We start from the raw sequence: 72,089 nt of genomic DNA, 5'->3' as shown, positions 1-72,089 counted from the left end.
TTTCAGGAACAGACCGCCCCACACCATATCGTAGCGGAACTTCCACATGCTGTCAAGGGTATCTGTGAACAACAGTATCAAGGGTATATGGGAACAACAGTATCAAGGGTATATGTGAACAACAGTATCAAGAGAGAGAGAGGGCCTGGGTAGAGAGAGAAAGAAGGAGGAAGAGAGAGGGGAGAGGAAAGGGAGGGCGAAAGAAAGAGAGAGAGAGGGCCTGGGTAGAGAGAGAAAGAAGGGGGAAGAGAGAGGGGAGAGGAAAGGGAGGGCGAAAGAAAGAGAGAGGAGAGAGAGAGAGGGCCTGGGTAGAGAGAGAAAGAAGGGGGAGAGAGAGGGGAGAGGAAAGGGAGGGCGAAAGAAAGAGAGAGAGAGAGGGCCTGGGTAGAGAGAGAAAGAAGGGGGAAGAGAGAGGGGAGAGGAAAGGGAGGGCGAAAGAAAGAGAGAGAAAGGGCCTGGGTAGAGAGAGAAAGAAGGGGGAAGAGAGAGGGGAGAGGAAAGGGAGGGCGAAAGAAAGAGAGAGGGAGGGCGAAAGAAAGAGAGAGAGAGGGCCTGGGTAGAGAGAGAAAGAAGGGGGAAGAGAGAGGGGAGAGGAAAGGGAGGGCGAAAGAAAGAGAGAGAGAGAGGGCCTGGGTAGAGAGAGAAAGAAGGGGGGAGAGAGAGGGGAGAGGAAAGGGAGGGCGAAAGAAAGAGAGAGAGAGAGAGAGCCTGGGTAGAGAGAGAAAGAAGGGGGAAGAGAGAGGGGAGAGGAAAGGGAGGGCGAAAGAAAGAGAGAGAGGGAGGGCCTGGGTAGAGAGAGAAAGAAGGGGGGAGAGAGAGGGGAGAGGAAAGGGAGGGCGAAAGAAAGAGAGAGAGAGGGCCTGGGTAGAGAGAGAAAGAAGGGGGGAGAGAGAGGGGAGAGGAAAGGGAGGGCGAAAGAAAGAGAGAGAGAGGGCCTGGGTAGAGAGAGAAAGAAGGGGGAAGAGAGAGGGGAGAGGAAAGGGAGGGCGAAAGAAAGAGAGAGAAAGGGCCTGGGTAGAGAGAGAAAGAAGGGGGAAGAGAGAGGGGAGAGGAAAGGGAGGGCGAAAGAAAGAGAGAGAGAGAGGGCCTGGGTAGAGAGAGAGAAAGAAGGGGGAAGAGAGAGGGGAGAGGAAGGGGAGGGCGAAAGAAAGAGAGAGAGAGGGCCTGGGTAGAGAGAGAGAAAGAAGGGGGCAGAGAGAGGGGAGAGGAAAGGGAGGGCGAAAGAAAGAGAGAGAGAGAGAGCCTGGGTAGAGAGAGAAAGAAGGGGGGAGAGAGAGGGGAGAGGAAAGGGAGGGCGAAAGAAAGAGAGAGAGAGAGAGAGAGGGCCTGGGTAGAGAGAGAAAGAAGGGGGGAGAGAGAGGGGAGAGGAAAGGGAGGGCGAAAGAAAGAGAGAGAGAGGGCCGGGAGAATGGGAGAGGAAGGGAGGGAGAAAGAAGCAAGGAGAGAGAGAGAGAGAGAGAGAGAGAGAGAGAGAGAGAGAGAGAGAGAGAGAGAGAGAGAGAGAGAGAGAGAGAGAGAGAGAGAGAGTCTGTCTTTGTCATTGTAAATAACGAAAGAGTACTTTGTGTGCGTTCAGTCTTAAAAATACAAAACTAATACGATCGATACATAATGCCATTTGTATTTTTGACAAAAATCTAACATTTTCCATAGATCTCGAAAGTCATTGTTCACTGACTGTCTCGACCTGTGGAAAATGTAATAGCTTGCATACAAATAGCGTCTAATGACAAAGTACAACTTAAGTGTGAGTGGATGGAGTTGAGAGTAACACCATGGGCAATGAATGGTTTCTTACCATCAATTCTGAGCCACTTGTTGAGACATCCGACAATCTGTGTGTCCAGCTGCTGGTAGTGATTCGTGCCGAACGCCCTGCGGTAAATATAATGAAAGTAAACGAACTAAGGAAAGAAGTTGGCACACACTTTGGTTTTTGAAGAACGACTGGCAAAGGAAAAAACAACAACAAAACCAACCACCACCACCACCAACGACGTTGCTGTGCATGTACTAGTATCGTATATAATTAAACTGACCTTGAAATAGAAGCAAGGCGTGCAGTGAGACCAATGGCTTTGCCCACATTGTAACTGTCCGAGTGCGCGCAGATGGCGGCCAGATTCTGGTTCTTCGCGTCACGATCTATGGCTGCCAGAATGTCCTGACACATACGGAAAGGACGAGATTTTTTAAGTATACACAAACACGCATGCATGCACGCACACACGCACGCACGCACGCACACACACATACACACACACACACACACACACACACACACACTCACTCACGCACGCACGCACTTATGCACGTACCTATGCACATACGCACACTCACACACCAGAAGGACTGTGCCTATTAGTCGAGGAATGTTTTTACCTCGTGTAAAAGCCTAAAAAATGTTAAGATTTAAAACAACTTCCTTAAAGGCTGTCCTTGATAGACGATGTTCGGAATGATAACTCTGTCGGGTTTGCATGGGTTGTGAAAGAGTGAATACCCTTGCTTATCCTCGGACAAATAGGTATACACGTGCTCCTGTCCACGTGTTTCAGACACACCCTTCGCCAGTGATTGGTCCCTCCAATGTTTGTCCAAGTGAAAGCAAGGGTATTCACCCTTTCACAACCAACCCTCACAAACCCGACAGTTATTTTCGGAATTCGTCTATTGAGCCCAAAGTCGACTTAGCGAAGACTTCGTGCAGTCTTGTTTAAGTCTCAACTTAACTGGGCGAAGTCGACTACGCGTAGGATACGTCGCGAAGCTGGCCGTACGGAGTTAAGCACTTAGTTTACTGTGAAAAGACTTCGCAAAGTCGACTACGGGTAGTATACGTCGCGAAGCTGGCCGTACGAAGTTAAGCACTTAGTTTACTGTGAAAAGACTTCACGAAGTCGACTACGGGTAGTATACGTCGCGAAGCTGGCCGTACGAAGTTAAGCACTTAGTTTGCTGTGAAAAGACTTCACGAAGTCGACTACGGGTAGTATACGTCGCGAAGCTGGCCGTACGAAGTTAAGCACTTAGTTTACTGTGAAAAGACTTCACGAAGTCGACTACGCGTAGTATACGTCGCGAAGCTGGCCGTACGAAGTTAAGCACTTAGTTTACTGTGAAAAGACTTCACGAAGTCGACTACGGGTAGTATACGTCGCGAAGCTGGCCGTACGAAGTTAAGCACTTAGTTTGCTGTGAAAAGACTTCGCGAAGTCGACTACGCGTAGGATACGTCGCGAAGCTGGCCGTACGGAGTTAAGCACTTAGTTTACTGTGAAAAGACTTCGCAAAGTCGACTTCCGGCTCAATCAAGGACCGCCTTAACAAAAAAACTCCAGCGAGCTTCGTGAAGTGGACTTCGCGAAGTGGACTTCGCCCAAAGAATATGGTTGCTTTACATTTTTGTGAGCTGCGTTGTGCTTGACTCTGTTGACGGCGGCCGTGTCGGGGTCCACGGGGGTGTGGGGGACGTCGTATTCCAGCAGCCAGCTGTTGCCCTCGTAGGTCTGAAAGCCGTAGAGCGAGTCGGACAGGTGGCTGGCGGCGTGCTTTCTTAGCAGCAATGCCTGTGGAAAGAGAAACAGGGAAAGTGCTTGAAGACAACTGTTGACTGTCGATTTCTTGTGCGGCAGAAGAAAATACTACCTCATAGGCTTACATTGAATCTCTCTCTCTGTGTCTCTGTCTCTCTCTGTCTCTCTCTCTTTTTTTCTGTCTCTCTCTCTGTCTGTCTCTCTCTGTGTCTGCCTGTCTCTGTCTCTCTCTGTGTCTCTCTGTCTGTCTGTCTGTCTGTCTCTCTCTCTCTCTCTCTCTCTCTCTTGCATCAAATGTCTTCGCTCTTCCTCTCACGCCCTTAAGAGACCCACCAGAGGCTAACTCAGGTAAGAAGCGCGCACACACACAGACACACACACAGACACACACACACACACACGCACGCACGCACGCACGCACGCACGCACGCACAATCACACGCGAACACACACACAAACTTCCTCACGCTTTCACCCTGATCCTCTTTTCAGCTCACCTGATGCGGAAGTGTGGTCATAAGCAGATCTCCACCAGTACCATGTCCACTGGAATCCACAGCGTTCCAGTCAAAATTCAGATACGCCGTGTTCCGAGATTCGCTCACACACGAGCTCGCCATGGGTTTGTACGAGTAACGTCCGTGATATTTATCCAGATAATTATTCTTGGACGTGTCACCCCTGTGACCAGCCCCAAGGTACCCGATCTGGACGATTCCATTATAATGACCTCCGCTAACCAGGTGGAAGTGGACCTCACTGGAAGACGCATCCACCCTGGCTTGGACGGGATGAGAGAAGTACAGCACAAACTTTCGGGTCTGGCCGGGTAGACTACCACCCGGTTCGTTCAGTTCCATGAGGAATTTAGTGTTGGCGTTAAGGTTAACGGTCTGATGGGTGTTCGAGGGTGGCTGGGTGGGGGTATTAGGGTGGGAGCCCCCTCCGCCTGTGTGGGAACCCCCGGTACCAATGGTGGAGCCGTCACAAGTACCACGGAAGGGTTGTGACAGCCAGTTCTGGATAGGGAGAGTGGTCACTCCGATGATGTTCACCGCCACTCTGCAAAGCAAGGAGAGGTTGACTTCAAGAAGGGCCCGTCCAGTGACCTGAACCTAGATTATAAAGGCCTTTTCAATGATAGTTTAGGGCTTCTTGATATCACCGCCAGTCTGCAAAGCAAGGAGAGGTTGACTTCAAGAAGGGCCAGTCCAGTGACCTGAACCTAGATTATAAAGGCCTTTTCAATGATAGTTTAGGGCTTCTTGATATCACCGCCAGTCTGCAAAGCAAGGAGAGGTTGACTTCAAGAAGGGCTCTTTTAGTGACCTGAACCTAGATTATTAACAGCTATTGTGTTTTCAGCGTAGCAATAGGGTCCGATATTTAGACGAGACAAGTATAATGCCGACGAGTCGAAGACGAGTCGCATTATACTTGTTCGAGTCTAAATATCGGACCCTATTGGTACGCTGAAAATACAATAGCGATTATATAGCTGTTCTGACCTTTATTTGTTGTTCCAAACTTACAAAATGACAGTTTTTGCGTCGATGCGTTGATCTCAGGTTTTGATAGCAGACGCCGTTTCTTATGCGCATTAGTTTTGCGCAGGCGCCACACTGACTTTGGAAAAAAACCTCGATTTGACAACACAGCTGTTAAACAGTTTTGTATTAGTTCATTCGTATACAACAAAAAGAAGTTTGAGTTTTTTTAATTTTAAACAAGACTACTTATGAAGAAGACCAAAACACAACATCAACGGAAAACTAGAAACAACTGAAGAACTAGGATGCAACAAGGGGAGGAAAAGAGAACAGCTAATCCGTACAAAGCGAGCAGACGGCAGCGACGTTTTCAGTTTGGGTGAATGGCATTTATATTTGTGTCGTCATGAAGCGAATTTTTCAACCTCAGTTATAAACGACTACATGAATGTTAGTGCCATGGGTTGTACATCAATACTTCAGAGGGGAAGTGGGGAATTTAGTGTGGAGTTACGAGATAAGAAAAGCCGAATGCGAAAGTTTGTGTCAGTCGGCAACTGTGAACTAAGCTCACAGGCACACAAAAACGGCTGTTCCGTTGTACTCCATGTTTGTACTACATCTTTCGACTTTGGGCATTTTGTGGTGTTTAGGGACAGAAAATAATAGGTTTAGTCCTGTTTCATCGGGAAGTTAGCAGAAAAGGGTATGCTATCGACATTTGTAAAGCTGAAAAACATTCCCGAGAAGAATTTCAAGTTGTCAGTGTATGCTGTTGTCGATCAGTGAAACATCGTGTGGTACAGGTGGGTAAACCGGAACCATGCGTCTTTGTTATTGACAATATGCTTTTGGATATTGAGAAAAATGGCCGACTTCCGTAGCATTATGCTTTGATGATCGGAAGAGACCATCCAATCACAGCCCCCGAATTCCCCCACGTGTTCATCAGAATAGCTATATAAAGGCCTTTTCAATGATAGTTTAGGGCTTCTTGATATCACCGCCAGTCTGCAAAGCAAGGAGAGGTTGACTTCAAGAAGGGCCCGTTCAATGACCCCTGAACCTAGATTATAAAGGCCTTTTCAATGATAGTTTAGTTGATATCACCGCCATTCTCCGTGCATATGATCGTACTTTAAGGTTTTGTTTTTTCACTGGTGAATCTTTACGAACCATTATATAGTCATCAGATATTTCTGATGGACTTTGTGAGAAAGATGAATTTCAATCAGCACGTGTATAGGACAATACCGCAGTCATTGCCTGGAATTGAATACCCTTCGTAATGGACCCCTACTCGGAACAGTGCCCATTTAGATCAGGACATAATGTTTACACGAATCATCGTACGATGACCCGAGAAAGCCCTACGAGGTTAAAATTTCATGAAAGTTAAAGGGACATGAAAAACAAACAACCAACCAGCCAAACCCTTATGAAAATTAGGGTTCCTTTCTTTCGTTGGAAAGCGAGCTGTCATAAACAACGGCGCTACCCATTTATTTCTTCGTGTATGCTTAACCTACATCTTGATAACAAGGGCAATCCATAATGAGCAAGACATAAGCTTACTCATAGTTGTTGTTAGGAGCGTGAGTGTGGATGGTGATGGTGTTGCCTTGCTTAGAACACTTGGAGGCGTCACACCCATGCATACCAGGGACGAAGCCGTCATGCCACACACCCTTGGAGTCCACGGCCCATTGAATCTGGATCAACGGGAGAAAGCCAAAGAGAATTGTTGAACAAAATGCTACGGACACAAGAGCGACAAGGCTCGGATTAACGGTTTTAAAAACATAGCTAGTATGGGACAATTGTTATAGTCAGGTTTGGTAGGGATTTATAGGGGTTGTTTGGTTCAGATTCTTCCAAAAGCACCATATTTGGCCCAGAGGTCGCCCATGCCATACTGTTTCCATTTTTGCCGACTGCCAAGACGGGCGCCCCATGGGGCCGCCATATTGGCAAAATCCAATATGGCCGCCGTCCGGGTTACATATTGTTCACTGGTAAAAAAACTAAAAGGGCTAGAATCATGAATGATATCACATTTTAGGTTTTTGGGGGGTCGGGGAATTCGATTCATATGTTATTTCAATGATCTGTGGTCAAAATTCAATATGGCCGCCATCCGGGTTACTTATCGATCACAGGTAAAAAAACTAAAAGTGCTAGAATCATGAATTATACCACATTTTAGAAGTTTTCGGGGTCGGGGAATCCGATTCAGATGTTATTTCAATGATCTGAAGTCAAGTTTACCCCTCATCGACACTGTAAAAAGCCAGAAAGTTCAGCCTCATGGCCAAGGACCAAGCCCATGAACAGTCCAACAAAAACCTCCAGACACACGGTGGAGCTGTTGGACTTTATGAGAACCCCTAAGCTCTTACACTGTTTATGCTGGCCGGACCTGACTGCACGCGGGTAGTTGAGGAGTTTGAGGCCGTCAATGACCCACCATTGCCATCCACCGCTCACCACGAGGAAGGACACAGCTTGCAGTTAAAGTTTCAAAAGGATGTACAAGCGTTCATCAAGGTGGTAGAGCAGCTGGGCAATCCTTTCCTTGTTACAAGTCATGAGCTCATAGCACTCGATACACACAATGTCATGGAACAAGCCGTTACTGATTCTCTATCTCAAATCGGTGAAACTGGCCAAACCCTGCATGCAGCATATGTCATGGACAGATTGGAAAAGGCTTCAGTATCAGTAACTGATTCAATCAAGCGGAATAACATGCTAACCTTCGCCAACCGACCTGACCCCAATAAGAAAAAAGGTACAAAGGACAGCGGCGTCCAGAGGCAGAACATGATGTTAATCACACAACTTTTTCTCTCACTCCAGTCACGTCCCGATGCCGACATGACAGACTTCTTTCGGTTCGAAAATCAGAGAGAGCCACCGAGCCTGGCGGATCGAGGGTTGCTGCGATCAGGGACAAAATCAGACATTCTTAAGTGCCTCAATGCACCCACTGGCCGCGCAGATGCTGCCAAACAAGCCACAATCGTGGTGTTGGACATGGCAGCTGTTATCCACATGGTGCGACCCACAACAGCAAATACATTCAGCGAGTATGTGTCACTCCACATTGTACCATATCTGGAGGCCCAAATCACAAGCAGTACCGAACGCATTGACGCCATATGGGATAATTACCCAGAGGAAAATAACCTCAAAGCGCTCACACAGCAACGACGTGGAAATGGCCCACGGACAAGAGTCGGTGATGGCAGTACTCCAATCCCGAAGCGTGACTGGAACAGCGGATTCCTGAAAAATGAGGAAAACAAAAAGGAGCTGTTCTCTTTCATCACCACACAGATCTCCAAGGCTGACATGGACGGAAAGCTGCTCCTGAGTACCCGCTTCGAGACCGTGCTCTCCAACAAGTATTGTGACCTCACAACACTTCAGCCGTGCAACCATTCCGAGGCGGACACCAGGATCCTCCTGCATCTGGCACATGCAGCAAAGCAGGGTCATACAACAGCCTTTGTTCGCACTGTGGACAGCGATGTCGTAGTTTTGACAATCCGGTTCTTCGAGTCCCTGGGCCTATCAGAGCTCTGGGTGGGCTTCGGTACTGGTAAAAACTACCGTGACATACCAGTCCATACAATCTACTCTGACCTTGGCCCGTCAAAATCCTTGGCACTACCCCTCTTTCACAGCTTAACGGGGTGCGACACGACTTCACAATTTCTTGGATGTGGCAAGAAGACAGCATGGGCAGCATGGACAAGCATACCGGATCTCACCGACACACTAGTGGCTCTCCCGCATGACCCTGACCTCTTCAGTCTTGAGTCTGTGCATATGCAGCGCCTCGAACGCTTTGTCATAGTCATGTACAGCAAGGGGTGCAGTGCAGCTGATGTCAACACGGCCAGATATCAACTCTTCTCCACTGGATGCAAACTGCTGGAAAAGCTTCCACCTACCCAAGCCGCACTGTTCCAGCATGTAAAGCGAGCGCTACTACAGGCGAGTTTCTACTGGGGTCAGGCCACCTCAATCCAGCAGGAAATTCCTGACTTCAGTGAGTGGGGCTGGCACAAAGATGGCACCAATACCTGGCAACCACTATGGACCACTCTAAGCGACGCTTCATTGGCATGTGCCATTCTCTTGCAATGTGGCTGCCTCAAGGCATGCACGGGAAGGTGCAAATGCAACCGCGCCGGTGTCCGATGCACGGTCCTCTGCAAATGCGAAGGCGGGTGTGTTAATAACGGTGGTGATGACCAGTAGGACTTGTTACTGGAATCATAGAGTGCAAATGCAACAGCGTTAGTGTCCGATGCACGGTCCTCTGAAAATGTGACGGTCCTCTAGCACTGCAAACGGTGGTGATGACCAGTAGGACTTGCTGGAATCATAGAGTGCCAGCCAGAACATATGCATAGTAATAATAATCCTGTATTGAATGCACACAGCGGCAAAAAGTGTCTTGCCACTACAGATGTCTCCGAATTATTTGAATTAAAATTGTTCCTGAATAATCATTGATTTTTTGGTATAATTAGAGGTGTTTGGGATATTTTGGTTCAGATTCTTCCAATAGCACCTTTTTGTGACCTTGAAGGGTTAAACTTGACTTCAGATCATTGAAATAACGTCTGAATCGGATTCCCCGACCCCGGAAACCTCTAAAATGTGGTATCAATCATGATTCTAGCACTTTTATTTTTTTTACCTGTGATCGATATGTAACCCGGATGGCGGCCATATTGGATTTTGACCTCAGATCATTGAAATAACATCTGAATCGGATTCCCTGACCCCAAAAAACCCTAAAATGTGATATCATTTATGATTCTAGCATTTTTAGTTTTTTTTACCTGTGATCAATATGTAACCCGGACGGCGGCCATATTGGATTTTGCCAATATGGCGTCCCCATGGGGCGCCCGTCTTGGCAGTCGGCAAAAATGGAAACAGTATGGCATGGGCGACCTCTGGGCCAAATATGGTGCTTTTGGAAGAATCTGAACCAAAATATCCCTACCTACCCTGACTATTAGCAACTCTGTTTGATCTGACTAAGGGATGATTATAGAATACAAAACAGGTGAAACATTTTTTAAAGGATTTGTTTTACACAGGAGGTCAATTTTGATGAAATCTTATTAGCCTATTAGTCCACTCTGCTTTTCACTCGCAAAACTGCAAAATATCCGTTGAACAGAGTAATTTTGGTTCTACAGTAGTCTGATGATTTGTAATAATGACGAGGTTATTTATTTTACCCTTAACATCGCAGCTGACTGGCAAAATAAATATCAGCCAGCCGGACCAACCGACAGACAATAAAACAGACAGGCACGCTTACGTTGACAGTGACAGTCTGCAAACAGTCTGAAAAACGAAGAGACAGACGGGCAGACACAGACAGACAGAAAGCACAGCTCCACAGACAGACAGTCAAACAAACAAACATATATACAGCCAAGACAGAGAGAAAAAGACAGAGAGAAATCACTGACATACAGAGATTGACAGACAGACAGACAGACAAATAGTCAGACAGACAGACAGAAAGACGGACAGCTACACATACATACATACAGACAGACAGACAGACAGGCAGACAGGCAGGCTGACAGGCAGGCAGACAAACAGGCAGACAGGCAGAAAAAGACAGAGAGAAAACACAGACAGACAGAGAGAAAATAGACAGACAGACACGCTCACCTTGTCCACACCACTAATACCAACGTCAGCCATGTTGACAGTGACGGTCAAGCTCTTGTCTGGCTTACACGTGGCCTGCAGTGAGATGTCCCCCACACCTCGCCGACCTCGACCCCCACACGTGGTCTTCATGGGGGCATTGCCCCAGTCCCAGGGCAACACGTAGTGACCAACCAAGTTGATCGCGAAACTCATCTCACCTGGAGGAATAAGGTAGGCTGTACTTCTTTCACTCTAAGCAGAAACGTTCCACTTTTGAACGCATTTCTGTGACATGTATTATTGTAAGGAAGGAAGGAAGGAAGGAAGGAAGGAAGGAAGGAAGGAAGGAAGGAAGGAAGGAACAAACAAACAAACAAACAAACAAACGAACGAACGAACGAACGAACGAACGAATGAACGAACGAACGAACGAACGAACGAACGAACGAATGAATGAACGTGGAAAAGAATGAATGAACGTGGAAAAGAATGAACCAACTACCAACCCACAAAACAAATCAACGTATAACAAAGTGTAAGCAACAAAGTAACAGTGGGTGAGATCTTGAAAAAAAACCGAACAGTAAAGTAAGCTAGCTTACCATGTGCGTCCGGGATGGTCATCTCTACGGTCTTCCCCCCGTCAGTCAGCCGACAGTGAGCATCGTCGCACGTGTGCATGCCGTGACTGCCGGCCCACAGTCCGCTAGGCATGGCCGCCCACTGCACGTGCTTAAAGTCTGTCATGGACTTGGAGCTGTGCAGGAGAATCTTCAGCGTGCTGCCTTGACAGTGACCCTCCAGGTAGCCGGATCCTCCGTCACCAGCTGAGAGGAATAGGTTACCATTTCATTTTAATAATTTCTCTCAGTTCAACGTTCATGTGAGTCTAACAAGTTTAACTGAGGTGGTGTCTGCGCTGAATCGTTTCGACGGCGGCGTATGGCTGCATAAATGACGGGGTAAAAACGGTCATGCACGTAATAACCTACTCGTGCAAAAACCCCACACGAGTGCACGTTGGAATTTCAGCCCAAGAACGCAGAAGAAGAAGAAGAAGATTCGACAAAATCTAAATTATTGTTCTCCCGACTTTTCTTGGCCCTCATGATTTGCAGGTTTATCTTAAGATGCAAATGTAGGAGTGCAAGATAACGGTTGCTTAGCTCTTCTGTTTGCCCTGGAATAAGTTGCTGGTAAACGTGTTTAAATGTGAGCAGAATAAACAGTGTGTATTTGAAATTCGTTCATCATTATAAAATTACAGTTTTGCCAAAATCGTCAAGCCATTATTCGCACAACGACCTTCTAACTAACTTTTCTCTGAGAGGAGTGTAAAAGAACAATCTTTTAACAGTAGGCGTACGTACCTGACCTCTCCATCGGACACTCAAACTGGACATGCTGACCGTTGATGCTGGACAGACAGTAGGGCTTGATGACGGGGTCAGCGTTCTTGAAGATGTGTGTGGCCAGGGTGGCGCCACGGACAACGGGCACCTGTTCAAATAAAAAAAATAAAAATTAAACATGAATATATTCAACAAAATGCACAAATGTGAAGCTTTAAATGTACTGAAAATGAAAATGCAGGGAACACAATACAAATGAGGTTTAAACAATATCCCACAACGCCTACATCTCATAAAAACACGTTATCCGTCCGGTCTACGAACCGTCGAACGAACGAAGGAACGAAGGAACGAACGAACGAAGGAACGACGAACGAACGAACGAACGAACGAACGAACAAACCAACCAACCAACGAACGAACCAACCTACCAACCAACCAACCAACCATCACACCCACCCACGAAGCAAATCATAGTATTCATGGCTATTTTCTCTCTATTTGTGACTGAAAAAAGACACAGAAGATTGCATTTGTGATGATTGAACGCGAAACGGAAAACGTACCTCCATTGACCCGCCATTTCCATGGAACATGAAGTTGGCATACAGGTCACCAAAGTCGACCAGCTCTGGCTCCTGGCTTCCTGCAATTCCCACCCGGACACCGGAGTTCCCTGCAACACCACATAACGTTGCTGAACAATTGACGGCACAGTGGCATCGCTTGAACCGGCCGGCAGAAACAGTCATTTTAGAGCGATTGTTCACTGAAGGAGCAATCGTAAGAGACTCTTGAATTACTGGGCGACTCTACATTTCTTTGCCGGGGGAAAACTCTTGATCGATCCTCGATGTCCCTCGGAAACAGCGTAAGTTACTCAACTAGCAGTCTGCATGTCTTGCACTTTTAAAAACCTGTAAAACAAAAGTCACGACATCAGATTCTGTCTCCGACATGACAACGTACCCGCTCGCAATCTGAACTCGCGTGTTTTAATCTTACTTTGTACTGCATGTATCATGAGTGGTAGTACTATGGCAGACTCCAACACATTTGCAAATCTTAGCAAGAACTGTCTTTGGACATGAAAATAGCCATGTATGACAGTCCATCTTAACCCATTTTTATATACAAAAATCTCATCCAAGATTCTCAAAGAAAAGCAGATAATGGCTGAACCTGACATCATAAACTATTACCAGGGTGACCTCAGAAACCGTACCTTCAAAAACGCCGAGCGGATTTCCATCAGGCCCGGACACCATCTGCTTGAGGTTGGTGCCCATGTCGTTAAGCTTGACCCAGGGTTTGCCTTGCTCCCAGGCTGACTGTTGTTCCATCAGGTCTGTCCTCACAGGGTCGTACCATCTCTCCATCGTGTAGGCGTCCCACACTATACCTTGCTTGTCCATGATAGCTACACCACACAGTGATTAAAGATAGATAGAACTGAATTAACATTTTGGTATTAAGCTGACTGTTGCTCCATAACGGTTCGTATTGTCTGTCATGGCAGAGAGTACAAACTCCATTGGCTTTAAATATATTTTACTTTGATTTGAACAAACTTCGACCAAATTCTCCATTGCCATGGTCTAGCTAAGTGTGTCCGTCCTGTCCATTATCGGCCTGTAAACAAAATTAGCGCCAGATCAATGTCACTTTATCTCCCCCCCCCCCCACACACACACACACGAAATTGCTTTAATTCTCAATGGTGAAGCCCATTTGCTGCATTACGACATTTTTGTCTGTACAAACATTGAAAATCACAACCAACCTTCGTAGGGAAAAACTCTCATAGGCTCCACCCTGTCCATAGATTTGAGGATGTTGGTCGCAAAGTGATGAGTGGGTATGGGCCCTTTGCTGCGGAGAGTTCCTATCCTGACCGGAGTGGACTTGCTGGCAATCTCCCGCGTGGTGCCAAACACTGACCGGGGGTCACTGTGGTCAAGCACATGGTCCTCCAGCTTCTGGCAGTCCGGCAGATTAGGCAGCGCCGCCTCGGACACTGCCAGAAATAGCACTGCGGGGAGAAAGTGTGAACATACACAGACTGTATCATGAATACAAGACTTCTGGCCAACGAGTCATTCACGATTTTGAGCGATCTGTCATTAATTTAAGGATAATAATAATAATAAACAAGTCACGTAAGGCGAAATTACTACATTTAGTCAAGCTGTCGAACTCACAGAATGAAACTGAACGCATTGCATTTTTTCACAATGACCGTAGTCCGCCGCTAGTGCAAAAGGCGGTAAAAGTGACGAGCCTGTTTAGCGCGGTAGCGGTTGCGCTGTGCAGCATAGCGCTACGTTTTACTGTACCTCTCTTCGTTTTAACTTTCTGGGCGTGTTTTTAATCCAATCATATCATATCTATATGTTTTTTGGAATCAGGAACCGACAAGGAATAAGATGAAATTGTTTTTAAAACGATTTCGAAAATTTTATTTTAATCATCATTTTTATATTTTTAATTTTCAGAGCTTGTTTGTAATCCGAATATAACATATTTATATGTTTTTGGAATCAGAAAATGATGAAGAATAAGATGAATGTAATTTTGGATCATTTTATAAAAAACAATTTTTAATTATAATTTTCAGATTTTTAATGACCAAAGTCATTTATTAATTTTTAAGCCACCAAGCTGAAATGCAATACCGAAGTCCGGCCTTCGTCGAAGATTGCTTTACAAAAATTTCAATCAATTTGATTGAAAAATGAGGGTGTGACAGTGCCGCCTTAACCTTTACAAAAAGCCGAATATGACGTCATCAAAGACATTTATCGAAAAAAAGAAAAAAAAAACGTCTGGGGATATCATACCCTGGAACTCACATGTAAAATGTCATAAAGATCGGTCCAGTAGTTTACTCTGAATCGCTCTACACACACACACGCACAGACACACAGACACACAGACACACACACACACACACACACACACACACACACACACACACACACACACACACACACACACACACACACACACGAAATAACAACATTTAGTCAAGCTGTCGAACTCACAGAATGAAACTGAACGCACTGCTTTTTTCACCAAGACCACATACTAGTAGTTTCGTCAGTCCACCGCTCGTGGCAAAGGCAGTGAAATCGACAAGCCATGCAGAATAGTGCGATAGTGGTCGTGCTGAGCAGGATAACACGCTTTTCTGTATGTCTATTCTTTTTAGCTTACTGAGTTTGTTTTTAATCTGAACATATCATATCTATATGTTTTTGGAATCAGGGACCGACAAGGAATAAGATGAAATTGTTTTTAAATCGATTTCGGAAAATTAATTTTAATCATAATTTTCATATTTTTAATTTTCAGAGCTTGTTTGTAATCCAAATATAACAAATGTATATGTTTTTGGAATCAGAAAATGACGAAAAATAAGATGAAATTATTTTTGGATCGTTTAATAGCAAAATAATTTTAATTACAAGATTCCGATTTTTAATGACCAAATTCATTCATTAGTTTTTAAGCCACCAAGCTGAAATGCAATACCAAAGTCCGGCCTTCGTCGAAGATTGCTGTGCCAACATTTCAATCAATTTGATTGAAAATGAGGGTGTGACAGTGCCGCCTCAACTTTTACAAAAAGCCGGATATGACGTCATCAAAGGTATTTATCGAAAAAATGAAACAACGTCCGGGGATATCATTCCCAGGAACTCTCATGTCAAATTTCATAAAGATCGGTCCAGTAGTTTACTCTGAATCGCTCTACACACACACACGCACAGACACACACACACACACATGACACACACACACACACACACACACACACACACACACACACACACACACACACACACACACACACATACACCACGACCCTCGTCTCGATTCCCCCTCTATGTTAAAACATTTAGTCAAAACTTGACTAAATGTAAAAACACACCTGCTACTTCTACTACTATACTACAACTACTACTATTACTACTACAACTAATTATGATAACTTATAAAGCGCGAACCACAGAGTTCCGTGCTCTCCTCGCTTTACATATTATGACTATGAATAAAACAAATTATTAGATCAATACTGAATGCATATAATTCATAACAAAAATTATGGAACAATAAACTAACATCACAACTTTACCTTTGTAACAATATCATCAATGTAGACACACAATACACTCACATAATACAATCACACACACACAGACACAGACACACACACAGACACACACACAGACACACACACAGACACACACACAGACAGACACACAGACACACACACACACACACACACACACACACACACACACACACACACACACACACACACACACACACACACACACACACACACACACACACACTATATCACCTCCCAAAACACACTTACGCGGAACCCAAAGAACACTTCTCATTCTCGTTCCTGATGCACACAGACTTCCGTACATTGTGTCCCGGTCTTCAAAATAAAATAAGATAAAATTAGCCTTTTCTTTTTATATCTAGTGTGGGAAATTATTGTAAAATGAGCACATTTAGAACACAATACAAGTTAGTCATACCAAAGTGGTTTTAAAGGTACCTTCCTTCCAGTGAACACCATCTTGAAAATACCTTCAGTTCAGGCTTTAATGATATACAATACAGATGAGATACATGCACAGCCTGGGTGTGACCTTTCGAGTACATTTCTACTGCTGATTTGACTGAATACAGTACGTGTTTGTAGCTATCACCGAGACAAAATTTGTTCTAGAAATTGTTTTACAGTATTTAAGTGATGCCATCATATCATTTACAATTCGTTTTTGACGTCAGAGATTTCACTTTGGAAGAGAGGGTCTTGGTTTGTTTAATCGGTGTCCTTTTTCAATAACATGGGACACCACACATACTCCTTCCGCGTGAACACACAGCAAGAATCCACAGGCTAGCTGTTTTCTGGGCAGAATGGAACTTTATAAGATGTTTGGTGGCTTGTTGACAGACCAGCTTTTTTGTTGGTCCAAGGGGACCATATCGTCTTTTGTTTCATCTTTATCGACCAAGGCCGAAGGCCGCGGTTGATAAATATGAGACAAAAGGCGATATGCTCCCCGAGGACCAACAACAAAATGCTGGTCTGACGACAAGCCACCAAACATCGTTTTTGTCATCATTTTGGTTGTGCAACAAAATGCACCCCAACCCACAGGGAGACGAATGTTTAGAATCCAACTCCGGGCCACAAAGCATCGTCACAGTAGCTCGAGATAACACGTCAACCTTGTATGTGACGTCGAACGTAGCTTGTTGACGCTTTTCTTCCAGTCTGAAAATGTACAGAGCTGCGATCATACGTGTGAGTTCAGTAAGTGTTGAGCATATTTCTTTTCTTTTAAGTGTTTATGACTTTTCGTTGTGGATTTTGCGATTACAGAGATAAGTTGCAAATTGACCATGAGTCGCCGCGGTAATTGCCAACATTGATTGGGTCTTTGAGAGTGAATGCTTACAATCGTTGTCCTCGGAAACACAAATCCAAAGCCGCGATGGTTCCACACATCAAACAATCAGCCTGATTGGCTTTCACTTTGACAATCCACGTTTCACCTGAAAGCTCAAATCCATTCACCACCTCGAGTTATTGCATGGGGAACATGAGATTTATTTCCCAGGTGTTTGTGAATGAAAACTCGTGAAAATGATGACTTTACTCTTTGTTTTGATGAATTGATTTCCTAACTGGCGCCTATGTCGATGTGCCATTCAATTCAACAAACTATTCCCATCCTGCCCAGGAAACGGCCAGGTTGTAGATGTTTGTTACGTGTCCAAGTGGAAGGATGCTGTAATTCAACATACAAGTCTGAACAGATCCGCCGCGGTGAACAAAACAACAATGAAAATCGTGTCAGAAAAAAGTTAGAACGTTGCGCTCGTGGGCGTGACTGTCTGTCAGTTTGTGTCTCTGCATAATTGTGTGTCTGCCTGCCTTTCTGTTCCTCTTTATTATTCAATGTCTGCTTGTCTTTTTACAGAGAGTACAGGTCAGGATCAGGATCGATACATTGCAGGAACCTTTTTAGATTATCATCGCAACGGAAACGAGAGAGCGCAGCCCCAAAATTAAAAAAATAATAATAATAGGAATTATCTTGGATCCTAGCCTATCCTACTATTTCTAAGGATGTCAGTTAGTGGGGTTAGGGGGGCGGTTGAAGAACAGGAAGCATCCGAAGGTCTATGGTGGTTTACCAAGTAGTTTTATACGCGAAGGAGGGTATCTTTAAAACACTGGAAACCGCATTGTACTCAGGTTTTCATACATTCAAATCTTATCATTCTACTTGGGCGTCGCCTTATCGCTTTCGTGCTGAAGGCACAGTTATTCACAGTTCAGCTCACTGTCTACAAGAAAATTGGTTGATTAAAATGAACATGGCCGAAGCAATGTTTTCATAAAAGAAGCGGTATTGTACGGGCACATGTTGTGGAATGGGGGTATAACTTTACAAAGTAAAGAATGAACAGATCTATGAGGTAACCGTCTCAATGGTCCAGGCTCAGGAAACAAAGAGTATATATATATATGGCTTTGCTAATGTTCTCAATGAATGAGGTTATACACGGCAGCTGTCATTAACCACCGCACTAGTTTTGGACTCAACCATCAGCTGGTATGTTTATTTATTTATTTATTTATTTTATTTTATGCAATTTATATCGCGCACATATCTCAACCACCATTTATTCATGCCGTGTGAGATGGAACTTTTTTACACAATATATCACGCATTCACATCGGCCAGCAAACCTCAAGCCTATTAGGCCGAGCATTCACCTTTCACGGCCTATTATTCCAAGTCACACGGGTATTTGGTGGACATTTCTATCTATGCCAATACAATTTTGACAGGAAAGATCCTTTTGTCAATCGTGGGATCTTTAACGTGCACACCCCAATGTAGTGTACACGAAGGGACCTCGGTTTTTCGTCTCATCCGAAAGACTAGCACTTGAACCCACCACCTAGGTTAGGAAAGGGGGGAGAAAATTGCTAACGCCCTGACCCAGGGTCGAACTCGCAACCTCTCGCTTCTGAGGCAAGTGCGTTTACCACTCGGCCACCCAGACCCAGATGTATAACATGACGCACCGTGAAGCTGTGTACTGATCATGTCAACTCTGTGACTCGGCCTGGGGCGATACAAGTGTAGCTTCCCTTCTTCGTGTCCGATAGACAAGGACAATAAATAGTAGAGCATAGTGCAATTATGTGTTGGCATCTTCTCCACTGAAAGCAAGAACCCAAAGACTGAAGACCAAAGTGCTTACCCCACTTCTGACCCGAATCACCCCCCTCCTGCTGGGTACACGTGCACTCAAGTTAACACAAGACTGACACCTCTGCTTTGACCTGTGTGCCAGGAGTCGGATGAGAGAGAGAGAGAGAGAGAGAGAGAGAGAGAGAGAGAGAGAGAGAGAGAGAGAGAGAGAGAGAGAGAGAGAGAGAGAGAGAGAGACACACACACACACACACACATAGACAGAGACAGACAGAGGCGGAGAGACTCAGAGGGAGACACAGACAAAGACATGCATACAGAGAGAGAGACTGAGAGAGAGAGAGAGAGACTGAGAGAGAGAGAGACAGACAGACAGACAGATAGACAGAGAGTGACTCGAGACAGAGAAACAGATAAATGAACACCGGGTGAGAGAAATGACCCGAGAGATAAAGACTGAGAGAGAGAGAGAGAGAGAGAGAGAGAGAGAGAGAGAGATAAAGAGAGAGACTGAGAGACAAAGAGAGAGAAAGAGATTGAGAGAGAGACAGATACACACACAGACACTAAGGCAGAGCGAGGGAGAGACGGAGAGACTTGCATGGAGTGTACGTGACAGACAGTGTGAGTTGCTATAAACAGACAGACGAGGTGCAGCTCATTTCCGAAACAGCGCAAATGGGACAACAGTGACATAATAGGCTACTGTTTGAATTTCAAAAAAAGCGCAGCTCATTTCCGGAACAGAACAGATGACAAAGTTGGTTTCAACAAAATGGAAGCCGCCAGTTGGTTTCAACAAAATGGAAGCCGCCAGTGGTGATAGGTCACGTGCTCCTCAATGTCACCTTCCTTTGGCAGCGGCCATCAAAAAGTAACTGATCTCGTGAGAACGGTAACAAACGAGTCATACCACCTCTCCCAACCCATTAGAGTAGATGGCCGCCCCTGCGGCCAGGAGCGGCCATCAATAAGATCTGCCCAGGATACGACCATCCCTCAACTTGGACACATTCCAACAACCATCTGCAGAGCTGCTTGTTGTGCAGGGTTGGAAGATACTGATCAATTAATTTTGTCAATCATCGAACTTAATTCAAACAAAAAACTGTGCACTGGAATCTGCCATGATGTTTATTGTGGATATGTTTCCAAGTGGATGGATGGTCTCATCTCATGTAAATGTCGGCCCAGATCTGAGCTGGTGAGCCCAAGTGGGAATTTTACGTGAAAGACTTTCCCTTTAAGTAAGGTTTTGATTTTATTCCAAAGGTAGGGATGGGTCATGAGGGCGGATTCTGTCGGTTACAAAAGACATGCCAGTGACACGCTAACTCTCTCTCACTCACCCCCAACCCAAGGCTGAGACACACTTAGATAAATTTATGCTGGGTAAACTCCTGCTTACAGAAAGTCAGCTGTTCTCCAAGTATTAGACCCTATCGTCATACTGGACACACAATGACTGTTGATAAAACACATGTATGTCGATTTTACTGTTCTTATTTAGTTTGTTATTCATTCAGTGGTTGGGAACTGAACGTCATGAGTTTGGTCAAAAGTGGAGAGAAGTAAAATGTAATTGAAATAAAAATGTTAATAATTGATCCAAGAATGATTTTATCTTCTTCTTCTTCTTCGTTCATGGGCTTAGACTCCCACGTTCACTCATGTTTTTAGCACGAGTGGATTTGTACGTGTACGACTGTTTTTAACCCGCCATTAAGGCAGCATACGCCGATTTCGGGGGAGACATGCTGGGTATTTTTGTGTTTCTATAACCCACCGAACTCTGACATGGATTACAGGATCTTTTCCGTGCGCACTTGGTCTTGTGCTTGCGTGTACACACAAAGGGGGTTAAGTCACTAGCAGATCTGCACATAAGTTGACCTGGGAGATCAGAAAAATCTCCACTCTTAACCCACCAGGCGGCAGCGACCGGGATTCGAACTCACGACCTCCCGATTAGGAGGCCGACGTCTTACCACCACGCCACTGCGCCCGTCAGATTTTATCTTATTATTTCCTGATTCCAAAACCATATAGATATGTTATGTTTTGGTTAAAACCAATCTTAGGAAGTTGAAAAGAAAAGCGTGCTTTCCTATGAAGCGCTATACGCTTAAGTGGTACACTGGCTTAATTGTCATTTTATGTGCGTAAACGCGAAAGCGCAGCCACAGGGTATGATATTGACACAGCTATTGAGTTTATGTTAGTGAAAAAAGTGGTGCGGTAAATTTCATTATGTTTGTCAGAAGGGTTGACTAAATGTGGTACATGTAATATTGCTTCAAGCGACTTGTGGGGATGGAGAGAGGGGCCCGGGGAGGAGCCAGTGGGAGAAAGCAAGAGAGAGAGAGAGAGAGAGAGAGAGAGAGAGAGAGAGAGAGAGAGAGAGAGAGAGAGAGAGAGAGAGAGAGAGATCAAATCAAATCAAATCAAATCAAATCAGATTTTATTTTACGAGGGTAGTGGCATAAGCAATATAAACGAGCTTCTTTTCAACCAGCCCTCGCCCAGAAAGGGACTATTCTAATCTTGAATACATATATATATGTATATATACATACGTAAAACAATTACAAAAGATAAGCAAGGCAGAAAAACTATTCACATGACTATATACACGTTGTAGGCTATACATACATTCTTGCGTTATGAAACACTGATGCTTTATGGACAGATATGATCAATATGAAAGTAATCAGAACGAAGTCTTCCATCAAGCAGAGAGAGAGAGAGAGAGAGAGAGAGAGAGAGAGAGAGAGAGAGAGAGAGAGAGAGAGAGAGAGAGAGAGAGAGAGAGAGAGAGAGAGAGAGAGAGAGAGAGAGAGAGAGAGAGAGAGAGAGAGAGAGAGAGAGAGAGAGAGAGAGAGAGAGAGAGATCAAATCAAATAAAATTGTATTTTTCGAGGGTTGTGGCATAAGCAATACAACGAGCTTTTTTTCAACCAGCCCTCACCCAGAGAGGGGACTAATCTAATCACATATTTACAGGATATTAACGTAGAAAAAAAGGTAGAGAAAAACAACAACATATGAATATTTACACATTACATATTATACACAAATATAAAGCGTCGTTTTTGTGACGTAGTGAGAACAATGCTGAATACACATGCATGAGTAAATGAGTTATTAAAGCTTTGAGTGTTTTTGTGTGGATATAATGAACACTGATGCTTTGGACAAATGAAAATATAACCAAACAAAGTCTTCCATCACTGTGATTTTTCGTAATTTAACATTAAATACAGTGAAAGGTGTTTTTTGAAAGTATTGAGACTCATTGGGACTCTCACAAATTCCGGGAGAGAATTCCGGGAGAAAATTCCACAGGACGCTACCAGAATAGGTTAAGCTTGATTTGAAGAGATCTATCCTTGGAATTGGGACGTTAAACTTTCGGTTTGGTTTGACTTTAAAGTTTGCAACGAAAGTTCGTGGTGCACGGCCGGAAAGTGTTTTGTGAAGGAGCACGCCTTCTTTAATTTAAATCTTTCTTTTAGTGGGAGAATCTTAAGTTTCTTATAATCATCAAATACAAGACTGGATTGTTTCAGTAAAATTAGTTTCAGCGCTCGCCTATGTAAACCGGCTGTACAATGGTTTTAAAATATTAGCACTGGCAGAGTCCCAGATGGTTGAACAATAATCTGTGATGGTTTGTATATATGCGTTAAAGTATAATAACCTTGAGTGCTGATCTAGAAAGTGTTTAATTCTATTTAACTGATATATTTTTCTGGACATTGTTTTACATACCCACCGAACATGATGGGCCCAAGACAAATTATTATCGATATTTACTCCCAAAACTTTATGATCTCCTACCTCCTCTATTGCGTCGTTACCAATTAATATGGAATGAGGATTGTTTCGTATGTTTTGTCTCTTTTGTTTTGTTGTTATTAACATGTATTTGGTCTTTTTAGGGTGAAGACTCATGTAGTTATACTCCGTCCAATGAATGAGATCATCTACACTGTTCTGCAACGATGAATAAACTTTGTCTAATTTTTTTATCAGTAGTGTGTAGGGTCGTTTCGTCAGCAAAGAGTTCGCAGTCATCATTAATACTAAGAGGAAGATCATTAATATACAGGGAAAAGAGTAGTGGTCCAAGGACAGAACCCTGGGGAACCCCGTATAACACAGGTCTTTTGCTGGATACGGTTGAATTAACGCAGACAGACTGCTCTCGCCCAGCTAAGAAAGAGGAGAGCAGGCATAAGGTTTGGGGTGACATTCTATATTCAACTAATTTGCTTAATAGTAATTCATGATTAATAACGTCGAAAGCTTTAGCAAAATCGACGAATAAGACACCACAGAGTTGATTATTATTAATGCTACTAAGCCAACTTTCAAGAAGGTTTGTTAATGCTGTGTGGCACGAATGATTTTCTCTAAAACCTGACTGGTTGGAATGTATAAGATCGTATTTCTTCAAATGAGTGGTCAAGTGTGTAAATATGTGTTTTTCAAGTGGTTTTGATAAAACAGGAAGAATTGAGATTGGTCTGTAATTGGCGGGGTCAAAAGAACTACCTGATTTAAATAGCGGGATTACTTTCGCCTCCTTTAATTTGGTGGGAAAGTAGGATTTGTCAAGGCACAAATTATAAACATATGTAAGGGATTCTGCAATAAAAGGGGCAGACAACTTCAGAATTTTCCCATCAAGATTATCCAAACCACGAGTACCTGTTTGTTTTAAGCACAACAGATAATGGAAGACTTCGCTAACAGATAGCAGAGGAATGTCTAAATTATGGGTAATATTTTTTGAATCACAAAACTGTTTCAACTTGTGCAGATTATTCTGTTTCGATCTATCAGTTATAATTATTTTGTCAACAATAGAAGTAAAATGAATGTTCAGATCATCAGCAGGTATATCAATAACGGAAGATTTTACTGTAGCCTATCTTTACAAGATAATTGGTTGATCACCTTCCAGATGGCTTTTGAGTTTTGTTTTGAACTGGATGCAGCGAGCTCACGGTAATACTTTCTCGAGAGAGAGAGAGAGAGAGAGAGAGAGAGAGAGAGAGAGAGAGAGAGAGAGAGAGAGAGAGAGAGAGAGAGAGAGAGAGAGAGAGAGAGAGAGAAGGCCACCTGATAACCTTTACATTGATGTTTAATTTGAGAAAGTCGGAAGCAAAGTTATCAATCATTTTTGGACAGATTGTATACACATGAGTGTATGCATGTGTGGATGAATGTGTTGCCTGTACACAATTTTTTGTTTCTTCTCTGCTTTTTTGTCCATACATTCCAACTTTGATCACGATTGATCATAAACAGGTCAGAAGACTGCCACCAACGTGCAGAGAGAGATAGACAGACTGAATGTTCAGCTTACTGACTGACGCAAACACACACATTTTTCAAGAGTTAATTTAATCGCATAACAAAAGATGTATATCAAACATTTCACACACACGCTGACATGTATTTGCCAATGGGCAAGATGTATACTATGTTTTGTGTGCGAGTGCTGTGTGTGTTCATGGGTTTATATTGATTATTAAACAACATTCAACTCTTCTCAATATCCTGTACTGAGCAAGAAACAACGTTCAAGATAAACTTATGAAAGAAATAAAACACACACACACACACACACACACACACAGACGAACACAAACATTCCCACCAACTCTCTTCCTCCTAAACACACTTGCACTTGCTCTTTCCATCAAATACCAAACACAAAACCGTAAATCTCACCATTTATTCACAAAACATCTCTCGTAAAGACAATCACACATTTACATGCACAGTCCACATCAAGCGTTCATCAACTGTTCTCTTCAGATGGTGCCGCTGCTGTGGCTGCTTCCCCTGACGACTGTGGAGACTCCCCTTCCTGGCACTGTTTGACGTACTGGTCTAGATTCCTGGCCAGCATCTGCTGATGGTTGCCTAGCAACGAACGTGTGCGAGAGGCAGATGAACCCAGGATGGTCAAGAGTTGGCCGCGCATGAGATCAAGCGACGGCAGCTTGGAGCACTTCACTAAACCTTCTTTGGTCAGGATGTAGTTGTCCACACGACCTCCTGGTAACAGAAAAACGTCAGACTGTGAGCCCTTGTTGGTACGCATGTACTAGTAGCGCCAAAAAAAAAAGTGATACACAGTAGAGAGAAAGAATTATATGGAACAGGCCAGTTGAGATGAACAGGTTGGAAGATAAGAGATGTTGATGACAAATTTACCGAAATGTGGCTACACAAATGTTGACCAAACAATTGGCATCCAAGTGTTCATGGAGGTTGTGATCATGAACTCAAGTTGTGATCATGAACTCTGATGTGCATATTTTCAAAAGAAAATGGTGGCATGTCGTTTAATTATTGACAAAACAAAACGTTACGTTCACAAATATTTAGAAACATCGGTCTTTTAAGTGCACAGACAAACATTAATTAGACACTTAAAAGACCGCTGGGTCGATCTATCTGGAAACGTAATGCAACGTTTTGTCAATAATTAAACTTTCCAACAACATACCTTTCTTTAATTTTTTTATTCTGAATTTGGAACATTGGCAGTCTTTTTGTGTTTGGATGTCAACACCTATACAGAACTTTGCAGCATTTCAACATTCAACTCCATGCTCAAGCATACTTGAAATAAATAAAAACATTCTGACTATCAAACTTACTTTTGACCAATTTGCTGCAGAGCAAGAAAGATTGAGATTGAGAAGAACAAGCCTATTTAAGTGGAACCCCTTTTTTAAGACCCTCCATTCTAAGACCCCCCGCCTTTCAAGACCCAAGTTTATCAGTTTTTCTGTTCATAAAATCAGTTATATGCCCCCATCTCTTTTAAGACCTCCAGATTTCCTTTGAGTTGTTTAGGTCTTGATTGGGGGTTCCACTGTATCGCAAGCTGTTAGCCTAACACACCAGCAACTTATCTTCTTCTTTTTACATTTAGTCAAGTTTTGACTTAATGTTTTAACATAGAGTGGGAATCGAGACGAGGGTCGTGGTGTGTGTGTGTGTGTGTGTGTGTGTGTGTGTGTGTGTGTGTGTGTGTGTCTGTGTGTGTGTGTGTAGAGCGATTCAGAGTAAACTACCGGACCGATCTTTATGAAATTTTACATGAGAGTTCCTGGGTATGATATCCCCAGACATATTTTTCATTTTTTGAATAAATGTCTTTGATGACGTCATATCCGCCTTTTTGTAAAAGTTGAGGCGGCACTGTCACACCCTCATTTTTAAATAAAATTGATTGAAATTTTGGCCAAGCAATCTTCGACGAAGGCCAGACTTTGGTATTGCATTTCAGCTTGGTGGCCTAAAAATTAATTAATGACTTTGGTCATTAAAAATCTAAAAATTGTAATTAAAATTATTTTTTTATAAAACGATCCAAAATTATGTTCATCTTATTCTTCATCATTTTCTGATTCCAAAAACATATAAATATGTTATATTCGGATTAAAAACAAGCTCTGAAAAAATAAAATAAAATTATGATTAAAATAAAATTTCTGAAATCGATTTAAAAACAAATTTCATCTTATTCCTTGTCGGTTCCTGATTCCAAAAACATATAGATATGATATGTTTGGATTAAAAACACGCTCAAAAAGTTAAAACGAAGAGAGGTACAGAAAAGCGTGCTATGCAGCACAGCGCAACCACTACCGCGCTAAACAGGCTCATTAATTTCACTGCCTTTTGCACGAGCGGTGGACTACGGTCATTGTGAAAGAATGCAGTGCGTTCAGTTTCATTCTGTGAGTTCCACAGCTTGACTAAATGTAGTAATTTCGCCTTACGCGACTTGTTCTTCTGCGTGGTTTATCTTACCCCTGAGCCATCGTGAACCCGTGTGATCCAGTTTCCCTTTTCACAATGTTGTCGTCAGTTTGTAATTCGCTGTGAGCTTATCAGCAATAGCACGTTATTATGTACCTCTGACTATGCACGAAACAAATGGCTGTGGTTCACAAGAACTCTAGCGATGGCTTTTATTTTATTTTATTTTATTTTATGCAATTTATATCGCGCACGCGGCCCTATGCTCCACAGGGAGTCTACAGGAATAAGTCAAGTCAAGTCATATCGCGCACATATCTCAACCACGGATTCAAGGTGCAGGGATTTATTTATGCCATGTGAGATGGAATTTTCTACACAATATATCACGCATTCACATCGGCCAGCAAACCTCAAGCCTATTAGGGCATTCACCTTTCACTGCCTATTATTCCAAGTCACACGGGTATTTGATGGACATTTTTATCTATGCCTATACAATTTTGCCAGGAAAGACCCTTTTGTCAATCGTGGGATCTTTAACGTGCACACCCCAATGTAGTGTACACGAAGGGACCTCGGTTTTTCGTCTCATCCGAAAGACTAGCACTTGAATCCACCACCTAGGTTAGGAAAGGGGGGATAAAATTGATAACGCCCTGACCCAGGTTCGAACTCGCAACCTCTCGCTTCCGAGGCAAGTGCGTTTACCACTCGGCCACCCAGACCTGTTGACTGTTCAGAGGAACTGGCGATAGGCATAAACTGTCGTCTACTATGAGAACCACGACCTTGCGTGACCCTGCTTCCAGGCTTTTCTTTTTTCAAACTTTCAAAACTTCGAATTGTTCTGATCTTGTCTTGATGAAAAAAGAATTCTTTTATAATTTAAGAATGTTTGTGTAACAAGCTGTCAATTTATTATTTAGATTTTAAAAGTTAGGTCTAGCGCCAAAACGCACCACGGTCCGATTGTGTGAGGAGATAATCCGCAAAATTAATTCTTTGAAAATTGCTCGCTCTTTACGTAGGGCACCTAGGATGTTCCCGTTCGGTGAGCGTTCAAATGGAAGGGTTTTTGTACTGTGTGTAAAAGCCTGACAGTATCTGCGATGGTTTACGGGAGGCTTACTGTGCCTTTAACCTACCATGCGACCGCGATTTGATCTCATGACTTTCCGATGAGAAGGCCGATGTCTTATTCACTAGGCCAATGCGCCCGTCATTAGGAACTCGAGTCGGCTCAATTTCAACTTTCACCTGCTTGTTTTGCAGCACTCAAATAATGTGGTTTGAATAGACGCTTTTCAGGAATACCTGTCAGGATCTTCAGCGATCTGGTAGAGTAAGAGCCCCTTTACCATAGCCAAGCTTTTCACAAGAGTGAAAGCAGTTCATTAGCTTGATTTAGAACGATCTCATTTTAACCAACCACATTCCTTTCGTGCCATATAAAAAAAATGCTACATCACAAATGTTGCGTACACGTCACTTCCGGTCATGATGAAACGAAGTTCACACCAAAAACACAAACGACTTTCGCTGATTTGGGCGATTCTACGAATCTACTTTTGTTAACTTTGTAATCATGTTTTGGTTATTTCTGTATGAAAACCTTTATTTTATTGGATATAGGTAACCTGATTGTTATTTTAACTGTTCATATCTTCCTACTTTAAGGTCTGGAGAGGACGCTCAAGTCGATCTTTCACTGGATTTCTGTAGCATACATTTCCCTAGGTTGCGCTGGGGAAAATCAAAGATGGCGGCCAGGAGCTGATTGCCGCTTTACGACTTTAGAGTTCTATTTCTTCCCTAATATCAATAGAATACTTATATTTATAGGGCAGACCTTAATTTGTGAACTGTCTCACTTTGAACATTTATAAATTTTATGAGTAGAGCTTCGGGTTGCAAATTAATTGCACATGTGTTGTCAGCGCTTCTTCTGCGAACAGAATTTCTCTGCCGTAACGTCTAAACCGCGAAATGTACAACACGCACTGTTGAGTTTCGTTGTGCACGCGCATCCGAGCGGGCAAGAGAAAATGAGGTGGCGAAAGGAAAGTGGTGGGCCAGTTTTGTTCGTCTCTCTAAAACAGCTACCAATTGTCAAGCAAGTGTGTGACACACAGCGTTGAATAAATCTGTTCACATGTGTGCTCAGGTGCATCTGTGTGTGTGTGTGAGTATGGTATGCTGTATGTATTCATTCCCTTTCCTCAACCTAACAATTAAAAGAACAAAAAAGATAATTTGAAGAGGTTATCTTTTCTCTACTAGTAACTGTAGAAAATAAACTTACCCAGGAGTATGAGGTCAGGAATCTTGCGAAGAGTTTTGACGAGGTCAGCAACACATGGCTCTTCACTAACGACGTACATGTTTTTACCAATCAAAAATGGACTCATGTTAACAAGGCCTGTGTCTTCTGCTGCTCGCCTGTTAAGACATACAAAGATCTTGCTACAATTTCACAGAAAGTGACACACAAAACAAAACATTCACAACTATGGTGACTGAAATGGAAGTGGGCAGACATACAAATAATAATGTGACAATAAAAGGAACTTTGCTCACTGGGCATTGACTTTAATCTCTAGATCAAAATGGTGTTGTTTTGTTGTTGTTGATGAATGCCTTATAATATTTTAAATCTCGTAACATCATCCTCAATTCCACAAAACCAAAAAAAGTTTTTGTTTTACCAACTGACTGAAAATAAGAAAAAGAAAGAAAGAAAGCAAGCAAAAAAACAACAACACGCAAGTGCTGAAATGACTGGAAAATGGTGTGAGTACAGAAACAATGCATATAAAAACAAGGATAAATGTTCAGCCTCTGACATACTTCATGAGAGAGTTATTGAAGAAGCGGAGATTCATGCCTTTCTTGACCAGCTTGTTCTTGGCAGCTTTCATGGTCTCGGTAGACATTGGCAAGGCCTGGCACACTGCTATCATGCGATTCTCACGCATCAGTTTCTTTGCTTGCTTCAGCAGAAACTCTTCATAAGGATTCACCTGAAATAAACATGTTCATTTTGTGAACTGTTCAAGAAATACGTGATAAAAAATAATTAACTGAGCAAAGGTATGCTGAATGCACTCGTATCACCAGAATGCTCATGCTCTCCACACCTGCATCAGTAGAAATTACATAACACAAGAGATACGCAAGATAGCAAAACAAAACAACCTGTTCTGGATAGATAATTATTTTGTTTTTTTCTCGTATGTAAAAGTTGCCATTAGTTGCGCCTATGCTGAATTTTTGCAGAATTTTTAATTGGTACCTGATGTTTTTGTCAGGTCGATTTTGGGGGTACCCTTACTTTGGCAGCGGTCGCGTAATACTTATAACAGAAATCTTTGATCCAAAAAGTGTGCCAGATAGCTAAGTAAATGGCCTTTAAATGTTTCATGACATATGAAGTTTGAATAAAATGACACTGGAATGAATGTTTTAGTTGGGGTGCAAAAATGGGTGTAATAATGTTTTTGCTCAGTTTATTTAACAGATCAATGAAGATAATCAATTTGGTGCAATACATATATATACTAGAATGAATACCCGCTTCGCCGGATACGGCCGGCTTCGCCGGGAAGAAGTACTTAGAGCCGTACGCCGGCTTCGCCGGGTCCGAACAATGGATCCGCCAAGCTTAGGTCCCTCCCAGATTCGTGGAATGGGAACAGCACGAAAATGATTCAGTGGCCATATAATGCCATTCCTGACCATATCGAGTCCCATCCTTGACGACGAATGTAACCGTGTTAATCACCTTTGGAGGCGAACTCCACTCAAACAGGACTGAGCAAGTTATGGCTGTCACAAGCGGCTTTAATATTAGCATACTTTTATGCTGTGGGGTTAAATGTATTGTATTGGAGCGCCTGTGTTCCTCTATTTCGCCTGTCATAGGTAGACGCTGGTTAACTGCAGGTGTCTCGTGGAGCTCGTGCTCAGGTATTTCACGTGTGTTTTGCTTGTATTTTGTAAGGTGAACTCAGAGCTAAATTCGAGCTCGTAGATACTCCTTTTTATTCATTCGTTCTTTGCCTTTAGCCGAGGGAAGATAGCTTGCGTTCCAAGCGAATCCGTTCTTCGTTGAACGTAGGGTCTGTTTGCGTAGAGCAGATGCCGGAAACCTGTTATCAACGGCAGGGGATATGTATGGCTACTTCAATACAACCAGGATGTGGTATGTAATCATTAAATATTATGTTGTGTGTGTTACAGTTAAATTATTCTCAGGTTTAGATTTGCTTATTGACTTCTGAAAACCGGTCAATCCAAGATGGCGGAATGTATAGTGTGCACGTGCGTGTGTAACTTTGTACTTGAACGGTATGAATTTGGGAGTTTGTTTTGGGGAATGGTTTGGTATGTTGTTGAATGAATATGTTTTGGTTGAAAGGGGAGTGGTGGACAGTTTTGTTTATAGAATGAATTTGGTATTATTCGTTGGACTTCATACTTAGCAGAATTAAATGTATAAGTCCGTTGGTATGTGTGTTCGAGATGCATGAGAGTGAGAGTAGAGAATTATGTCCATTTAATCCTGCACTTGGTTGTTAAGTTATAAGGACGGGTGGGCGATGTTACTGTTACCGTGAACTAAGTCTTGCGTTCACCATTCCAGGTTGTTGTATTTCACCATGCGGAGGCTACTCTGAAATGGCCTACTACTGAGGAGATGTCTGCCGCTCCACTTTCGACGACGGCACTGCTCGCCTGACAAGGACTCGATCGACGTCACCGATGACTCCTGTCGCTTCGCACCACGGCCTCGTTGACTCCGGTTCATGAACGATTTCGGATACGCAAGCACGGTAACATTAGCCTTAGCCCGTCCTAACAGCTAAACGTGCAGGAGCTATAACGTCATAATGAACTGAGCGAAAGTGAGAGGTATGAAAGTTTCTAAATAATTATTCTTTGTTGTTATAGGCTTTAACGCTGGTTGATCTTTGTTGTTGTTGTGGATATTGCCGAAAGAAAGATTTGTATAGTTAGATAGTGTTGTGCGTGTATTTATGTTATGTATAATTGATTGTTTGTAAGAAACGTCCTTAATCTACTGTTCGTGTCAACTTGTGTTTTGTGGTCGGAAGAGCAAGATTGTTTTGAGTCGTGGATGACAGACTGCGTGCGTGTTTTGTGCATGTGTGCGTGACAAATGGGGGCTCGTCCGGGATTCTTTATTATTACATCGTCACCTATGATTTTGCTCTGTTCGTCTGTTTGTTTGTACCGTCTTGTCAGGTTTGATTTTTGAATAGGGATGATTGAATAACATGCTTGTACGTGCTAAGGCTTAACCTGATTTTCACAGCGGCCACCTGTGAATACTAGCCGGTGCTGGGTACATGTCTCGACGTTGTTTATAGCATTTTTCCCTGTTGTAATTTGTCTGGAAATGTTGTAGATTGAGATGTTTTGCTTCAGAATTTTGTTGTGAAGTAGTTAGGTTGCTTTTCCATAGTTGGCGACTTAACCATTTTACATTTGGTGAGAAATCATGTCGGGATCCAAATCTCGCAATGCCGCTCTGGCAAGTTTTTCTACCCCTGATCATGGTAATTCTCCACCCCGTATGACACTTACCACGCCAAAGCATATGGATGGAGCTGCTGTTGACCCTATTGAAAAATCTAGTTCCCTCACGTCAGCTCAAGAAATTATAGCCGCTAGGGGACGTGCTTTGGGCGTTCGATCAGGGGCTGCTTTAGCAAAATACGTTCAAGAAGAGGAAGCAGCTCAACGGAGACTACTTCAAGAAGAAGAGGAAGCTCAACTGAGAAAAGAAGAAGCTCAACGAAGACTACTTCAAGAAGAAGAGGAAGCTCAACTGAGAAAAGAAGAAGCTCAACGAAGACTTCAGAGGGAGGAACAGGATGCTCAACGAAGACTTCAGAGGGAGGAACAGGATGCTCAACGAAGACTTCAGAGGGAGGAAGAAGAAATCAGAAGAAAAGTACTTCGAGAAGAGGAAGAAAACGACCGCCGCCGACGTCTAGCTGAACTGGAAGAAGAAAGAGTTCGTGCAGAGATAGAAAAGACTAGGAGAGAAGAGACTACTTCAAGTTCTCGTAGTAGGGCTATTGAACCAGTTCGTCTGAAAATAGATCCATTTGATGAAGCCAAAGAGGATCTCGACACCTTCCTAGGACGATTCGAGAGAGCAGCAACTCTCAGTGGCTGGGACAGGGAGAGTGACTGGGGAGCTCGGCTGGGAGCCCTCCTGAAAGGTTTTGCTGCCGATGTTTACTTGGAACTGCCAGCTGAGGATGCGGGAAACTTTGATGTCATTGTGGACGCCCTTAGAGGATCTTTTCGCTGGACGGCTGACTCGTATCGTTCTAAGTTTCGACTCGCGGCCAAAAGGGGAGAGGAGACGTTTATACAGTTTGCTACCCGTCTTCGAATCTGGTTTGAACGGTGGAGGAAAGCCGCGAAGAAAGAGGAGACCTATGCTGGAATCCGAGACCTCCTACTGATGGAACACCTGATGGACCATGTGTCTGGGGACCTCGCGGATTTCATCCGGCAGCGTGAACCGGCGAACGTCACTGAGGCCGCCGAACTAGCTGAGAGGTTTGCTGCATCAAAAAGGGCTAGGAAAAACCCTGTTATGGTGGGTACCCGTGTGGGAGGTAGTTCCAAAGACCCTTCTAGCCCGAAGAAGAATGCTCCGCCAAAGCCTTCCCATAACAACCCTCAGTTTACCAAAGGGAAATGTTTCAATTGTGGAAAAGAGGGCCACCATAGGAGGAACTGCCTACGTCCTTCCAACACTACCAATCTGAGGACGGTTGTAACGTCAGAAACCTCTTCTGACACGTCCGAGTTACCTGCCCTTTGTGACCCATGTAGCCAACTGTCGTATACTCCTTTATGCACGGTCAGTATCAATGGATCGCAAGTATCTGCTCTTCGTGACACAGGCGCCGACGGACTGGTCATTGACTCCTTTTTGGTAAAAGACTGTAAACTCAAGCAAGGGAGTCAAACTATTCGTCTCGCAGCAGGGAACGTTCAGAAGACATGTCCCACTACGATCGTACATTTAGAGTCCCCATTCTTCTCAGGGAACGTTGTCGCTATTGTGGCTGACCAGCTAACATATCCCGTACTCATCGGAAACCGGATCGTTCAGCCTGGAGGAGAAACTCTTGAGGTTCCTGTGTATCGGGCGGAAGCTCGACCTGTCAAGATAACTGCCATTACCCGAGCCCAACATGCGAGAGAAAAAGAACCTCCCAAAAACCTACGGATGAAGGACTCTGGTCTGGGAGGTGTTACCAGAGAGGAATTGATCCAGCTACAGTCACTGGACCCAACTTTGTCGCGGATGCGGGAGTTGGCCAAAGGAAGTGACCCTGCACCCTCTGGAAAGAAAGGGAAGGTGAAATTCTTATGGAAGCAGGGCGTCCTACATCGCCTTTTCATAACAACGGAAAAGACCTTCAGTCAGGTGGTGGTGCCAGAGACACTTCGTGAGGGCATTTTGAGACTTTCTCACGATGTTCCAATGGCCGGTCATCTTGGAACCAAGAAAACCCAGGATCGACTATGGCATTCGTTCTACTGGCCAGGGATGGGGGGCGACATCAGACGATATGTGCAATCCTGTGATGCCTGCCAACGAGCGTTACCCAAAGGAAGGATACCCAAAGCCCACCTTGGAAAGATGCCCCTCATGGATGAACCCTTCCGGAGAATCGCTGTTGACATTGTCGGCCCTTTGACTGTCTCAGAGAGAAAGAATCGCTACATTTTGGTCACTGTGGATTATGCTACCCGATACCCAGAAGCTACTCCTTTACCCAGCATAGAGGCAGAACGCGTTGCTGAAGCTTTGTGGGAGATGTATACACGGGTAGGAGTTCCTAAGGAAGTCCTCACTGACCGAGGGTCACAGTTTGTCAGTGATCTCATGAAGCAAGTGAATAAATTCCTCGCTGTGAAAGGACTCACCACAACTCCATACCATGCCCAGTGTAATGGACTAGTAGAGAGGTTTAATGGAACATTGAAGTCGATGCTCAAGAAACTCTGCCATGAAAAGCCACGAGACTGGGATCGGTTTGTTCCTGCACTTCTGTTTGCTTACAGAGAGGTACCTCAAGAAAGCCTTGGTTTTTCGCCTTTCGAACTCCTGTACGGCCGATCCGTGAGAGGGCCTCTGTCTCTCTTGAAGGAACTGTGGACAAAAGAAACGCCAACGGAAGTGAGAACCACTGCAGCATACGTCGTGGATTTGCGTCAACGACTCGAAGAGACCCTGCAACTTGCCCAGGAGAATCTTGACGTCTCCTCTCGTCGTTACGCCCAAGCCTTTGATAGACGAGCTGTGAAACGGAAGTTCAAGATTGGAAGCCGAGTTCTGCTGCTCATTCCCCTGAAGAGGAACAAACTGGAAATGGCTTGGCAGGGACCATATGAGGTGGTCGGGAAGGTTGGTGATTTAGACTACCGTCTACGAGTGGGTTCAAAAGAGAAACTCTATCACGCAAATCTTCTCAAGCAATACGTGGAGAGAGACCCTCCCTCAAGAACTACTCCACCACAGAAAGCGGCTGGTGTTCTGGCTACGTGCGCGGTTGTGGTTGATGAAGCTAGCGCTACTTCTGAAGACGATTCGAGGTACCCGAGAGACATTCCTTTACCCGCTCTTGAACCTGAAGAAGGTCCAGATGATGTTCAGTGTAACCCTGAACTGACTGACAGTCAACGTGAAGACGTAAAACGTTTCAGCAGTCGATTTAGAAAGACTCTTACTGATTTGCCTGGAAAAACAAAGTTGGAAGAGTTCTCCGCCAATCTGCTTGACTCTAAGCCTGTCTTTGTTCGTCCCAGACCTTTGCCGTACTCTCAGACAGAAGCTGTAAAACAGGAAGTGGAAGCTATGCTGAAGATAGGTGTGATCGAACCTGCTTCTTCCCCTTACAACGCACCTGTCGTCCTTGTCAAGAAAAAGGATGGAAAAATCAGATTCTGCATTGACTATCGACAACTGAATAGGGTCACTGAGTTCGATGGGGAACCCCTCCCAGATATAGATCATCTCTTCAGTTCGCTTGGTCGTGCGAAGTACTTCACCAAAATAGACTTGTCAAAAGGCTACTGGCAGATTCCTGTTCGTACTGAAGATAAACCCAAGCTGGCCTTCATCGTCCCTCAAGGACAATTTCAGTGGACCATGATGCCTTTTGGGCTACAGAATGCCGTTGCAGTCTTTAGTCGGATGATGAGGAAGTTGCTGAACCCTTTGAAGAGGAATGACGTTCACAACTTTATGGATGACATCTTAATCGGGACTGAAGAATGGAAGATCCACCTACAAGCTTTGGAGGCTGTTTTCCGTCGTTTGGAAGAAGCTGGCCTCACTGCCCGTCCAACAAAGTGTTTTGTTGGGTTCCACGAGCTAGACTACTTGGGGCATCGTATTGGCCACGGACTGATGTGGCCGGAAGCCGCCAAGGTAGAGAAAATCCAAGCAGCACGGCGGCCTGAAACAAAGAAAGAAGTTCGTGCTTTTCTCGGTTTGGCTGGTTTCTACCGACGTTATGTGCCAAACTTCGCAGCCATTGCTCTTCCTCTGACAGAACTAACTCGGAAGATTTGCGCCAACAAGGTTCAATGGACAGAACTGTGTGAGGAGTCCTTCAATTCCTTGAGACAGATCTTGAGTCAACAGCCTGTCATTTGCCTTCCTGATTTGTCTCAGCCCTTCGTTCTTCAGACGGATGCCTCGGATATAGGACTTGGCGCCGTGCTGTTACAAGAGAGCGACGGAGAACTGAAGCCTGTATCATTCGCCAGTCGCAAGCTGAACGCAGCTGAACGAAACTATGCCACCGTGGAGAAGGAGTGTTTGGCGATTGTCTGGGGCATAAGGAAATTTGAGGTCTACCTGTACGGCCACGAATTTGAGCTGCAGACGGATCACCAGTCCCTTCAACATCTACAGAAGACCAAGACGACCAACGGACGCTTGATGCGCTGGGCCCTGTTGCTTCAGACATTCACGTTCCGCATCAGAGCAATCCGAGGATGCGACAACGTCGGAGCAGACTATTACAGCCGCATTGTGTAGAATTTTTGTGACGAACCGTAGTTCGGTTTGAGTAGGGGGGTTTGTCACAAGCGGCTTTAATATTAGCATACTTTTATGCTGTGGGGTTAAATGTATTGTATTGGAGCGCCTGTGTTCCTCTATTTCGCCTGTCATAGGTAGACGCTGGTTAACTGCAGGTGTCTCGTGGAGCTCGTGCTCAGGTATTTCACGTGTGTTTTGCTTGTATTTTGTAAGGTGAACTCAGAGCTAAATTCGAGCTCGTAGATACTCCTTTTTATTCATTCGTTCTTTGCCTTTAGCCGAGGGAAGATAGCTTGCGTTCCAAGCGAATCCGTTCTTCGTTGAACGTAGGGTCTGTTTGCGTAGAGCAGATGCCGGAAACCTGTTATCAACGGCAGGGGATATGTATGGCTACTTCAATACAACCAGGATGTGGTATGTAATCATTAAATATTATGTTGTGTGTGTTACAGTTAAATTATTCTCAGGTTTAGATTTGCTTATTGACTTCTGAAAACCGGTCAATCCAAGATGGCGGAATGTATAGTGTGCACGTGCGTGTGAAACTTTGTACTTGAACGGTATGAATTTGGGAGTTTGTTTTGGGGAATGGTTTGGTATGTTGTTGAATGAATATGTTTTGGTTGAAAGGGGAGTGGTGGACAGTTTTGTTTATAGAATGAATTTGGTATTATTCGTTGGACTTCATACTTAGCAGAATTAAATGTATAAGTCCGTTGGTATGTGTGTTCGAGATGCATGAGAGTGAGAGTAGAGAATTATGTCCATTTAATCCTGCACTTGGTTGTTAAGTTATAAGGACGGGTGGGCGATGTTACTGTTACCGTGAACTAAGTCTTGCGTTCACCATTCCAGGTTGTTGTATTTCACCATGCGGAGGCTACTCTGAAATGGCCTACTACTGAGGAGATGTCTGCCGCTCCACTTTCGACGACGGCACTGCTCGCCTGACAAGGACTCGATCGACGTCACCGATGACTCCTGTCGCTTCGCACCACGGCCTCGTTGACTCCGGTTCATGAACGATTTCGGATACGCAAGCACGGTAACATTAGCCTTAGCCCGTCCTAACAGCTAAACGTGCAGGAGCTATAACGTCATAATGAACTGAGCGAAAGTGAGAGGTATGAAAGTTTCTAAATAATTATTCTTTGTTGTTATATGCTTTAACGCTGGTTGATCTTTGTTGTTGTTGTGGATATTGCCGAAAGAAAGATTTGTATAGTTAGATAGTGTTGTGCGTGTATTTATGTTATGTATAATTGATTGTTTGTAAGAAACGTCCTTAATCTACTGTTCGTGTCAACTTGTGTTTTGTGGTCGGAAGAGCAAGATTGTTTTGAGTCGTGGATGACAGACTGCGTGCGTGTTTTGTGCATGTGTGCGTGACAATGGCTTCTGAAAGGAAGGCCAGTACATAAATTTACACAAAAGCCGCCAGACCACATCACAAACAGAACTGAACAATGCACAGGTGTTGCTCACATAGAGACACACACACACACACACACACACAAAAAACCACAGAGAAGCCGTATCTATAGAGAGATAGATGACAGTGTATTTTTCGCGTGGCTATAAATTGATTCGACCTTTGCACTTTTACAGTGAGGATAATTTACGGGTCCAATTTACGTTCTGGACACTGCGTTGACCTTCTAAAAATAGTAACAGTAACAGAACGCCGGGAATATCCACTCACACTATATTGCACCATTACGAAGGAAGGGAGGTAAACGCTGAAAACCTGGAGAATATGAGAAGATAAGGAAGAGTTACTTATAATGGTGAAATGAACACAAAAACCAAAATCGATTCAGCGCTGCGCGCTGAGAGCACGTGTTGAAATATCTCATCGATGATATTGTGTCCGGGGTGTAGCTGAATACGGTGTCCAAATTTGAAAAAGATCCACCGAGAACTTTGGCTTTGGTGTGTCGGTATGGGGGCCCGGGTAGCTGAGGTGGAACCAAAATAGCTGAGGTGCAACCAAAATCGGTTCAGCGCTGCGCGCTGAGAGCACGTGTTGAAATATCTCATCGATGAGGTTGTGTCCGGGGTCTCTCTGAATAAGCCCACCAAATTTGAAGCAGATCCATCGAGAACTTTGGCCGTGCATGGCGAATACACAAATACACAAACACACAGACACACAGACACAAGTCGTATATATATATAGATAGATGTATATCTATATCTATAAATATATAGAGATAGGTGAGAGTGTATTTTTCGCGTGGCTATAAATTGATTCGACCTTTTCACTTTGACAGTAAGAACAACTTACGGGTGCAAGGGAAGCGTTCTGGACAGCGCAGTGACATTCTAAAAATAGTAACTCAGAAACGGGAATTTGGGATGAAGGGCGCGAGACAGAGACAGACAGCGTTGCGGTTCACCACAATCACCTTTGAAGGCGAAGTCCTGTCAAACGGGATTGAGAATTTTAGAGCTTATTTCTTAGCCCTATATTATCTGCTGTGGCTTCTCACATGCCTGAACATACAGACAGACAAAAGCCGCTAGACCACATCACAAACAGAACTCTACAATACACAGGTTTTTGCCCACACACACACACAAACACACACACACACAGAGAAGCCGTATACATATATGCATATCTGTATCTATAAATATATGGAGATAGGTGAGAGTGTATTTTTCGCGTGGCTATAAATTGATTCGACCTTTTCACTTTGACAGTAAGAACAACTTACGGGTGCAAGGGAAGCGTTGTGGACAGCGCAGTGGACAGCGCAGTGACATTCTAAAAATAGTAGTAACTTACAACTGAACGGGAAAGCCACACGAAGGAAGGGAGATAAACGCCAAACAGTGGAGAAGATAAGGAAGAGTTACTTATAATGGTGAAATGAACACAAAAACCAAAATCAGTTCAGCGCTGTGCGCTGAGAGCACGTGTTGAAATATCTCATCGATGATATTGTGTCCGGGGTGTAGCTGAATACGGTGTCCAAATTTGAAAAAGATCCACCGAGAACTTTGGCGTTGTGATGTGGTGTAGCGGCTATGGTGTGTCGGTATGGGGGCCCGGGTAGCTGAGGTGGAACCAAAATAGCTGAGGAGGAACCAAAATCGGTTCAGCGCTGCGCGCTGAGAGCACGTGTTGAAATATCTCATCGATGAGGTTGTGTCCGGGGTCTCTCTGAATAAGCCCACCAAATTTGAAGCAGATCCATCGAGAACTTTGGCCGTGCATGGCGAATACACAAATACACAAATACACAGATACACAGACACACAGACACACAGACACAAGTCGTATATATATATAGATATGTGACAATACATTATCATTTGTAAACTTTCTTTCACATACAAATTTATGTTTATTCAAATTATTGGTCAGTGAAAACAAAACAATAAACAGCAAAACAGCAAATAACACTAATTCCATAAATCCTTTCCTTCAATCTCTCTACTGCAGAAGAAGAAATAGAACCAAAGGAATAAGATGAATTTGCCTTTAACTTTTAACTGAACAGTGAACTGCTGCTGATTATTCTGACAGTATGTTTGAAATGATACAAGCTTTAATCAACCATACCTGATGACAGTAAAATATTGAATCTATCAGTAAAATAATTGAATCTATCACCTAACTCACAATTATTATTCAGTAAACAAACTCTTGGACACCCAACGTACTTCACAACGCACAGTCGGAAGCCTCCAACATAAAAAACATGCACATTGCAACGTACATAAAAACAGACCAAATATATACTAGAATGAATACCCGCTTTGCCGGGTATCCGGCTTCGCCGGGAAGAAGTAGAGCCGAATAATACCCGGCTTCGCAGGGAAGAAGTAGAGCCGAATACCCGGCTTTGCCGGGTACCCGGCGAAGTAGAGGAATACCCGGCTTTGCCGGGATGAAAGCGTTAAAGTGGACAGTGACCTTCTAAAAATAGTAACGGGAATATCCGGCTTCGCCGGGATGAAAGCGTTGTGGACAGTGACCTTCTAAAAATAGTAACGGGAATATGGATTGACGCCACACGAAGGAAGGGAGATAAACGCAAAACACTGGAGAAGATAAGGAAAAGTTACTGGGAATGGATCTGGGAAGATGAACAGAAAAACCAAAATCGGTTCAGCGCTGTGTGCTGAACACGTGTTGAAAATTCTCATCGACCAGGTTGTGGCCGGGGTCTACCTGAATATGCCCACCAAATTTGAAGCAGATCCATCAAGAACTTTGGCCGTGCATCGCGAACACACACACACACACAGACAGACACAAGCCGTATATATAGATAGATATATACATATATATATACTAACCTCATTTAATACTTCAAGTGCTTTCATCCTCCTCCTCGCACATATTTCTGTGTGTGGTATATTCTCCGGAAGATAGATCGGCTGTGTGATGGCCTCAAACAGTCGGCGTGCATCATGTCGAGGTTTGGGCTTCTGGATGTTTACCTTGGAGCGGCAGCGGACTTGTTGAAACTGGGGCAAAAACAGCAGCCCTAAAAAAAACAATTTTTTTTTTGTAATTCAGATTCCTGGACAAAATGTTTGACAATTGCTTGGTATCCGCAGTGGGAGAAAAGGTGGGGTTATTATAGTCAATTGATTAATATATTGATAATACTGAAACAGTCCCCTTTAAACGGTCAACCTTTCTTCAACACATAATGTCATTCATTCATTCATTGTCAAAGACTTGCTTTGTGAGTTGGCTGATAGGGTAAGGGTATCTAATTCCGACCGATTGAGATCATTGTTTTATTCTCAAGGCTCTAAATCGTAAAGTTTAGCAAATATGTCTTGTCTGGTAAAACCGGCCTTTTCCGTACGCAATTTTAAATAGGTGCCCGTGTCGTTACTTTCCGTTATTAAAGAAGCGTTTGTTGGTAAACATTGGAGGTAGGTGTGGGAACCTAAATCCGACCGGGGGGTATCTAAATCCGACCGAAATCTACTCGGAACTAAATGACAGTAAACGTAATGTTTCTCTCCGGCTTGTTTTGATCGTGTAGTTGGAGTAATGATCGTCCAGGATGAGGTGTTTGTGAATATCAAATCTCTTCTGTCGTTTTTCTGTCATCCCAACAAATATTGCTTGTTCCTAGGTCTATGTATACAATGAATCAAGGTCATGTCATAAAGGCTAAATACGATTCTGTCAATTTTCTCTGACACCCAGCATGGGCACACACACACTAACACACACGCAAACACACAAACTCGTGAATTTCGTTGAGCGAAACACTATCACTATTAAGCTTACTGAGGGTTACATGCTTGCAAACACTGACAAGCACCCATCCACGCACTTGCGATGTTGGTGTTGATTCATCAGTTTAGCAAGACAAGAGCACGCGCACCTGCAATGAAGTGGATGGAGTGGTTGCGGCTTTTACTTTATCAAAACAAGATTGACTGAACATCATAAATACACAATCTGATACCTTCCCGTGTTCATACGATTTTTCAAGAGTCATAAACGTAAACAATCAATGATTTTAATGGGATTTTGTACACCGTTTTGCATTCTCTGCGAGGTGGTCGGATTTAGATACCCACTCAAAAACTGGGTATCTAAATCCGACCGATAAGATTTTCTCCTTTTCGATTAAAAAGTGCCAGAAGACTTTGTCCGAACTATCAAAATACACTTCCAAAAACACTTGGTAACATCCATTTCAATCAAACAGAACTCTGTTCATCAAATTTTTTGACCTTTTTGTAAGAAACGTGTGACGTACTTTTTCGCTACAAAGTTGCAGTTTCGCTCTGCGGGGGATCTGGTGAAGCAGACGACACAAGGCACATTTTCGCGCCGCGGAACCGATGACGCAAATCAACTCTTGCGACAAAACGATTGGTTCGTAAAGTCGCGTCATCAACCTGTTCATGACTGGCCCGAGTATGAATGGCATTCCTTCTATTGTGGTGACGTGCGCACATCGTCTTTGATGTGACTGGGAAAATCGGTCTTCTTCTTCTTCTTCCAATAATGTTCAGCGATCAATGAATTGACCATTACTAACATGTTGGCGAAGTGCAAGTGTGTGTCCTTAACATAAAATAAAATAAAAAAAGAAAAAAAAAAGAAAAGGAGAAAAATAAAAAATAAAATAAAAAAAAGATAAAAAAAAAGAAAAGAGGTGGGGCAGGGGGAGGGCGGTTACTGTGCCTGTATGGCCCTCATTGCCCTCAAGCAGAAGGCATTATAGGAGGGGGTCGGATTTAGGTACCCCAAAAATCGGTCGGAATTAAATACCTTTACCCTAACACTTTACAATTTGTAATACCGATAGTTCCACATGCATTGATATGTTCATGCATTGGTTCTCAATTTTTGCCACAGCTGAGGCAGTTTTTTTCCTGCAGCTGTGATTACACAATCTGGACTCAGAATTCTATGATCTCTGAAAGCGAAGAAGCGTTTTCAGAAAGCGATTATTTGGGAAACTCATTAACGATCGCAAAATAATTGATCTCATTCTAGGGGGACTGCACCAGTGCCCATTTTGCAACACTAGCAGACGAATCTTCCGTGCATGTGTATTATAACATGCATGAGCAGACACTAAATGCAACTTGTAAAATTATAGAGTAAGTTGCCATTGAAGAACTCATTACATCCTGAGAAATACACTCTGTGGACATAAATAAACTTGATTTAGTAAATAACAGTTCTGTGTCCTTCTCACCTCGTTTGAAGGCAGCCATTTTGTGGGCAGAAGTAATAATGTCGTGATGAGAAGCAGACTATTATTTTGCAATGTTATAGAACTTCTGGAATATGTACCAGATACATTTCAAAAAGAGACCTGCAAGACTTTTGTGTCAAATATTTATTTACTCACATAAAACATGAATTCAATGTCGTCATTTACCGGAAGTTCCCAATAACGACTAACTTCTGGCAATCGGCAGCAGGTGGATTGTTGTTTGGATTCTAAGTGCACGCAAATAAAACTGCAAATCAGCATGTAAGAGCGTCTGATCGAGAGGGAAGAAGTAAGTTCAGGTAAAAAAGTATAAAGTAACAACTGAATGCGTCGCTTTGTCGTAGTTTCTGTGGCGCATACCGGTAAATCCGTTTGAAAACCGTGTCCCCAGTTGATCGATGACATCTTCATTTGTGTTCTTGATGTGTCGTCTGCTCTTCGTCAGCTGTGCCCTGTTGCTCTGCTGATGACATCCTGTCAAATGTACGATGCAAGCTCACTTGTCAAAATTTGGAAACTGTTTATAGCATAGTTTATGCTTTAAAAAACAGAGCAGTATTTGATGTTTAATGGACGAGGTCAACACTGTTTTTGCCACTCGTCACACTCACACCCCTTTTCTTATTCGTCTCTCCCAGATACTTTTGATTTCACGCAGATGAGGCGTGTATACTACTTTGACTCGAAATATTTGTGATATTCCCTGACTGATCGTGGACTGTTAAGTAGGCGTATAAGAGCTTACATTCAAAGCAGTTACTAGTTTCTGTAATATTACACCCAAGGACATATTTTCATAGCTAAAAACAGAAGGGGAAGCCTGTTGCAATGGCCACCAGTTGATTGAGAGATATATGCACCAGCTATGCCTGATTTAGTTTTTACTTCATGCAGTCTGTTCATACTACATGTATTTATAAAGTGCGTGTATCCAGGGTTTAACCCCTGCTCAAACGCTGCATGTACAATAATTGGGAGAGAAAAACAATAACATAACCTTATTTACAGTGCAATCACACACATATCAATGAATAACACATTGCACTATAGTATAATACATTATCACAAACGCGCGCACGGACACACATACAGACACACGCACTATAACACACATTGCACTATAATAGTTAATACATTATCACAAACACACCCATATCCCATGCACGCAGGCATGTAAGTAAACTGTGTGCTTTGATCCTATAGTACGTAATGTGAACAGAACATATGCATATGGTGCTTTACATGAATAAAAAAAAGTAAAGAAAGGGAAACTAGTACTGAAGTAGGTTTCGTTGAGGGATTTTTGAAATCTGGATTCTTGTAAAGATTAGATTTAGTGTTAATAAAAGATGTGCTCCCACTCTCAGGGATCATTACCTGTCCATTTATTTCCAAGAAGATTTTTCTCCACAAGCAGTCTTGTACCTTGACTCAGACTCAGAGGACAAAAGGTCAGCTAGACCTGGTTGAAAATATGTGTGAGTCCAAATGTCTGAGCTACAAAAACAAATTTCATTTAGAGGACCTCTTACATGTCAAAACCATCGGCCGGCCAGGTGTCAGATAAATAAAGTATGTGTCAGTGACCGAAGACCAAGATTGCAAGCTAGGTTTCCATCCTGTGCATACCCGTATGTCACTGAATGACCAGGACATGTATTCATTCTGTGTGTATGTGTGGAAGGGCGGGTTGTAGAGGGCTAGCATTGATTTTTTAAATGCTTTATGGCAGTCTGTTGTGTCGACGGATACTTTGCAGTGCCAGCAGGTTCTCTCCCTTGCATTGCTATCAGCCACAGTAACTGGTATTGGTTGTGTCATGTTAGGAGTTCCAAGGGAGGGAAGGGGTAGAAAATCCTACTTATCGGAATTAGTGAAAATATTTCTGTAACTGGCAGTCCTGCTTCTTGCACAGCATTGCATGACAGATTGAATGAGCAAGGGTTTCCATAAAAAAATCAGATACATGTCATAAGACAGATGTATGTTTTTGTGTATGCACTTGCAGAAAGGGACATTTTAAAAAAGCTCTAAAGATTGTAAGTGCACACTTGTGCATGCATGGATGCAGCTAGAACAGTTCTAATATTAAGACTAGTGTGGGAATTGTGGACTGTTCAATGTTAGTTATAAAATTGTGTTTACAATGGTCTAAGCAGCCTGCATGACATGGTGTGCAATTGTTATTTATTTATTGTTTATTTGTTTCAGGATAAATCATTCTTGGAATTGTTATGTGAGAGCTGCCAAGTAACCAGAGACAATGCTATTAAAACCAGTGCAAGAGTGGCTTTCAGAATACAAAGTGAGTTGTCTACTTGTAATGAAAGAGAGAGAGAGAGAGAGAGAGAGAGAGAGAGAGAGAGAGAGAGAGAGAGAGAGAGAGAGAGAGAGAGAGAGAGAGAGAGAGAGAGAGAGAGAGAGAGAGAGAGAGAGAGAGAGAGAGAGAGAGAGAGAGAGAGAGAGAGAGAGAGAGAGAGAGAGAGAGAGATATGTGTGTGTGTGCCTGTGTTCATTCAAATGTGAAGGATGTGATTAAGTGCATTGTTAATTGCCTGAGAGGAAAGAACATCACTGTTTTTAAACTACACTGGTCTTCAGTTAAACAATGTGTATGTTATAACAGACTGATTCTTCTTCTTTGTATTTCAGACTCTACCTGATGCAGAGGTACACACATTTGCCTGTACTGTAAGAGTGAACCAACCCTTGATTGAAGCCCTCTATGCACTCTTTGATGGGAAGCCTTCTGTTGAGGTAGGTGTTCATAACAAATATACATCTATATATATATACGACTTGTGTCTGTCTGTCTGTCTGTGTCTTCGCGATGCACGGCCAAAGTTCTCGATGGATCTGTTTCAAATTTGGTGGGCATATTCAGGTACACCCGGGACACAACCTGGTCGATGAGATATTTGAACATGTGCTCTCATCGCGCAGCGCTGAACCGATTTTGGTTTTTTTTGTCTGGATCCACTACCAGTAGCTCTTCCTTATCTTCTCCAGTGTTTTCAGCGTTTACCTCCCTTCCTTCGTATGGCGCGCGGATATTCCCATTCCGTTACTATTTTTAGAAGGTCACTGCACGTTACTATTTTTAGAAGGTCTCCAGTGTTTTGCGCGTTTATCTCCTTTCCTTCGTGCGCCGGCAAAGCCGGCGTACACCCGGCTTTGCCGGGTCCCAGGCGCAGCCTGGTATTCGGCTCTACTTCTTCCCGGCGAAGCCGGTACCCGGCGAAGCGGGTAATCATCTAGTATATATATATAGCCAGCTTTTTAAGAAACTTTTTTTCAGTGGAAGATGTTGTGCATAACCTGTTTTTGTGGCAGTGTAGGAGAGGTAGACGTTAAAGATACCTTCCTGCCCCTGCAAACGATCATGGCAATCTACCAGTACCACAGATGGGATGGGATAAGAGCATTCTACTGCTTGTTTATTTGCCACAATTCTGTTCTAATTAGCTTGGCTTCTTTCTGTGCGGACCGGACAATTTTGCTGAATTAATTTTGCAGATTGAATTAGTGCCTGTGACTTAATTAATTCAGCAAACTATTCCCTCGCCAAACAGAAATAAACCATGCTGTTGAACTTTGGTATGTGTCTAAATAGAAGGATACTCTTATGGCTTGTAAGAGCCTGGACAGATCTGGGTTGGTGTACAGTCACGATCTTGTACTTGTAGACTGGAAGGAAGGTATAGATCTATGGGGATTTACAAGATGGTTTCATGGCAATTTAGGAAGGTATCCATGCAAGTTTTCAGGTTTCAACTTCTTTTGGAACAGCTTTATGGTGTCAGTGACCTTTCCTTTTCCTAATGCTTCCTGGACTTTCACAATAATGTACATTTACGTCCAAATAGGATCAAATCAAATTAACTTTTTTATATCTCAAAAAGAGTCAAATCGGAGAAATTACACTGGTGGCGCATAAACATGAAGACAAATAGAAGACTAACACATTATTAACATTAAAATTAATATACTAACAAATAAGATTCTTATATAAAAAATAATCTTGCTGAATACAAATAATCCTTTTGTAAAGATGTAAAAGATTCATTTAAATGCACACACTAGGTACCCATTTTCAGCTGGGTGAATTACGGATGCTGTGGTGCAGTGGATAAGACATCTCCCTCCTAATCGGAAGGTTGTGAGTTTAAATCCCAGCCGCGGCTGCTAGGTGGGTTAAGATAGGAGATTTTTCCCATCTTCCGGGTCAACTTATGTGCAGACCTGCTAGTGCCTTATCCCCCTTCGTGTGCACATGCAAGCACAAGACCAAGTGCATGCGGAAAAGATCCTATAATCCATGTCAGAGTTCGGTGGGTTATAGAAACACAAAAATACTCAGCATGCTTCCCCCGAAAACGGCGTATGCTGCCTGAATGGCGGGGTAAAAACGGTCATACACGTAAATACTCACCCATGCAAAAACATGAGTGAACGTGGGAGTTTCAGCCCATGAAAAAAGAAGAAGAGCTGGGTGAATTGAAGATTGCAGAGATTTTGCAGTGGCTATAGAAAAAGAAGACATTCTCAACTCAAAATGCATAATGACCAAATGTTACAGCATTTTTAGAAGTCTCTTGTTGAACTTTCGACTTTCTATTCGCCACTGAAAAAAAACATGGATCATCCACTGGCCACAATAATTCGGAAATGATTATTACACAAGCAACAAACTAGTATGTATAGGTCTGTAACCTAGTTCTTTTGTCCCAGGTCGGTTCCATGTCGATTTGTAAAATAATCCTCCAAGTGACTTTTTAGAGAAAGAGGGAGAGAGAATTTTAGCATTGATTTTGAAAAAAAATAATGTTTGTGCAGACATACAAATGTACATCACCTTCTCAAAGTTTGTAATTTAGAGTTTGGAAAAGAAATGTATACGGTAGAAGCCTGGCAGTCTACAAAAGGCAATTTTCTTTTTTCGTCATTGTTCAGAACGCCTGTATTCAGTTCAAAGACTGAAAGAACATTAATTTGTTGGCAGGTGTGGCAGAAATGTTTGATGTAAACAATGAATTGTTAGACCGCAGTATCATATTCTAAATGTAAAAAGCAACAATGTAGTGAGTGCAGAAGTGGTTGATGCTTTTTTCAAGCACCAGTGTTAGACGGGATGCTGTTTGTGTGAAAAGATGACACGCCCTTTATTATCCTGTGTTATCCCCTGTGGTCTGAAAGTCCCAGCAGTCTATCTGGGCATTTGATCAATATTACGATGGCATTTCTGCAGGGATGTAGCAAGTTGCTCTTTGCTTCACAGTTTCTGTGTGCATTCTGTGCCCAGCTAGTTTTGAATTCTCCTGGGGGAGGAATAAATCTTTAAACAGATATTGGAGCAGAGAAAATATGTTTATCAGAGATACACTGGAGAACTGCACCAGAAAACAGGAAATAAACAGAGAAAGCGCCAAACCCATCAGGCATTGAGCTGCAGTAGAATAAACCCACTGAAACATACAACATTGACAATACATGTACCTGCCTTTTCCCTCAACACATAGACCCACACACATGCACATTTTTACCCCTCCCTCTCCCACATAAGGACAAGGGAACACATACTGCAAGACATCTTGTTTCTCAAAATGATATGGTTATAAAACATAATTACTCTTTTTGAAGTGAAAATGTGGATTTGCTTTGCATAACCTCTTTTGAGTTGAATGCCAGAATGGCTTTTTCTGGTTCCATGTTAAGTGCCTAAAGCCAATTTAGCAATTGAAAATATAAATTGTTGCTTTTTGACCTGAAAAAATACCAGAGAGTTATCATTGGAGGTTATATTTCAAAGCCAATATTTAAAATCTAACTTACAGATCTATGAGAATGTGTGTGTGTGTGTGTCTGTTTTGAAGTTGGTCTTGGAGATATGATGAATTTCGTTTGTTCATGCTTAGTGAAAGTTGTTATACCAAGGTTTCTAAATGTTCTGTTCAGTGAAATTAAACAGTCTTCATTCCATATTGCACTGCTGCATTGATGTACTGTATCAAAATCAATAACAGAAAGAAAAAACAAAACAAAACAAATTAAACAGAAAGTATATCTTGTGATGGTGTTTTGTAACCAGTTATTTTAACAACAGGAACTGATAACTAGCAGCTGCCAAGTGTTACATTAATTAATATTTAGGAAAATGATACTAAAATATTAGATCAGTAACAACAAGGAAGATGGAAAAAAGGTTTGTATCTTTGTTTGTGAAGCATCCATTGCCTCCTCCCTTCCCCCACTGTCAAAATAGAACACCCCCCCCCCCCCCCCTCCTTAAAATTTGAAGCTGATGTGAAGTGTGAAGGACAGCAAACTTATTTATCACAGTTCAAAGCAGTATTGACACTTGCCTCAAAAGCATTTCCTTCATCTTAGTGTGTAAAACAATATGAATCAGTGTCATGAGACTGGGTGGCCGAGTGGTAACGCACTTGCGCTCGGAAGCGAGAGGTTGCGTGTTCGACCCTGGGTCAGGCCGCAATTTTCTCCCCCCTTTCCTAACCTAGGTGGTGGGTTCAAGTGCTAGTCGTTCGGATGAGACGAAAAACCGAGGTCCCTTCGTGTACACTACATTGGGGTGTGCACGTTAAAGATCCCACGATTGACAAAAGGGTCTTTCCTGGCAAAATTGTATAGGCATAGATAAAAATGTCCACCAAATACCCGTTTGACTTGGAATAATAGGCCGTGAAAGGTGAATGTTCGCCTAATAGGCTTGAAGTTTGCTGGTCGATGTGAATGCGTTATATATTGTGTGTAAAAAATGTCTGTTTGTCAGTCTGTCTGTAAAAAATTCCATTTCAAACGGCAGAAATTAATATGTAAAGCGCGGAGAGCACTTGTGGTTCGCGCTATATAAGCTCCCCATAATAATAATAATAATAATAGTGCATTTTGACAAAATGTAATTCATGACACTCAAGGATTCTAGTTGGCTTAAGCATTTTTTCTGATCTTGCACTCAGAGAATGTTGTGTGTGCATGTGTATGTGTTTGTGTGTATTAGCACATGTGGCACATGTATATAAGTTCTTGCAGGTATTTATGTAAAAAGGAATTCAACCAAGGTGTCTGAGTCTGCCGTTCCACCATTTTCAATAATTTTTATACTGTTGCTTTCTGCCTGCTTGTGTCAATTGGTATTGCTTGTCTTAAGCTGCTTGCCTGTCTGTCATGTCTTCACTCATTACTTGTATAAGAACTTTCTCACAGTCTTGTCTTTCAAAAAATGTAACATTTGTTGGTTAATAGATTTGTCTGTAGTTGAACGTTAATTGAACTCAAAATCAAAGACACACATGGGGCTTGTATTGTTTTAGGCATTGATCGCTATAGTCAACAGCGTTTTTAAAGACTCATTTACTGCAACTTTTGTTGGCTCGATTTTTTAAAATTTTGCAGCAAGCAAATGCTATAGGCTTTTTTTAGTGATTCTTTTCAGACATTTCTTGTTGTGACATTGAAAGAAAAGAATTATTGGCTGTGTATTTGAATTCCCAATCAGCTTGTCCTTGGTTTAAAGAAGAATTACGAAAATTCCATTACAGCGTTGAAAGGCTTTGAGACAGTCTGCACGTGAAGAATTTAATTCCTCATACCCGGTTGCATGCTGATAAAGCCTTGAATAATTTTTGAACCGGTAACTCTTGGAAAAGGAGGAGTTAGCCCCCTTTCACCGGTATAACGGCTTTCACTGTAATTTCTTTTGGTCGTCATGGATATTCTCGTTAAGCGAGGACCGTCCCTCCACTACCTTCTTTTCTGTTACCTTAATTGCCTGTCTGTTTCAGGAAAAATAAAAACAAACACCGACAACACACACACGAAAGCACACACCCAGTGACTGTGCGTGCCAGCTATACTATAAAAACAAGAAACAAAGTTACTTTGTGGATTGCTGTTAAAGAGTATCGAATTCTTTTTTAGGGGAAAGGATAAGTGTGAATAAAGTAAAGTCCTCATTAAAACTACACAAGGACGCTCACATATATATCCATAATCAGTTATTAAGAAGTCCACTATAATACTTTCACTTTCGTATGATATTTAATATAAGACGGTCATCCAAAAATTGCCCTCGTGTAAAAAAGATTGTTTCTCATTCTCTTTTATTTGTGTTCCCTTTCTTTTGTTCCAAATGTATTTGTTTGTAGATCACTTTGTTCTTTGTCTGTCATCTTCTTCTTGTTCGTTTTGTTTGTTCTTCCTTTCCTTCCTTTCTTTCTTTCTTTCTTTCTTGCTCCATTTTTTTTATTTTTTATTGTTTTCCTTTTCATTTGTTTGTTTTGTTCCAATTAACTTGTAGTAGTCGCCTTCGTTTCTTCCTACATATTTTTTGTGTGTCTTCCGTTCTGTTTGCCCTTCTTTTGTTTTTTCCCCTCTGTCTGTCTTTCTTACCTTTCATTATGTTCAGTGCACACTTGATCCTATTCTCGCTCGCCTGACTATCGGTATGCAAGCTGCATAACGTGTATTGCAAGACACGGACTGTGCACTGTCCAGCTGTCACAAAAAAAGCAGGCGAGCGTCAAGAGCTAAGAGGTACACTCACGCGAATGACAGCAGCGGGCAATAATGATGTCAGTAATTCTTTTCATCGACCTGGCAACAGTCCTTTAGTTAGCCTGCGAAGTACAAGTTTGTATTGCTACCCGCAGCAATGGCCAATCACTATTTGCGCGAATCATGTCATTGTCATTTTGTAATAGTAAGTGAAGACGAGAAACCCGCATGGTCGCGGCACCTGTGTTAACAAATATTAGCAATGGTCAGTATTTCTTCAGGCATATTGCCCACATTTGAAGGAGGTTTTTATATTTATTATATTAAATGATGTGAAACCTGTCTGTCCTTTGCAATGAAGAATAAAAAATGCGATGCCGCTTTAAAACTTTTAATTCTGTCGAGTAATTTTGACAAATATACATCACACACGCAAGGACGCTCGATCGCACACACACACACACACACACACACACACACACACACACACACACACACACACACACACACACACACACACACACACACACACACACACACACACACACACACACACACACACACACACACTTTTGTTTTCGATTCCTAATACTGGTCGATTAACTAAAGAAGTGACCAAGTGACAAGTTTTTGTTTCAGGTTGTATTCTTACTCTGCGTAAAAAACCCAATTACAATAAGAATTAAAAAAAAAAACAGCCAGCACGGTCGCTAGTTATGAGATGTGCAAAGACAGAACCCTTGAAAGTTAAGACCCCTAAAAGAGCTAAAGAGGTATATTGTATTTTCCCTCGAATATTTTTCCAGACGTCAAAATCCAAGACTTTGATGAAGAAGGAACGATTTGGTTTGGCTTGAAAAAAAATGCCACACTTTGAAGACATGATAATATATAAGGAGCTAGAGTAAATAAGCTTAGTGGACACCCTTCCGGGTATGATTTGGCAATTGTGGCCATAACAATGACAAATAATGGGCGGCTGCCATTGTTTGACAATTGCCCTTAAACGCTCGCACGGGGGAGCCAGGTTAAACCCTAGAACGATTTGAAAGAAATCGATTGACAGTTGCAAAGCCATTGTATATTGCCCCCACCATCTGTATTTAAATGATTGCAAGCTTTTCTGTTGTGTTTTTAGTGAGCCTGGCAGTGGTGGGCCATTATTTCGATAAATACTACCTTTGCTCTCACAATCTGCTGCGTTATTGCGAATTAAAGGTATGGCAACGACCTCGAGTCAACCTGGTTTATAATCTGGAGGAAGAAAAAAAAATAAGAAGAAAATATGCCTTGCGAAGAGAAAGAAAGACAGAAGAAGAATACAAAGAAAGGTTGAAGAGGGATAGGAAGGGATGTTGCTGGTGGCCATGCAAACTTTGATGGAAACAGATTCGTGGGCCTTTTTGGGCTCCAGTACAGAGGGCTCTTGTGTCTGTTTCTACGGGGTTTGGACCGGAAAGGCACACCCTGCTTCGGACTATGTATCTTCGTCTTGTTCTTCTTGTTCTTCTTGTTCTTCTTGTTCTTCTTTTAGTCACTTCCTCTTCTGCGTTTGTCAATCAATCAATCAATCAATCAATCAATCAATCAATATGAGGCTTATACCGCGCGTATTCCGTGGGTACAGTTCTAAGCGCAGGGATTTATTTTTATTTTTATTTTTTATTTTATGCAATTTATATCGCGCACATATTCAAGGCGCTGGGATTTATTTATGCCGTGTGAGATGGAATTTTTTTTTTACACAATACATCACGCATTCACATCGACCAGCAGATCGCAGCCATTTCGGCGCATATCCTACTTTTCACGGCCTATTATTCCAAGTCACACGGTTATTTTGGTGGACATTTTTATCTATGCCTATACAATTTTGTCAGGAAAAACCCTTTTGTCAATCGTGGGATCTTTAACGTGCACACCCCAATGTAGTGTACACGAAGGGACCTCGGTTTTTCGTCTCATCCGAAAGACCAGCACTTGAACCCACCCCCTAGGTTAGGAAAGGGGGGAGAAAATTGCTAACGCCCTGACCCAGGGTCGAACTCGCAACCTCTCGCTTCCGAGCGCAAGTGCGTTACCACTCGGCCACCCAGTCCATTTGCCTTGTGGGCTATAGTTCCGCATAGCCAAAAAGGTTGAAGGGACGTTGAAAAAAGAACCACCGTGGGCTATATCAGGACTGTTGTCTACCCAGCTCTCAAGACAGCCATACTCCGTTGTCAGAGTTGGACAATGAATCTGACGTTAAAATACTTTCCATCCCATGTCATCGTGTAAACCACAACATATCTGTCCAGCCTTTTACTAGAATAAGAGCATCCTTCCATTTGGACACATAACTCATATTGATCAACACACCAGCTTCTCTTTGTTCACAGTGGGAAATGTTTGTTGAGTTAAATTCGTACCGGACATCTGCAAAATCAATTCACTAAACACACACTCACACCCCCCCCCCCCCCACACACACACACACGCACGCACGCACGCACGCACGCACGCACGCACGCACGCACGCACGCCAACAAAATCTACTATAAGTAAGTTAACGTGCAGACAGTACGGTAAACTTCCACCACTACCAGTGTTTTGCAGTGCTTCACCAGTGCCAGTCAGTAGATAGCATGCTCCAAGTACTGATGCCTCTTTCTTGGGCAGCAAGCTAATCTGCTTAGGCATTAGTGCGGGGCAGCTGAGAGGCTTTTCTCTGCTGTTCGGGTAATCACATCTCCGTCTCAGCGAGGTCGTTCGCAGTCCTGTTGGACATTGTCATGCCAAGGATCCCTCCGCTTGTCTCGGGGGCTAATGTGCTGTATGCAGGCCAGCAACTGCTCCCGTGGGGGTGGGGGTGGGGTGTATGGGAGGGCTAGGGCGGTGGGGGGGGAGGTGTTTAGGAAAAAGGGTGGTAAGACAGAGGGGTGTACTGTTTTTGCTCCGGCTGAATGTTCAGTTTTTTTGCAGCGGTGATTTTTGAAATTGTATGACTTTTTGTCCTCCTTTCTAGATCTAGTTCAGGTGCAATCGAATAATGCAATACACTCCAATCCCAAGGGAAGAGAACTTAGGTATCGGTAGTACTATTGTCGTGCTCATGTAGGTTTTCTGTTTTCTGTGTTTTTTTTTATTATATTAAAAGCCTTGCATTTACAAATTGTGCTTGTGTTTTTAATTCCGTCGCGATATAACCTTCGTGGTTGAAAACGACGTTAAACACCAAATAAAGAAAGAAAGTTGTGTTTTTAATCTTTGCCAAATAGGTCTATTTGTAAAGCTTTGCAAATATGTGTCTAAAAATGTACGCTTTCTCTGTTATACACACGGACATTCACACACACAAAAAGAGAGAGAGAGAGAGAGAGAGAGAGAGAGAGAGAGAGAGAGAGAGAGAGAGAGAGAGAGAGAGAGAGAGAGAGAGAGAGAGAGAGAGAGAGAGAGAGAGAGAGAGAGAGAGAGAGAGAGAGAGAGAGAGAGAGAGAGAGAGAGAATGTATTACTTTTACGGATGTTTACAAAAAGGACGCGAAAACTCGTAATATCTGGCACTTACCAATATGATGACCATCATATGTATTACTTCCACCCCTAAGGATATAACCTACTTGATACTTACATCGCTTTTGAGAAAAATCTTCCAATGAAACCACTCGGCCTCAAAGAGCCAACCATACATCATTCAGGATACGCGTGCTTCTGAAGTCTATTGCCCAAAGGCAGAACCTGTAGTCGAGAATATGACAGTTGGCCGATCTCAGACAAAGTCGATTAAATCAACTTTTTCCGCCTGGCAGTGATCACAGATAGGAGGGTCGGGTTTCAATCGATTTTGATACCTGGCGACCGTCCGAAATATTGCTGGCTAAGTGTAGTTTGTGTTTGACGGAGGAGGGGGGTTGGGGTTAGAGTGGGTGGGTGTGAAGATGAATCTGCGGATGTGGAGGAAGTATTTCGGAGAAAAGGGGGAGGTGTTGGGAAGGGGTTAGTTAAAAAAAAGCTTGAGATGCTCAAAGTAAAGCTTGGAAGTAATCGGCCCATGTAAGGTGCTGTTGAATGAAACTACAGGTACCTAAAAAAAACAGTCGAAAAAACAGAGACTGAACGTTTACATGTATGCGGTGTTCGAACTTTTTTTAAGCGTCTTTTCGGGGTCTTGGAGGTAGAAAATTCGATGAACATTTGGTCCTTTTTGAACAGTTCAACCGCTTGTTGGTAGAACACTCGACGAAAATTGAGTACTATCTGAACAACTCAACCGCTTTTCGACAGCAATATTGATGAACATTCGGTAGTATGTGATCAACTCAAATGCCTGTGACCGTCCTCTCAGCATTTTTTGACAGGAGATGTTACGACGTCTCTAGAAGAATGTGTTTCTAAAACCGGCTTGTGAGTGAGGCCAACAGTTGGTCGCAAATAGGGCAATATTCAGCTTATTTTTAAAAGCGGCACGTTGAAAAGACACAATTTACAAGACGACTGAAACCCGTCGGGGTGTTCACATAAACATGTATCCGACGATCAGGGCTGTGATTTTGTCTTGTTAACTCTTAGTCTTCTTTTCGTTAAAAAAATGTCATCTGAAAATACGAGTAAAGATGCTTATATCAAACAGCACTTAAGTAATGCGAGTGGCACATGTGAAGAGTTAGGCCCGGGTGAAAAAAGTACTGAGCATACATGTTTAAATTATTAAACGTAAGTTTCTTGAATTACACTAGTTTCTCGCTGTGCATTCGAAAATGTAGTACTTGAAAGTATTTTGTTTTTATTTAAATTTAATTCTTGCGGTTCCTGTGCACTTGGAAATGTTAACAGATGAAAGCAATTTTGCATGTTCCCACGAGGTACGTGGTTGACATATGTGAACTGTCTTGCACAATAAGGTATCATTATTCATTACCACAGCTTATATCGAATGCATGATAGCTGTATTACAATTCATGTAACGCGAAAGCATGCACTTAAAAGCCTTGCGTGTGGATGTGTTAGATCGGGTTGATTCATTTGCATGCATTCATATCCCTGCAGTCATAGACATACGTGCGCAGGTAGACATCCACAAAGGCACAAGAGCCCACAGACAAACACACGGAAGCCCCCCCCCCTCCCAAACAGAGAACCGATTAAAAATATGAAAACGTCAAATGCAGGTAATTTTACAGGTAGATTTCTTACAATTTACGACAAAGTCCGTCCGTGTACGAAGGCTTCAGCCAAGGAGCAGTACATTGTCAGTTTTCGTTTGGCAGGACCGCAGTTTATTTTGTTTATGTGGCAGATTTGAGTGGCTCAGGTGTGCCGAGGTCTAGATTGATTGTTTGGTGTAAACAAGTTTATTCAGTAAATTTCATTGGAATATTGCCGCATACATGAAATAAGGAACATGGAGCACAACAAGCTAGGCTTATGAGCGTACTCTTAAAAGCAAATGAAATTTGGCGGACGATTTTCAAATATCAATGCATTTTCGCTGTCTGACTTGTCTCTATTGCCATACAGAAAATCATCAGCGGTTAGCAAATCATAGTTGGGCAGTGTTGACAAGGTGACTTCACGTATTTGAAGAGATAAGAGGCAATGAAAAATATTCTTTCTTTCTGTATTTGGTGTTTAACGTCGTTTTCAACCACGAAGGTTATATCGCGACGAGATGAAAAATATAGTGCTCCGCATTTTCAACAGGATAACCACAAGTGCATGACGGGTCGGGAATTAAATGTCTGTCAAGTAGATCACTATTTAGATTGCTGATCCTCAATCTCAGTCTGCAATGGATAATTTCTGATTTTCGATCAGATGTGTATCTATACGAGGGAACAACAGAATCATCAGAACTAATACGTTTTTATAAATAACCCAATAGAATTAAGTTGTTTTACAGTATATGGAAGCTCATTCCACAGGGAAGTCGAAGACAGAAAAAATGACTTTTTATACAGTTCAGTTCGAGAGTGGGGAGTCTGTCTGTCAAGTGGTCTTCGTCTATGGTAAGGTTGATTGTTTAATGTTCATCAATACATGCAGCTGCTGATATGATCGGCGTGGTCGAGCATTTGCAATTTCAGGCTTTTTCACAGGCTTCTTGTAATGATTCGTGTATCTTTGACCTGCCTTTTGCCGCGTTTTCACTGGATACAAATAAAATGATTGAAAACGATTGTATCTATTGTTTTTTAACACGTGTTTTTCAAACTTGTTTCTTTCTATTAATGGATTGCTGTGGATTGCCTGTCAGTATCTGTTGTTGTCAACGTGAGAGTGGTTTTTTGCGTTTACTTCAAGAGTGGGAAAAATCTTATAGCGCGGCATAAGAAAGACCAAAATGGTCTGAATATGTGTCTGAGGATCACAAGTCAATCCCGTTACAAGAGCTACCAACTGAGCTTGAGGACCTCCAGGTCTGAGGATCACAAGTCAATCCCGTTACAAGAGCTACCAACTGAGCTTGAGGACCTCCAGGTCTGAGGATCACAAGTCAGTCCCGTTACAAGAGCTACCAACTGAGCTTCAGGACCTCCAGGTCTGAGGATCACAAGTCAGTCCCGTTACAAGAGCTACCAACTGAGCTTCATGACCTCCAGGTCTGAGGATCACAAGTCAGTCCCGTTACAAGAGCTACCAACTGAGCTTCAGGACCTCCAGGTATGAGGATCACAAGTCAATCCCGTTACAAGAGCTACCAACTGAGCTTCAGGACCTCCAGGTCTGAGGATCACAAGTCAGTCCCGTTACAAGAGCTACCAACTGAGCTTCATGACCTCCAGGTCTGAGGATCACAAGTCAGTCCCGTTACAAGAGCTACCAACTGAGCTTCAGGACCTCCAGGTCTGAGGTGCACGAAGCGAAAGTGGGTGTCACCCAACCGGGTGAGAACAAACTGCGGGGTCTGATTCGTTGAAATCACAACAAATCTCAATTTCAACCGGCCAAACACCGCGGCTGGCTCCCACCCGGTTGGTAACTTTCTCGCGCGTATCGGCCCTCGTTGCTCTTTCAATTCTATGCTTCGAATTACCTATTCATTTTCTTTGCCTGTTACTTATACGAGCCGCGTGCAGTTGTGTGTCATCGTCTTCTTATCTTCAGTCATCCTCATACGTTTGAACAGATGTTTTTTCTCTCTCTGTCTAGGACTTGGATCCAGTATGCCATCAGCTGTTCGAGTTCTACCGATCCCGTGAAGACGGTTTGAAGCGGTTTGCCCGAGAGTTCGTCCCAGCCCTCATCATGCTCTACCTCCGCTCCCTCAGTTACAACCAGAAAAAGGTAAGGCCCATCCAACTACCAATTTCTGCAAAGTGTTGTTAAAATAGATACGTTTTCATCTTCATCGATCAATTGTACACCTTCGCACGCATGACATTTAAGTGTCCACTAGTACTGAATTATTGTGTTGGATAAAAAAAAGTCCCATTCACTTCGCGATACGAGGAAGTTATGAAAACCACTCTTTAATTTTAGGTGTGTGTGTGTGTGTGTGTGTGTGTGTGTGTGTGTGTGTGTGCGTGCGTGCGTGCGTGCGTGCGTGCGTGCGTGCGTGTGTGTGTGTGTGTGTGCGTGCGTGCGTGCGTGCGTGTGTGTGCGTGTGTGTCACTGTTTGCCTTTGCACGTGGGCGTGCTTACGTGTGTTTGTGTGTGCGTGCGTATGTTCTCGGTGCGTGCGTTTTAGAACTCAACTAATGAAGAGACATACTTAATCCTATCAGTATTAGTGTCATCTGTGCATTGATGCGACCCGAGCACTGACTTGCTGTCACTGCAGAGGACAAAACATTGTAATCACTTCCACTTCCGACTTTATCTTATTCCTCGGAAACATGACAGGTTTCTTTTCGAAGCCTGACTGTTAAGGGTGATTTTGCAGGATATGGTAGAGAAGAGATGAAGAGCGATGGTTGAAATCCTAATTGCACGATTGTGAAAATCTCGGGTTACAGTGTATACGAGTCGTCCCCGCGAAAATATTCTCCACAAGAAGAATTATGGGGGGGGGGGAGAGAGAAAGAAAGGTAAAGAAAAAAAGAAAGAAAACCCCCAAACGACGACAAAACAACAACAACAACAAAACAACAACAACAACAACAACATCAACAAAAACAACAACAAGAAAACGATGAACCATACAGAAAGACAGAAACAAGCCCCATACACAGACTTTCAGAAAGTCAGAGGGCTTCTATCTATATATATATATATACGACTTGTGTGTGTGTGTGTGTGTGTGTGTGTGTGTGTGTGTGTGTGTGTGTGTGTGTGTGTGTGTGTGTGTGTGTGTGTGTGTGTGTCTGTGTGTGTGTGTGTGTGTGTGTGTGTGTCTGTGTGCGTGTGTGTGTGTGTGTGTGTGTGTCTCCGCGATGCACGCCCAAGGTTCTCGATGGATCTGTTTCAAATTTGGTGGGCATATTCAGGTAGACCCTGGACACAACCTGCTCGATGAGATATTTCAACACGTGCTCTCAGCGCGCAGCGCTGAACCGATTTTGGTTTTTCTCTGGATCCATTCCCAGTAACTCTTCCTTATCTTCTCCAGTGTTTTCAGCGTTTATCTCCATTCCTTCGTGTGGCGTCAATCCATATTCCCGTTTCTATTTTTAGAAGGTCACTGTCGACAACGCTCAATCCATATTCCCGTTATACTATTTTTACTCTTCTCCAGTGTTTTGCGCGTTGATCTCCCTTCCTTCGTGCGGTGCGCCGGCGTACACCCGGCAAAGCCGGGTCCCCGGCGCAGCCGGGTATTCGGCTCAACTTCTTCCCGGCGAAGCCGTACCCGGCGAAGCGGGTATTCATCTAGTTTAATGTAAGTGATATCAATTATAAACAGTATTGAACAAAGAATTGGCGATAACAGTGCGTCAAAGACTTCCTTCAGTCGGTCTCAGAAATCGTATCTTGCTATTGACACAGTCGTTTCTCCAAAATGTCCTCCACTGTATAAAGACAATCTCAGAATTTTTCTTTTCAACCTTATCGTTTTTCACCCGTTGCCTTTTATTTTCCTATCCTCCCCCCCATAAATATATAACACATAATCTTGCACTTACCAGGGTTTTGATAGGTGTGTGTCTGACATGGCTGAGTTCTTGTATTTGCGCACAAGCTGGTTTATGAAAAGTACACGTTCTACTCGGATAACATGGTTCAGTTCCTGTTTGACATTGTGTAATAAGCAGATTTGTTATAAAAACAAGGTCAGTATCTGTCTGCGCTCTTGGTTAAAGTAATTTTTTTTTTAACATAGCTCGGAACAGATTTATGAAAATTGTGCGTTTTACGGAGCTCAGTTCTTGTGTTTTTGCACAAAAGCAGATTTGTGAAAGTTGTGTGTTCTACATGGCTCAGTGTTTGTCTTGGCACACTATCAGATTTGTTAAAAATGTGTGTTCTACACGGGTTAGTTCCTGTCTTTGCACAAAAGCAGATTTGTGAAAATTGTATGTTCTACATGGTTCAATGCCTATTATTTCGCACGAGCTGACAGCGCGCTCTTCCGACGAATGGCCGGAACTGATCTACTTTTGCCACCGAGGCATTAGTCTGCACGTGCATGTCAATTAGCAGGCCAGCTAATTAGTGGACAGTGCCGTCTCAGCTTGCTGGGCGCGCTTTGATCATGACGCGGCTGAGTCTGATGGCTTGTCTGTCTGCCGATCAATAGTGTCAGGGCTGTCGCTTTTTTCCCGTGACCAATGTCGTTTTTGATTTTGATAGTTTTTGGTCGCATCTGTCCTTGCTATTTCCGTGGTTTGTCATTGTTGATTTAGCATGGGAAGCTTCATTGGTGTGTGTGTACTTTTTGGTCAAGGTGAACGAATTCGTGTACATTTTGGCCAGCGCTTTTTTCAGGACGTTGAACATCGGTGTCAATAGAAGTGCGATATTGTTGCGCTCGTTTGTGTGTTCCTCTGACTCTGTGTGAGTGTGTGTGCGTGCATGCATGTGTGCATGCGTGAGTGTGTTCCTGTCTGTTTCTCTTTAGCTTGCACATTTGATGTGGAAAGTATTTTCTTTCTTTTTCTTCAACGCTTTTCTCTCTCGTCCACCGAAACCCTTAGTACCGCGTGTTTGCTGTTGTTGATCTTTCTGCAAAACCAGTTCCTGACTAAATTCAAGACAAGCGTGGAGCGGAAAAGGTGAATTTTGTGCTTAATGTAAGAACGACAATACAAAGTAGGGATCATTTTATGACCCGCACATAGAGCTTATTAAAGGATAGGATTATGGCTCGCCCTTTGTCGATGCAACTTAGCCCAAGATCTAACGACCTTGTTAGCCGACGGAATCGGAAAGGCAAGCATGACAATGCGGAAATAATAAAGACTTTAGTGTGCTAATTCCCATGACAAACGTCAACGATGGAAGAATAGTTTGTTGTTGTCATAATTTGAAGAATTATGGAGGTCTTTAAAGCAATGATGCTATACAAAATGCGGAAGACAGAGAAAAAAAACCGGAAAAGTTATTGGGGTGAAGGGGTGACATTGTTTTGATGAGCCGTGAATAGGAACGACGAATACTAGTGATTTGAGGGCATAGGGGCCTACAGTTGAATTACAGCTTATTGGGCATCGAATTTCATCCGATTTAGTCGAAAATATTCAGGATATGGAAATAATAAAGATGGACATTTACTGAGCACGAAATGCGGTTTTTTTAATTTTTTTAAATCAATTCAGAACATTATTGCAATAGTAACAGGGACAGCAACAAAAACAAAAGAAACAACAATACGACCAAAGACGCGAAACAACAATATCTCGTAGGTTTGAAGCTTTTCAAAAACGCTGGCTTTTAAGATTTCTCTGCCGAACTGAATGACCGGTGGTTCGATGCAGAAGTGCCGTACAAAGCACAGAAGATGGCCGTTTCTCTATTGACAAACTGGTTTCTATGTTAGCATTTCTTGTGTCGAGTGTTTGGCAACACCGCAGACAAATCTAACACTTTGAAGTTTATGTGTAGGTTTCGGTGAAGTGGGAAAAAAGTGTCAAAACTAGGTTTGGGTACGTCCATGTGGAGGGGTAATTGTGTGTGTGTGTGTGTGTGTGTGTGTGTGTGTGTGTGTGTGTGTGTGTGTGTGTGTGTGTGTGTGAGTGTGTGTGTGTGTGTGTGTGTTTTCGTGTGTGTGAGAGAGAGAGACAAAGAGAGATATGGGTGGCAATTTTTAAACTGTTTTGGTCTGTTCTCCAAACCCCATTTTCAATTCTCTATATTGTGTATATAACATTTGCTTGACCTGATAAGCTTGAGTTTGCTATTTCTCAATTATATAATTATCTCGTTATTTAGCGACTGTCAGTTTATTATGTTTCACAAAAGAGGTCAAATTTGGAATGAGCTTCCGACTTCATTGTTGTCTGCAAGGTTGATACTTTCGTTCCGGTTTTGTCGTATGCCCTAAGTTCTGAGAAACAAATGGGCGTATACGCTCTAAATGAATATATGTGCAACGTACCTTTGTTTCTCAGATCTTAAAACAGCGCTCTGCCTCATGTAATTTAGATTCTCATGCCAAAAGATCGATTTTGAACAATTAATTTGTCAGGAAACGACGTTGCTCGAATCGATCTGGAGATGCTTCTGTTTTGTTGTAGTGTTACCCTTCTGAGGCCCTTCTGATGACCCCCCGCGGGTTAGGGGGAGTCCCATATTGGTTGGGACAAGAAAGAATTTACCCGATGCTCCCCGGCATGTCGTAAGAGGCGACTAACGGATTCTGTTTCTCCTTTTACCTTTGTTAAGTGTTTCTTGCATAGAATATAGTCAATTTTTATAAAGATTTTTAGTCAAGCAGTATGTAAGAAATGTTAAGTCCTTTGTACTGGAAACTTGCATTCTCCCAGTAAGGTCATATATTGTACTACGTTGCAAGCCCCTGGAGCAAATTTTTGATGAGTTCTTTTGTGAGCAAGAAACAATTGACAAGTGGCTCTATCCCATCTCCCCCCTTCCCTCCGTCGCGATATGACCTTCGCGGTTAAAAACGACGTTAAACACCAATTAACTAACTAACTAACCCTTCTGATGAGAGGATCCATCCCCCCTCCCCAATGAAGCACACTTCCGTTCGTTTGTATTCCAATCTGATTACCAGATACCTGTAATGAAAGGACACCTGCGGGCGGGGGGCGCTTATGGTCACTGTTCAAACAGACAGGAACTGGTCTTGTTATTCCTACGCTGTTTCAACTCTTCAGAACAACTTTGTGTCTATGAACAGCATAAGATGTTTGGCGGCTTGTTGACAGACCAGCATATTTGTCGTTCCCAGGGGGAGCACATCATCTTGTATTTTATTTTCATCGGCCAAGGCCAATCGGTTCGACTTGCAAGCTCGTTCATCTGTACATGTGCGATTCGAACCAAAGATCAACATACTCAGTGGGTTTTCTTACAGACAGATTATTTGTTGGGTAGGCTTCTTTCGTTTATTTAAAGCCTTTTTGATCTATAGTCTGTCTTAATTTGGTTGTAGTTTTGTTTTGTTGTTGAGACTTTTCGGTTCGTTCGCCTTCGTAATTCACTGTATCACTAATTTAGTCGGCCTCTGACGTCACATGGCTCAAAGAAGGGACATCAATCGATGTTCAAGAAGGGAGGTATCTTTCAAGATACAACAGAAGTTAAAAGAACGCTGGCAAAGAATCACAGTAAGAAGTCTTGCAAGTGATACATTTTATATGGGTGTGGTTCTATTTCTACCAAAGAACGCCGTGGGTGAATAACGACTTTCCGTCAACATGACTCGCAGATTTCATGGCGATACGAGACAGCAACTAACACAGCAACAAAAGTTTCTGGTTTATTGTTTCAATTAACTCCTGCAGTGTCGATTATGAAGAACCAAATGTTGCAGAGTTGTTATAAGCACAGGTGGAGCGTCTTTGTGGGTGTTTCCAAGGAATTGATTCTGTATGCGCTAATTGCTATACTGTCGAGTTTGTCATCCGTCGAGATTACGTTGGTGTTGAATGTATTGATTGCCTTTATGGTGAATTCGTTATGACCCCCCCTCCCCTTATTGTTGGTGTGCGTTTATTGCCATAGTGCCGAACTCCCTATGTCGCCATTTTGGAAAGTTTTTTGACGATTTGTACCTTAAAAAGTTCAAGGGACATTCGCTGTACTGTAATTTAGAATCACCCGCAATGATTTGCCCAAAACTGCTCTGAAACTATGCCAAATAATTAAATTAATCAGCGAACGGTTTGCATCGCCCAGCTCTCCTGCGTCAGGAGCCGGATTCCGCTCGTCATTATATTTTATTTAGTCTTCACAGATACCCATTCGTCAAAGCAGATAAAAACAAAACCCGTTGGATTGAGGAAATCAAACCTACAGTTTAGCAAACGCATGCATATTCCGTGCGACACAGGGCTAAAACGCTCAATACAAACAAACACACAGTCCGTTGGAGAATATCACGATCGGAGATGACTACCAAACACAGCATTCAGATTTGAAAAATAGAACGCTCAAACACCAATTCTAAGACCTTCTTCGTGTGTGTTTTTATCTATTCAACACTTAAAACGAACTACGTAGCTCTTGGCTCAGTTTCGAATCTGTATCTCTGGGAATAGCGGTTGAAATACTCAGGGGCGAAAGGTAGGACGGAAAATATGACTAGCGCAAAAAGGAGTCACAATGAGAATTACAGCCTGGGATTCCCACTCATAACACAGCCGAGTAACTCAGCGCTCAAAGGTTTGTTTTAAGGTATTCCTGGTGTGTGGTCGCATAATTACAACCCCCAACCTGAACTGTATAGGTCTTTGGGCGATGAGAGACAGTTTTCTTGTTAGGCATTATCACTTTAACAATCTCTTCGTTTGTTTTACTTGCCATTATTCCGAATTCGCTATTTATTGAGATTGTTTTGAACATTTATTTATTATAGTGCATGCATTCATTATCTCACAGTCCAGAGATCCCTTCGGTTGTGTTGTTCTTGTCTTGAAGTATGTGGTCCTTGCATGGGACACTACAGTTTTGATATACGGTAATGTTCTTTAGTTATGTAGGGAATACATTGGTTCGTTAGTTAGTTCTGTACGTAGGTAGGTAGGGCGTTAGTTTCCTGTCTTTGAGTATATGCCATCCATGCGAGGGTTATTAAAAGACGGGCGCTGTGGTGTGGTGGTAAGACGTCGGCCTCTTAATCGGAAGGTCGAGAGTTCGAATCCCGGCCGCGGCCGCCTGGTGGGTTAAGTGTGGAGATTTTTCCGATCTCCCAGGTCAACTTATGTGCAGACCTGCTAGTGGCTTATCCCCCTTCGTGTGTACACGCAAGCACAAGACCAAGTGCGCACGGAAAAGATCCTGTAATCCATGTCAGAGTTCGGTGGGTTATAGAAACACGAAAATACCCAGCATGCTTCCTCCGAAAGCGGCGTATGGCTGCCTAAATGGCGGGGTAAAAACGGACATACACGTAAAATTCCACTCGTGCAAAAACACGAGTCGGGAAGTCTAAGCCCATGAACGAAGAAGAAGAAGAAGAAGGGTTATTAAAAGCACACTCCTTCTTTTGGGGAGAGTTCGATCCACCATTTCAGATCTGACCAGGCTTTTACACGAGATAAGACCATCCCTCCACTTGGACACGTACACATTCCATTAATCAACACACTCACTTCTTGATGTTGTGAGTTGGAATGTTTGGATGTATTAATGTCTAAATTCATCAATAACAAAACATTCAACTGTGCACAGTGAGCACCCAGGCTGATATTTGTTGTTACTAAAGGACTGGAGCAAGATGGTGCCCCATTCTCAACAACTCGCGAACCACTTATACCGATTAATTTGAGCCTAGTCTTCTTTTGATTTGTACCCTGTCCAAATCGACAGTGCCGCTCCCCCCACCCTTTTTTCTAAATTCCCTCCCTCATTTGCTGTGTATAGTACCCCCTTACATGCCTGTCTTTCGTCCGTTGTCCTATCACTAAGTGATATGCAGCATACTATATTCCATGTGTAATTAAAAAAAAAACTAATGGACACTTACTAACTGCCCCTTCTCACGGCGATGTACAATAGCGAAAACACACCCACACACACGAACGCACGCACGCACGCACGCACGCACGCACACACACACACACACACACACATACACCATGTAATCCCCCTGTCATTCCAGTCCCATCCTCCGCTCCTCTGAATGTCCTACCTGTCCCCTTCCCAGCCCACCTGGCTCCTCCTCCCAGCTGTCCTATCCCCCGCCCTCTCCCACACCCCTCTCACCCCCCCCCCCCCCCTAGCCTCATGTTCGCAGGCTTTTTCTCCCTCCACACAAAGAAATCGTTTGGCGAGAAATGGGGACATAAAGGCCGCGGTGATGCCGGAATCCATACATCTCCATGGTAACGGATTTTTACTGCGGGTTGCGATGGGCCCAGTGTGTCCAGGTACGCAGAAACGTAACGATCTGTTATACCCCGTGCGGAACAGGAAAGCGATTGTTGTTGCTTTTTTGCCCCTGATCTTTCCGACATTTAATTTTTTTTTCTTTCCTGTTGGGACTCTCAATGATCTCCCAAGAAATCGTAATGAGAAAGAAGGTATGGATGCACCGGAGACACTCATTTTTTCTTTCAAAGATAAAACGTACAATCGTGTATTCGTTCAGCCATACATTTTTTTTTATATATTCATTTGCTTTTTTTTGTTCTTCGAAATATGGTTGACATTGTTACGTACGGGATGTCCTTGATAAGGACACACCGGAAAACCTGTGATGTGAAACTATTCTTTCAAAAAGGTAAAACAGACTTTTACGGACGGTAGCCTATGTGTTTGACAGAACTGATATCAAAACGGTTTTAATGTTCTGTCTGTGTAATTGGAGTCGGCACCAGCGTGCTGCCTTTTTTCGACTTGATTTGACTCTTAAAAGTAAGAAGACTCGATCTGCTTTTAAACTTAAAGGCAAACTTCTTCCCTTTCAACAAGTTCGGCTCACCGTCTCAGATCTGCCCAGATAAGAGAATTCCACCACTTGGTCACATACCACAATCATCATCCTGATCGAATGCTTTATGTTCAGAGTGATTTTTTTTTTTGGGGGGGGGGATTAATTTTACAAATTGCCACTGGTGTCCGTTAAAAAATTAATTCACACAAAAAATCACACAGGATGTTAAATTTAGTATGCCCAGGTGGAGGGATGAGGGTCGTATCCCATGTTAAAACCTATCCAGATCTGAGATGGTGAGTCGAATTGTTAACAAGGGAATGACTGTGTCTTTAAGGGGGCGACATATTATTTAGGAACTACATGTGGAAGATTTTATTCTCAACGACTGTCCACTGTATCTGGCGATCTTTCGCATTTGGGGTGTTCCTTGCTTACGCAATTTTACAGACCTGGTTTCCAAATGTCCTTGTTGTTGGCATGCAGTAAAACATTTCCAACTAATCTTTGTCATTTGATTGTTTTATGAGGGCAGTTTAGTGAAGAAACCTTGATTTTCTCTAAAACTTTGACAGAAATGACAAATGCATTTCGAAGTCTTGCAGGGTCATGATAAAATCTTTCTCAGGATTGCCTTATCGTTGTGCAAATCTGACAAGTTCTTGTCCACTGAATACGGTAGGGCGAAGCCATTACTTGCAGACTCTGCCGGTTTTGTCCGGGAAACCTCAACCATCGAACGAGAACTTATTGAAATCTCCATTGATCCCCTCGAGTCTTCAGATGCCCTGATTAACCTTAAAATAAGCTTGATGGCCGGTAAAGGCACTCTTTCCCCATCTACGGCCAATTTGCCCATTAGAAGCGCCTTTTGTGCTTAATTAATCAAGGTTGCTGCTTCGCCCGACACAGCCAAACGATGTTTATGAAAATTTGAAGAGCTAGAGTGATTCGTGACAATACGAAGCACCGGGCCTTGCCCCCTAGAGGAGATTCTAATGGGCCGTAGAATAAATCTGAGAAGTACGTTAAAGGGGCGTTCACTTCTTTTGTTGGAGCGACAAAGGACCCGGTTTGCCCAAATATGAAAGTACGATCACTCCTATACGGTTCAGACTTTCAATCAGCGTTTCATCCTTTATGTTCATACAGATTGTATTCTTTGAAGAATATCGCCAGTGTCTTCTGGTATGTTTTAAGTTGACGTGCTGAAAGAATCTGACAATATTTTGGTGTGTGTGTGACTTAGCCTTTTAATTTATTTTGCGTAGGTATATATCCAAGGTTAAATGTCCAATCCATGAGGATGAAGAGAGAGAGAGAGAGAGAGAGAGAGAGAGAGAGAGAGAGAGAGAGAGAGAGAGAGAGAGCGGGAGAGAGAGAGAGAGAGAGAAAAAAAAAGAGAGAGAGAGAGAGCGCGCTACATGATGATGATGATGATGATGATGATGATGATGATGATGGAACTTTATTTTTCAAGGATAGACGTTTAAGGCGACGCCTTTTCTTACAACCGGTCCTTACTTCTAATACAAATCTATATATATATATACGACTTGTGTCTGTGTGTGTGTGTGTGTGTGTGTGTGTGTGTGTGTGTGTGTGTGTGTGTGTGTGTGTGTGTGTGTGTGTGTTCGCGATGCACGGCCAAAGTTCTCGATGGATCTGCTTCAAATTTGGTGGGCATAATTCAGGTAGACCCCGGACACAACCTGGTCGATGAGAATTTTCAACACGTGCTCTCAGCGCGCAGCGCTGAACCGATTTTGGTTTTTTGACTCACATGCGAAGCAAAAGTGAGTCTATGTACTCACCCGAGTCGTCCGTCCGTCCGTCCGGACGTCCGTCCGGAAAACTTTAACGTTGGATATTTCTTGGACACTATTCAGTCGATCAGTACCAAATTTGGCAAGATGGTGTATGATGACAAGGCCCCCAAAAACATACATAGCATCTTGACCTTGCTTCAAGGTCAAGGTCACAGGGGCCATAAATGTTGCCTAAAAAACAGCTATTTTTCACATTTTTGACTCACATGCGAAGCAAAAGTGAGTCTATCTACTCACCCGAGTCGTCCGTCCGTCCGTCCGTCCGGACGTCCGGACGTCCGTCCGGAAAACTTTAACGTTGGATATTTCTTGGACACTATTCAGTCTATCAGTACCAAATTTGGCAAGATGGTGTATGATGACAAGGCCCCAAAAAACATACATAGCATCTTGACCTTGCTTCAAGGTCAAGGTCGCAGGGGCCATAAATGTTGAACCACTAAAAGTGACCATATCTCATGGTAGAAAGAGCCAATAAGCACCATTGTACTTCCTATGTCTTGAATTAACAGCTTTGTGTTGCATGACCTTGGATGACCTTCGGTCAAGGTCACATGTATTTTGGTAGGAAAAATGTGTAAAGCAGTTCTTAGTGTATGATGTCATTGCTAGGTTTAGTTATTTGACCTTGACCCTGAAGGTCAAGGTCATGCAAAGGTCAAGGTCAAGCATGTGAGTCGTATGGGCTTTGCCCTTCTTGTTCCCATTTTCTCTGAAGTTTTTGAGATTCAATACCTCACCTATATATGATATATAGGGCAAAGTAAGCCCCATCTTTTGATACCAGTTTGGTTTACCTTGCTTCAAGGTCAAGGTCACAGGAGCTCTTCAAAGTTGGATTGTATACATATTTTGAAGTGACCTTGACCCTGAACTATGGAAGATAACTGTTTCAAACTTAAAAATTATGTGGGGCACATGTTATGCTTTCATCATGAGACAATTTGGTCACATATGATCAAGGTCAAGGTCACTTTGACCCTTATGAAATGTGACCAAAATAAGGTAGTGAACCACTAAAAGTGACCATATCTCATGGTAGAAAGAGCCAATAAGCACCATTGTACTTCCTATGTCTTGAATTAACAGCTTTGTGTTGCATGACCTTGGATGACCTTGACCTTGGTTCAAGGTCACATGTATTTTGGTAGGAAAAATGTGTAAAACAGTTCTTAGTGTATGATGTCATTGCTAGGTTTAGTTATTTGACATTGAACCTGAAGGTCAAGGTCATGTAAAGGTCAAGGTCAAGCATGTGAGTCGTATGGGCTTTGCCCTTCTTGTCTGTTCATCTTCCCAGATCCATTCCCAGTAACTCTTCCTTATCTTCTCCAGTGTTTTGCGTTTATCTCCCTTCCTTCGTGTGGCGTCAATCCATATTCCCGTTACTATTTTTAGAAGGTCACTGTCCACAACGCTCAATCCATATTCCCGTTACTACTTTTAGAAGTTTTCCTTCGTGTGGCGTCAATCGCGTACGGTGCACCACTCACCCGGCGAAGCCGGCGTACGGTGCGCCACTCATCCGGCAAAGCCGGGTATTCGGCTCTACTTCTTCCCGGCGAAGCCGGCTACCCGGCGAAGCGGGTATTCATCCAGTGTCTAATAAATGATAAACAAGTAAAGCAACATGACAAATAAACAAAGTAAACGAACGAACCAGCAAACAATCGACAAGTAAGCAAACAAGCAAATAAACATAAACAACAAAATGACAAAGTAAGCAACATACAAATCGAAAGTGAAACATGCAACATGTTAATTTAGGTTACACATGTAAAGTGATCGACGGTAAAATTCACACAATACCAACGTTTACACTAATGCTTATAATAATTATATGGTGTAAATGATGAAGATGAAGATGAAGATGAAG

The 72,089-nt window shown here is 42.9% G+C and overlaps 3 protein-coding genes and 1 long non-coding RNA gene across 4 annotated transcripts in view; 2 read left to right on the top strand and 2 right to left on the bottom strand.

Moving 5' to 3' along the window:
* Positions 1-16,560, bottom strand: part of LOC138958962 (uncharacterized) — a 20,297-nt gene extending 3,737 nt beyond the window's left edge. The window contains exons 1-13 of the mRNA XM_070330315.1: positions 16,460-16,560; positions 13,856-14,104; positions 13,298-13,492; positions 12,639-12,748; positions 12,091-12,220; positions 11,323-11,547; positions 10,739-10,938; positions 6,602-6,738; positions 4,034-4,598; positions 3,402-3,569; positions 2,040-2,164; positions 1,799-1,875; positions 1-62 (exon numbers count right to left, since the gene is read on the bottom strand). The exon at positions 1-62 is cut by the window's left edge and continues 130 nt beyond it. Of these exons, the coding sequence (XP_070186416.1) occupies positions 1-62; positions 1,799-1,875; positions 2,040-2,164; positions 3,402-3,569; positions 4,034-4,598; positions 6,602-6,738; positions 10,739-10,938; positions 11,323-11,547; positions 12,091-12,220; positions 12,639-12,748; positions 13,298-13,492; positions 13,856-14,104; positions 16,460-16,517 (2,301 nt within the window). The 5' untranslated portion in view covers positions 16,518-16,560. The remainder of the gene's footprint in view (positions 63-1,798; positions 1,876-2,039; positions 2,165-3,401; positions 3,570-4,033; positions 4,599-6,601; positions 6,739-10,738; positions 10,939-11,322; positions 11,548-12,090; positions 12,221-12,638; positions 12,749-13,297; positions 13,493-13,855; positions 14,105-16,459) is intronic.
* Positions 16,561-25,068: 8,508 nt separating this feature from the next.
* On the bottom strand, positions 25,069-44,035 carry LOC138958961 (large ribosomal subunit protein uL10m-like). Its single transcript, XM_070330314.1, has 5 exons — positions 43,932-44,035; positions 41,548-41,738; positions 29,979-30,151; positions 29,434-29,570; positions 25,069-25,409 (listed from the first exon to the last, which is right to left on the bottom strand). Exons 1-5 carry the CDS (start codon positions 43,948-43,950, stop codon positions 25,150-25,152), a joined length of 780 nt encoding a protein of 259 aa, XP_070186415.1. The 5' UTR covers positions 43,951-44,035; the 3' UTR covers positions 25,069-25,149.
* Positions 30,960-36,244, top strand: LOC138958860 (uncharacterized). Its single transcript, XM_070330164.1, has 3 exons — positions 30,960-31,332; positions 31,774-36,055; positions 36,210-36,244. Exons 2-3 carry the CDS (start codon positions 32,653-32,655, stop codon positions 36,242-36,244), a joined length of 3,438 nt encoding a protein of 1,145 aa, XP_070186265.1. The 5' UTR covers positions 30,960-31,332; positions 31,774-32,652.
* A 112-nt stretch (positions 44,036-44,147) lies between the features above and the next one.
* Positions 44,148-59,725, top strand: LOC138956205 (uncharacterized). The gene is made up of 4 exons (XR_011452552.1): positions 44,148-44,241; positions 46,164-46,257; positions 46,605-46,709; positions 59,597-59,725. It is a non-coding gene; the product is annotated as an uncharacterized lncRNA (long non-coding RNA).
* Positions 59,726-72,089: the final 12,364 nt, after the last annotated feature.

The sequence above is a fragment of the Littorina saxatilis genome, linkage group LG2 (genome assembly GCF_037325665.1).
Source record: "Littorina saxatilis isolate snail1 linkage group LG2, US_GU_Lsax_2.0, whole genome shotgun sequence".
Classification (NCBI taxonomy): Eukaryota; Metazoa; Mollusca; class Gastropoda; order Littorinimorpha; family Littorinidae; genus Littorina; species Littorina saxatilis.
The sequence above is the reverse complement of the archived record's forward strand: the minus strand, read 5'-3'. Positions and strand labels throughout refer to the sequence as shown.

Bases quoted from the DNA above. Each gene is read 5' to 3' on its own strand.
- LOC138958961 (XM_070330314.1), bottom strand. The intron at 30,152-41,547 runs GTTAGTATATAT...TGTTTATTTCAG, and splicing joins CACTTGAAGTATTAAATGAG to GTGAATCCTTATGAAGAGTT. The intron at 29,571-29,978 runs GTATGTCAGAGG...ATGTCTTAACAG, and splicing joins TTCAATAACTCTCTCATGAA to GCGAGCAGCAGAAGACACAG.
- LOC138958860 (XM_070330164.1), top strand. From the start codon at position 32,653: ATGTCGGGATCCAAATCTCGCAATGCCGCTCTGGCAAGTTTTTCTACC. The intron at 36,056-36,209 runs GTGTGATCGAAC...TCATCTCTTCAG, and splicing joins GGAAGCTATGCTGAAGATAG to TTCGCTTGGTCGTGCGAAGT.